At 41.1% G+C, this 72,089-nt stretch overlaps 3 protein-coding genes across 6 annotated transcripts; 2 read left to right on the top strand and 1 right to left on the bottom strand.

Moving 5' to 3' along the window:
* Positions 1–10,185: 10,185 nt before the first annotated feature.
* On the top strand, positions 10,186–13,833 carry LOC122030991. Of its 2 annotated transcripts, none has more exons than XM_042590041.1 (5): positions 10,186–10,690; positions 11,040–11,201; positions 13,086–13,184; positions 13,264–13,434; positions 13,510–13,833. In XM_042590041.1, exons 1-5 carry the CDS (start codon positions 10,235–10,237, stop codon positions 13,639–13,641), a joined length of 1,020 nt encoding a protein of 339 aa, XP_042445975.1. In that variant the 5' UTR covers positions 10,186–10,234; the 3' UTR covers positions 13,642–13,833. The 2 variants fall into 2 exon arrangements, with proteins under 2 accessions (XP_042445975.1, XP_042445980.1); XM_042590046.1 differs by having other exon boundaries at positions 13,264–13,419.
* A 713-nt stretch (positions 13,834–14,546) lies between these two features.
* LOC122031005 lies at positions 14,547–24,392 on the bottom strand. The gene is made up of 6 exons (XM_042590054.1): positions 23,908–24,392; positions 23,598–23,809; positions 16,581–16,791; positions 16,429–16,514; positions 16,256–16,347; positions 14,547–15,323 (listed from the first exon to the last, which is right to left on the bottom strand). Exons 1-6 carry the CDS (start codon positions 24,211–24,213, stop codon positions 15,076–15,078), a joined length of 1,155 nt encoding a protein of 384 aa, XP_042445988.1. The 5' UTR covers positions 24,214–24,392; the 3' UTR covers positions 14,547–15,075.
* Positions 24,393–37,490: 13,098 nt separating this feature from the next.
* Positions 37,491–46,398, top strand: LOC122031016 (RNA polymerase II subunit 5-mediating protein homolog). 3 transcript variants are annotated; one of them, XM_042590079.1, is made up of 12 exons: positions 37,491–38,073; positions 38,149–38,198; positions 38,268–38,354; positions 39,242–39,305; positions 41,151–41,252; positions 42,592–42,730; positions 43,574–43,699; positions 43,845–43,898; positions 44,895–44,941; positions 45,179–45,283; positions 45,829–45,880; positions 46,082–46,398. In XM_042590079.1, exons 5-12 carry the CDS (start codon positions 41,151–41,153, stop codon positions 46,099–46,101), a joined length of 645 nt encoding a protein of 214 aa, XP_042446013.1. In that variant the 5' UTR covers positions 37,491–38,073; positions 38,149–38,198; positions 38,268–38,354; positions 39,242–39,305; the 3' UTR covers positions 46,102–46,398. The 3 variants fall into 3 exon arrangements, with proteins under 3 accessions (XP_042446013.1, XP_042446006.1, XP_042445999.1); XM_042590072.1 differs by having other exon boundaries at positions 38,149–38,193; positions 39,242–39,309; XM_042590065.1 differs by having other exon boundaries at positions 38,149–38,193.
* Positions 46,399–72,089: the final 25,691 nt, after the last annotated feature.

Consider the following 72,089-nt stretch of genomic DNA (forward strand, 5'->3'; position numbering starts at 1 on the left):
GGGACGTTAAGCCGGGACGGAAGGCTGCTCGAGGAGAAGGCCGGGAATTGGGTTCGGGTGAGCCCTATTCCGGTTGGTCGCAATCACCCAAAAGAACGGAGCTTCGGAAGCTAAAGAGGAGAAGAAAAGAAGACAAAAGAGGCTGAAATTACTGTAGCAGAAATTACTGTAGCAGTAACCTTGAAGGCGCCTTAAACACATTGAAGGCGCCTTAAACACATTGAAGGCGCCTTGAACACATTGAAGGCGCCTTGAATGATTGTTTAAGGCGCCTTGAGCAGTCCAGTTTGACCGTTTGCGCTGCGGATAAAGTTTTATCCGCAGATCGAGTTGGAGGCGCCTTAAACCTTGTTGGAGGCGCCTTGGACCCTCGAGATAGACTTTCCAGGAGCTATAAAAAGGCCCCTGGAGCTAGGAATTCAACAACAACTCAAGCAATCAATCTGTAAGCAATTCCTAGCAGTAGTTCTGAGCAATTAGAGTGTAAAAGGCTTCTCCGCCTTCAGAGAAGGAGAATTTTCTTAGTGCGCTTTTCACTGCCCTGGATTAACAACCCTCTTGGTTGTAACCAGGTTAAATTTCTGTTTTGTTTTTACTTTCTGTCTTCATTATTTTACTACTGCATTTATTCTGAGTTGATATCCGAGGAGGGTAGTTTTAGTTTTTGTTTTCAGCAATTCACCCCCCTCTTGCCGGCCTCCGCTGCACCAACAAGTGGTATCAGAGCCTGATCGCCTCAGAAGGACTAACCGCCAACTGAAGCACTACGATCAAGACGATGGCCGGAGCGAACATCCATCCCCCGAAGTTCGACGGAGACTTCGCCACATGAAAGCCCAAAATGGAGGTATTTTTTAAAACGGATTTTGATATTCTTATTACAATGAAATATGGTTTTGCAGCGCCGAAAGACAAAGAAGAAAACACATGGAGTAAGAAGGAGCAAGCCGATTTCGTCGCCAACGGAAAGGCGGAGTTCCACCTGCTTAGCGTGCTGCCACCACAAGAAGTAAATCGGATCGGAAGCTACGACTCAGCGAAAGATCTCTGGGAAAAATTCCTAGAGCTACACGAAGGTACTTCCGAAGCGAAGCTAGCGAAGCGCGACATCCTCCGGAACCAGTTAACGAACCTCCGGATGAACCAAGGCGAGAAGGTAGCGCAACTCCAAGCGAGAATCAGGGAGCTAATAACGCAACTAACGAACCTTGGAGAAGAGGTAACCAACAGGGACTCCATTCGATACGCGCTCAATGCCTTCCCGAGAACTCCAGAGTGGGCCTCCTTAGTAGATGCGTACTACATCTCTAAGGACCTCGACGTAAGTACGTTAGAACAATTATTTTCAACTTTTGAACTTCACGAATCTCGAGTTTCAGAACCCAACGGAGCAGAGAAGACAAGTCAGAACATTGCCCTAAAGGCAAAGATAAACAGTTCTGACTCCGAAGCCTCAATCGACGAATCCGAAGTGGCACTACTGGTAAGACGCTTCAATAACTTTTTTAGTACTAATAAATTTAAATCGCAGAGGCATCATCGAAAGAAGAGGACGGTTCGCTGCTACAATTGCAACGAAGAGGGACACATCAAAGATGACTGTCCAAAGCTAAAGAGAAAGGAGAAAGAAAGGGCAAAGCCAAAATACAAGAAACCAGAACCCTCCAAGCACAAGAATCTGAAGGCCACTGGTCGATTCGTCATCCTCTGAATCGGAGTCAAAGAATTCTCGGACTAGCGCATGGCCAACCATCAGAAAGAAGAAACGTCCAGCTCAGATATGAGCATCGATGAAGGGGGAGGAACATCAGAAGAAGAAAGCAGCAGTGAAGGGGGAGCGTCACCAGACCAGGTAAGTAAGGTACGCAATCTAACCCCAACTCAATCTTTCAAATTTATCAAGTCTCTTTCTAAAGAGTTAGATCAATTAGAAAAAGAGAATGCTGAACTAAAGTTGAACTTAGCAAGAGCATGCCCGTTAGAAATGTATGATCATCTAAAATCATAAAATGAAAATTTAAAATTAGAAATTGAAAAATTGACAAATGATGCATGCTTAAAGAAATTTCCAAAGTCAAAAATTAAAACTTATGGTAAATTAAATTGGTATATAAGGAAGCATCAAGGTCAACTTAGAAAAATACCAAGAAACTATGTACCCCCTAAATTTTTGAATAATCCTGTAGGAAGGAACCTCTATTGGGTTCCAAAATCTGTGCTTAATTAATTTTTCAAAAATTAAAAGCTTACAGTGAGAAAATTAAATATTGAAATTCTTTATGGAAGCTTTGTCTAAGGAAGTGGTTGTTGCTCCAATAACCAAGAAGGCCTAGTGCCTCGCCACGACCTGAAAGCTAAAATATTGAAAAAAAAATTGTTTAATTAATTTTCTGAAAAAGCATTAAACTAGAATTAAATAATGCTTTAAAAAGTTCTTAAATCTTTTTAAAATTCTAAAAAGTCAGATTGTGAAAATTCAAAAATTTAAATTTGACTTAGAAATTTTTTTATTGACTTAGAATTTTTTTAAAATTCAAAAATTTGACTTAGAATTTTTTTTTGGAAAAATTCATATTGACTTAGAAATTTTTTTTGAAAATTCAAAAATTTGACTTAGAATTTTTTTGTTTGGAAAAATTCGTTTTTGAATTAGAATTTTTTTAAATTCTATACACTTAACTTAGGTTATTTTTTTAACCCCATTTTTGCTGTGATCAAAGGGAGAGAGAAAAATACAAGTTTAGGGGGAGTTAGAAAATTTTGAAATTTCTGTTATTATAAAAAGTGTTACAATTTTACTAATTGCAAAAAATTATGCTTAACTTGTTAGTTTAGTAATTTTTTCTTTAAAATTACATTTTATGTCTATTTTAACCCTAACTTGAACTTGGGTTGATGCACATCAAAAAGGGGGAGATTGTTAGACCCCGTGGTAGTTTTGATGTGATCAACCAAGTTGGTTAGGTCCTGCTGTGTTTGATCCCTGTGTCTGAGTGTGCAGGAGCTTAGGAACACAGGAAGTCGAGCGGAAGACGCAGCTAGCGAGAAGGACGGCACGGGAAGGGAGCCGACGGGCTCGGTGCGTCCGAAGGACGAGAGAGCTGCGGAAGAGTACTCCGGTGGGCGTGAAGAGCGTGCGCGGCGTTCGAGGGACGTTAAGCCGGGACGGAAGGCTGCTCGAGGAGAAGGCCGGGAATTGGGTTCGGGTGAGCCCTATTCCGGTTGGTCGCAATCACCCAAAAGAACGGAGCTTCGGAAGCTAAAGAGGAGAAGAAAAGAAGACAAAAGAGGCTGAAATTACTGTAGCAGTAACCTTGAAGGAGCCTTAAACACATTGAAGGCGCCTTGAACACATTGAAGGCGCCTTGAATGATTGTTTAAGGCGCCTTGAGCATGCTTTGACCGTTTGCGCTGCGGATAAAGTTTTATCCGCTGACCGAGCTGGAGGCGCCTTAAACCTTGTTGGAGGCGCCTTGGACCCTCGGGATAGACTTTCCAGGAGCTATAAAAAGGCCCCTGGAGCTAGAAATTCAACAACAACTCAAGCAATCAATCTGTTAGCAATTCCTAAGCAGTAGTTCCGAGCAATTAGAGTGTAAAGGCTTCTCCGCCTTCAGAGAAGGAGAATTTTCTTAGTGCGCTTTTCACGCCCTGGATTAACAACCCTCTTGGTTGTAACTAGGTTAAATTCTGTTTTGCTTTTATTTTCTGTCTTTATTATTTTACTACTGCAAGGGTAGTTTTAGTTTTGTTTTCAGCAATTCACCCCCTCTTGCCGGCCTCCGCTGCACCAACAAGTGGTATCAGAGCCTGATCGCCTCGAAGGACTAACCGCCAACTGAAGCACTACGATCAAGACGATGGCCGGAGCGAACATCCATCCCCGAGTTCGACGGAGACTTCGCCACATGAAAGCCAAAATGGAGGTATTTTTTAAAACGGATTTTGATATTCTTATTACAATGAAATATGGTTTTGCAACGCCGAAAGACAAAGAAGAAAACACATGGAGTGAGTTCCACCACTTAGCGTTCTGCCACCACAAGAAGTAAATCGGATCGGAAGCTACGACTCCGCGAAAGATCTCTGGGAAAAATTCCTAGAGCTACACGAAGGTACTTCCGAAGCGAAGCTAGCGAAGCGCGACATCCTCCGGAACCAGTTAACGAACCTCCGGATGAACCAAGGCGAGAAGGTAGCGCAACTCCAAGCGAGAATCAGGGAGCTAATAACGCAACTAACGAACCTTGGAGAAGAGGTAACCAACAGGGACTCCATTCGATACGCGCTCAATGCCTTCCCGAGAACTCCAGAGTGGGCCTCCTTAGTAGATGCGTACTACATCTCTAAGGACCTCGACGTAAGTACGTTAGAACAATTATTTTCAACTTTTGAACTTCACGAATCTCGAGTTTCAGAACCCAACGGAGCAGAGAAGACAAGTCAGAACATTGCCCTAAAGGCAAAGATAAACAGTTCTGACTCCGAAGCCTCAATCGACGAATCCGAAGTGGCACTACTGGTAAGACGCTTCAATAACTTTTTTAGTACTAATAAATTTAAATCGCAGAGGCATCATCGAAAGAAGAGGACGGTTCGCTGCTACAATTGCAACGAAGAGGGACACATCAAAGATGGCTGTTCAAAGCTAAAGAGAAAGGAGAAAGAAAGGGCAAAGCCAAAATACAAGAAACCAGAACCCTCCAAGCACAAGAATCTGAAGGCCACCTGGTCAGATTCGTCATCCTCTGAATCGGAAGTCAAAGAATTCTCGGGACTAGCACTGATGGCCAACCATCGAGAAAGCTCAGATATGAGCATCGATGAAGGGGGAGGAACATCAGAAGAAGAAAGCAGCAGTGAAGGGGGAGCGTCACCAGACCAGGTAAGTAAGGTACGCAATCTAACCCCAACTCAATCTTTCAAATTTATCAAGTCTCTTTCTAAAGAGTTAGATCAATTAGAAAAAGAGAATGCTGAACTAAAGTTGAACTTAGCAAGAGCATGCCCGTTAGAAATGTATGATCATCTAAAATCATAAAATGAAAATTTAAAATTAGAAATTGAAAAATTGACAAATGATGCATGCTTAAAGAAATTTCCAAAGTCAAAAATTAAAACTTATGGTAAATTAAATTGGTATATAAGGAAGCATCAAGGTCAACTTAGAAAAATACCAAGAAACTATGTACCCCCTAAATTTTTGAATAATCCTGTAGGAAGGAACCTCTATTGGGTTCCAAAATCTGTGCTTAATTAATTTTTCAAAAATTAAAAGCTTAAAGTGAGAAAATTAAACATTGAAATTCCTTATGGAAGCTTTGTCTAAGGAAGTGGTTGTTGCTTCAATAACCAAGAAGGCCTAGTGCCTCGCCACGACCTGGAAGCTAAAATATTGAAAAAAAAAATGTTTAATTAACTTTCTGAAAAAGCATTAAACTAGAATTAAATAATGCTTTAAAAGTTCTTAAATCTTTTTAAAATTCTAAAAAGTCAGATTGTGAAAATTCAAAAATTTAAATTTGACTTAGAAATTTTTTTATTGACTTAGAATTTTTTTTAAAATTCAAAAATTTGACTTAGAAATTTTTTTTGGAAAAATTCATATTGACTTAGAAATTTTTTTTTAAAATTCAAAAATTTGACTTAGAATTTTTTTTTTGTTTGGAAAAATTCGTTTTTGAATTAGAATTTTTTTAAATTCTATACATTTCACTTAACTTAGGTTATTTTTCTTAACCCCATTTTTGCTGTGATCAAAGGGGGAGAGAAAAATACAAGTTTAGGGGGAGTTAGAAAATTTTGAAATTTCTGTTATTATAAAAAGTGTTGCAATTTTACTAATTGCAAAAAATTATGCTTAACTTGTTAGTTTAGTAATTTTTTCTTTAAAATTACTTTTTATGTCTATTTTAACCCTAACTTGAACTTGGGTTGATGCACATCAAAAAGGGGAGATTGTTAGACCGTGGTAGTTTTGATGTGATCAACCAAGTTGGTTAGGTCTGTTGTGATCCTAAGTGTGCAGGAGCTTAGGAACACAGAAGTCGAGCGGAAGACGCTAGCGAGAAGGACGGCACGGGAAGGGCCGACGGGCTCGGTGCGTCCGGGGGACGAAGAGTACTCGGTGGGCGTGAAGAGCGTCGAGGGACGTTAAGCCGGGACGGAAGGCCGCTCGAGGAGAAGGCCGAAGTTGGGTTCGCCTATTTCGGTTGGTCGCAATCACCCAAAAGAACGGAGCTTCGAAGCTAAAGAGGAGAAGAAAAGAAGACAAAAGAGGCTGAAATTACTGTATTCTCAAGGCGCCTTAACACATCAAGGCGCCTTGAATGATTGTTTAAGGCGCCTTGAGCATTTGATAAAGTTTTATCCGCAGATCGAGTTGGAGGCGCCTTAAACCTTGTTGGAGGCGCCTTGGACCCTCGAGATAGACTTTCCAGGAGCTATAAAAAGGCCCCTGGAGCTAGGAATTCAACAACAACTCAAGCAATCAATCTGTAAGCAATTCCTAGCAGTAGTTCTGAGCAATTAGAGTGTAAAAGGCTTCTCCGCCTTCAGAGAAGGAGAATTTTCTTAGTGCGCTTTTCACTGCCCTGGATTAACAACCCTCTTGGTTGTAACCAGGTTAAATTTCTGTTTTGTTTTTACTTTCTGTCTTCATTATTTTACTACTGTATTTATTCTAAGTTGATATCCGAGGAGGGTAGTTTTAGTTTTTGTTTTCAGCAATTCACCCCCCTCTTGCCGGCCTCCGCTGCACCAACAGAGAGCTTACGTGAAAAAGGGGCACCGGGAAAGCGGAGGTTGTCGGAGGAGAGGCGCAGAGGATCGCCGGAGATAGGATCGCACAGGAGCACGAAGAGACAGTCACCGGAGAACTCGCACGCGAAGTGTGCGAAGGAAGCAGCGCAGCAGGCTTATAAGGCCCGGGCTCGGCCGACCAGAGTCGTCCAATCTAGGTCACAGAAACTCAGGCCAAGATCTCACTGTTGAATTCAAATCGCCAAATGTCACATCACGCCTGTCACGTCAGGCGTGGATAACTGTGGGCGTGACACGTGGCGCACCATCACAGGTCGGCAATTAAGGAAGACGTGGGAACATGTTCAACCTTAATGAGTGGGAATTTGCATGATTCCCAAGAAATTTGGGTGACGTCAGCCTAGCCCGCGCTCGTCCAAGACAACCCGAGTAAAAAGTTCTACAAGTGCAAACCTTTGTCCATCTGATCGGATCGAGGGAGAGTGCATATGATCGAGCGACAAGCTTCAAAAAGTCGATCGGCGAGGATCAGGCCTATCCTGATCGAAGTCCATACAGTGACGAAGGCCGATCGGGAGGGAATCTGCTCACACAATGTTCCAGTCAGTCGGACTACATCCTCTTTCGACTAGACTTGAAGGGGATGGTTGTGATGCGGTGATGATGAGGGGCCCCACCCCGCTGCCACAGTGGAGGTCAAAGGAGGTCAAAGTCAAGACGGTCAATGGATGGACGGTCTTGGCCAGTCGGGCGAGGCATATTCCGACCGTGGGTTAAGCACCGACCCACCGTCTCCGACACGGAGTAATCAAACCGACACTCAAGGGAAGCGCAGAAGCCGAGCCGAGCAGCTCCTCCGCTCAGCCTAGCAGCAGACTCGACATCAGCCGAGCACACGGACAGTGAACTACCCACCGAGCGGCTATCCCGCTCGGCCAAGCAATAGAGCATGTGGACAGTGGGCTTCCGGCCGAGCGGCCATCCTGCTCGGCCCAGCAATAGACGACACTTGGACAGGAGACTTTCAGCCGAGTGGCTATTCCGCTCGGTGTGACAGCAGACAGCGCGGGGATAGCATAATTTCGGCCGGGCGACCATTCCACTCGGGCAAGCAATAGACACAGCAGGATATCTTTGGACATCCTTTTGGGAGCTAGTACCGCTGACATGCGGCATGGTCAGATAAAATATTGTACGACAGAAACTTCCACTATCACTTCAGAGATATGCTCGACCCATTAAAGTACTGTGTCAGAGATACTTTACTGACACATCTTTTCAGGAAAAGTTTTGAGATACGTGCTCGCCTTGGGAAGCGTGCACACTCGCTTTCGGAACTCTATATAAAGGGGGTCCAAGCATCGACGGAGGTATGCTTTTCTTGTGATTTTACTGTTGCGCTACAGTTCTTGCTTTTTCTTACTTCGTCGGAGACTGACTTGAGCGTCGGAGGGTCATCGCGGGGACCCCTTCCCTGGCTCGGCACTAACACTGCTTGTGTTGCAGGTGGGAGCGAAGTCCATCAAAGATCAGCAGGAGCACCACGTCTCTAATATTCATCTTTTCGACTTTCGAACGGATCACTAATATTTAAATAGGGTTAAAAATCACCTAACAAGATAAATTATGCAAGTTAGATGAACCAAAGGAGGTAGCAAATTGGATGATCTTATTGAATAGTTGATGGAGGAAAAGTAGGCAAGTCGAGTTGACTAGACGAGCATAGCAAGCTAATCTAGCTAGTAGTCCAAACACACATTCGAATTCGAAGAACAAGACAAACACTGCATGAAGAAAAAGTTCGATAGATTACAAAGACATATAAACTAACCATTTAACTAGTAATTAAAACAAACCAAATAGTCATGGTGGGTCTAACAAATCAAACGAGGCGAATTTATTAAATTAACATGTGAGACGGAGGCTAATTAATTTATCAACTAATCAGTGGAGGTTAATTTTAAATAATTTTAATGTATTTTTGTATGCAAATTATTAATATTTATTAGATTCTATAATTACTAGAATTTTAAATATACTGAATTGATATATAATTGGCTTGATAAAATATTGTTTAGGTCAATTTGTGGTTATGAGATTGATGCTTAAGAATAGTTTATTAAATGTGAGGGTGGATGTCAATTTGTAGTTATGAGATGGATGTTGAGTCTCTTGGATTATAATTGGACGATGAAGTGAAGTTTAAGATTTAGAATTGAAGATAGTTAACATCGAGTATGAGAACAATCATATTCATTAATAATTATTATTAAGGATATAATTAATTAGGAATTAATTGCTAATTGAGTTTGTGGGGCCATTAGAGGCAACAACTGATAAATCACATGCCTTGGCACAGTACAAGAATTAATGAACCACCAGCCACAGCAACAGCAGCTATATTCATATTAATTATATCATATTTATTATGTACACTTAATTTAACCATTGGCTGGAAAGTAGGGCTGGAGCATTCATTAAGGATTAATCAGTAATAATTTTTTTTTTTAATGAAGACCGCACTGAATGGCTCTTTTTGGCCACGAGCGGAACCGAGTCAGATTGATCATGGTTGAGCGAAATCATTTGTGGTTGTCAGTTACTTCTCTCGTGGCTATGACAGTAAATGAGACGAAATAGAGAGAGTCTAAAAGAAATGTGAAATATACTATATGTGAATCGCGCTCCGAAAGAAGGATCTAATCTTTTTATATGAATTTTTTTTTTTTTTGTTTTGGACAATAACTAATCACTTCTAATAGAAAGTACGTATTATCATAATCTAATCAGATTAGGAAAACTATTTTATGTTCTTTTAAATAGTAAAAGTAAAAAAACAAAAGGGAAATAAATAAAGAAAAAAAATAAACAACTCATTTCTGATGTTTGTTCATTGTAATATTCATAATTCTAGTAAAAATTGATTTATTAAAAGTCCAATTAAATTTTACGATATCTAAACTTATTTGATAAGATATTTAAATGAAATTAAATCGAATTTGAAATAAATTAAAGTGAAATTATTGGATAAGATAAGTAAGCCATTAAAATTAAAATGATGTTCAATTATAACTGAATTTATTTTTTAATAATAGATAAATATGAGTAAATTTGTCCGGATAAATTCGAAACAAGCTTCAAGTTCAAAAATCAATCTCTAAAATATCCGTTCCATTTGAAATTCAAATTATAATTTTTTTAGAAGAATATTATAAAGTACGAAAGAAAAATGTATTTTATAATTAAATGTTTTTTAATATATAATCACGATTTTGAGGATAAGGAAAGTACGGGGAGATTTATTTATTTTTTTAAAAAAAAATTTCATATATATTATAATTTTAAAATATAGGGGAAAAATAAAGAAGAATTAATTAATTAGTTTAATTAATCTTTTGAGTGTTTTTGTCTCTCCTCAAAAGTGATTCTTTTCATCTCTCAGACGCTTCGTCTCCTCCTTGCAATTTCTCCCATGGCATCCACCGACGGCGTCGCGCCGTCCTCGACCCGCCGCGACCTCCGCCGCCTCCTCTTCAGTCCCTCACCCTCCTCCAGGGACCACGCGGCCGGCGCCGACAGTAACCCCCTGGCCGGCGCCCCTCCGCTCCCGCCCCCGTCGCCGCCGAAAATGAGAAAAGGGCTCGCGGCGGCGGCCTTCCGCGGGTTCGGATGCGCGTCGGCAGCGGCGTCCCAGGCCTTCTCTCCGGCAGCCGCGGCCGTGAGGTCTTCGGCGGATTGGCAGGGGAAGCGGGCGCGGCGGCGGCGGGGGAAGAAGAAGAAGGAGAGGAAGAGCCAGGTCGGAGGCGACGTTTGGTGCGCCCCTGGGATACCGTTCGCCGCAGAGGCGTCGGTCGATTGCGTGGTGGCTCACCAGCCGATGGTCGGAAGAGGAAGGTCCGAGGCCACCACCGAGCGGATTCATAGAGAGGTATTCGATCTTGGATCCTTCTTCCCTCTGATTCTTGGATTAGAAAGGTCTTGTCTTAATGCCTGCGATTCGTGCTCTTCTCTCGCAAATTGCCGGATCGACTGAACTCTATCCCTTCTTGAAGAGTACGAAATTTTGGATCCAGAAGCGCGGATACGGATTTATGGATACTCATAACGATCATTTTCCTCTTTTTCTAACCTCGAGTTATTTTTGGATGCCAAATTTTCTTCCTTCTTCTCGATTTGTCATTCAAAGCTCCGATCTTTCCTTTGTCGGAGCAAAAAAAGTGAGAAGATCTTGCATATGTTTGTTTCAGCTAAACCTCTTACATGATTGTTGATCTCAGAGAGCTTACGTTCCCCGAAGGGTCAGCCACCAAGAACAAATTTCTTCCTTCATGGATTCTCCCCCAAACATGGACACATCATTCTTTGCGCCTGATCTTCTACGTTCGGGGCACCTGCGCCACTTCCGAGGACACCACCGCACTCCAGGTGGACTTGAGGAGGTGATTCTATCTTTTCTAGTTATTTCTTCATGATCGAATTGCTTAGAGTTGGTGATGATAATCTAAAACCAGTTATTCATTCAACAATTATGCTTCCAACCGTATGTTTAGCATGACGATCATTCCTCTTCTTGCTCATGCTTGAATTTAGTACTTCTTTTGTTTTTTGGAATTCATCACTGCTAATTTGGCATTCTTGACTTTACTTGGTTAATGAACATTTTCAAAGATGACCATTGGATAATCTAAATCAATTAGAGTTGAAGCTACGAAGAACTGAAGAAGACTAGAGAAAAAGTTATTTAACTTAGTTGAAATAGACATATCTTTTATATTGAACTCCCTCACATAGTTGATACTCATCATTTGTTTATTGTTTGTAACTCTCATTGATTAGTCTATTTTGTTATCCTCGTAATCTTATTGAGTCAATTACCAATTAATTTGTGGTTATCCATGACTATTGCCTTTTCATTTGTTTTGTAGTTTGCTGTCCTTTGAGGTTTTCTGGATTTGTCATGTTTTTGGCTTCCAGTATAGCGAAGTTTTTTTTTTCACCTAAGACGACATTAGTTTGCGTGTCGACAATTTGCATTTTAAGTTTCACAATGGTCTCTTCTAACTTTGCTCTCTTGTTCAACTTGCTTCTGTGACTTCTCAAGTTTCTGGTGGCCAGTTTATTGAACTGTTAATGATTTTTTTTTGTTTTTTTTTGGACAAGTTGCACCTTTTCAATCACCTATTTAGGCTATTCTATAGATCAGTAGTTTATATTACTGACGATTATCTTCCTACTTGTCCATGTCAGTTGTCCAGTATCCTTGTTCATCGTGGTCACCTTCATCAAACTATATTTATTTCAACAATTTTGAGTCAACTAGGTGAATCTTATTCCTTCATTGAGTTATCAGATTTCCGAGAACATGCAGATTTGGAAGCTTTCTTTTTATGTCTGTTAAAAGGTTTTCTCATAAGAGGCTGTAGCATGTTTCATCAAAGCGAAAATCTCCATAGCCTAGCACAATAAAATCTCTTGCAATTTTCAGATAGCAACTGTTTCTAAAATGTACACATAGTATCATTTTCTTGGTGACCATGATCTACGACATCCATGGCATCTCTTCTGACTGAGGATAAGAAAAGAGAGAATTTTTGGTGTTAAATGTTTGTGACTCATGTCGCAAGCGAACATCAAAGGTGAATCGTTATCGAGGCACTTGATGGTCTTTCCAGGCTATGTTTACTAGAGGGAAATGAAATGTATTAATAAAGAGATTTAAAATCGAATGGAATACCGAGAGGGAGGATTCATTCTATTCCTATTCTATATAGTTGCATTAATGAGTAATGAATGAAATAGTGGGAGAACTGATTCTATTCCTATGTGATTGATCTGCCTGATTCGTGTTGACAACTTGTGTGGCTTCCTCATTTGCTTTGCTTGACTTGCTCTTGTTCAAGTTGCTGCCCGACTCTCGCCTAGGCAGCCTGACCCTACCCGCCTGGCCTATCGTACATGGGTTAAATAGTCCGCTAATCCTAAATCATAGGCGCTCTCTGACCTGTCACTCATCCAGCAAAATTGATCATTCATCTCTCTTGACGACCCTATCAAATAGTTTGATCAGCCTGCTCGATCCTTCAAACTTAGATTTGGGCATCTTCTTGCCAGGACTAAAGTGAGTTCTTAACCATTAAGGAAATGCAGGCTTTACTTTCTGAAGATATTGTACTTTATGAGATATTGCATGAAATAGAAGTTTTGTTTGTAAATTGACATAAATGGTTAGCCAATCAATTTTAACAACGATTATGATGGCTTAGTTGGCTATACATATATTTCGTCAGTGGTCGCATTTAGAGAAATTTTCCTCAAAACTGCAGATCATGATGTTCCAGACCAGGGTTTTACTAGGTGGAGGGATGGAAATACACGACAGATTCCGTGACTGGCGATTGGATGTCGATAACATGTCATACGAGGTGCTTTTAATGCTATCTCAAGACTGATTCCCCTTGGTTTAACACTAGTAATGGTATCATCTTTCCTCTTCTTCAACAGGAACTTCTTGAGCTCGGCGACAAGATTGGTCATGTGAGCACCGGACTGAGAGAGGAAGAGATCCTCCGCAGTCTTAGGAAAGGCAAGGATTCAATTTTTTCATCTTTGGCAAGGCGTTACTCGAACGAAGTGGAATCGAAGTGCAGCATTTGTCAAGTAGGTCTCTCTGAGGTGAAAATTTTTATTCTTTGTCCAGCAGTTGCTGATTTTCCATGCCCTATATTTATTTATTTGTGACACACACAGGAAGAATATGAAGTGAGTGGTGAGACAGGAAGACTGGAGTGCGGCCACAGCTACCACATGTATTGTATAAAGCAATGGCTTCTACTAAAAAATGCTTGCCCTGTTTGTAAAGCTCCAGTTCTTAAAACCTAAAAGGCACAATCCTTTCTGTTCTTCCCTGTATAGTTGTCAGCTAAAGGATAAACCAGTGATTTTTTTCCCCCTTGTTGTTTGATTACATTTGCTAGAAGAATGGTGACATGCATTGACTCTGTTCTCTTCTAGCATTTAGATGCATTAATGACAATGAGTAATGGAGGATGGAAATTACTATTGGAATTCTAATTTTGGATGGGGAAATTATATATGAAAGCTTCTTCAGAAGAATAGTTTAATTTTGTTTTTTTAAAAAAAACTTGTTGACTATTTTTTATTTATCTATAAAAACACTAGGATATGGTAGACAAAATAAAGATAGCTAGAGAATGGAAATTTTAGCAAGAATGCGAAGTAAATGGCATTAGGAAATCTATATGATTTTGCCTATGATATCATTATCATGCTGCTTCCAGTCAATAAGCAGGGCCTTTGCAAACTATTTCAACTGCAAGCATTTGAAAAGTGCAGGTAATGAAGGATGTTAAAGGAGGTCTATGACTTTGCCAATCTGTGGTCAACTGCAAGCATTTAAGGGTGCAGTCAACGAGGCATGTTGAAGGAGGTCTATGACTTTGCCAATTTTTGTGGGGTTTATCATGCTATTCTAACTTTCATAACCATACCAATCTGCACCGAACCATACATGAAGAACAGCAAAGCAAAGCAGTTTAGTAGGGCTTTCCTGATAACATACGAATAATAAGTAACTATGTAACCAGGAGACTAAAGTAGATTTCCTAGTAAACTCTCAAATTGTTATCTGGAATAAGTGTTTGAGCAAATAGTTTGTGACCATGTAAAAAAGATTGCAAGCAAACAACAAAATCAAAACACAACAAACATCAGATACTGTAACTAATAAAAGAAATCACATTGTTCTAGGCAAGCAACAAAAGAGCTTATGGTAAATGTAATTTTCCTTTTTTTCTTTTGCAATAATGAGATAAACAATAAAAGTATCCAAGCAAACATGAAGCTTGATTAGTCGAACATTTAGGGTTTAGGGAAACATACAATGCACCATGAAAGGGAAACATCATTGAAGAAGCAAGAGCAGAAAGCTATATGAGAAAATGATCCACTCAATGGAAGACACAAAATTTCATCCATCAAATTCTTGTGATGGCTTTAACCCTATTTTTTCACTTTACTATTTTTGTTTGTCACTTTCCTGTTCAGGAACTGATTGTTTTTCTCCTTACTACTAGTTTGACATCCTTTTTTTTTCCTTCGATTCTGGTATGTTTCTGACACAACTACGCGGTGTTTTATTTGTTTTTCTTGTCCATCGTGATGGCAAAAAGAATGATGCAAAATGTCCTTTCTGCTAATAGGATGAGCCAAAGCCATAATTTTGGCTAATTACTGGGTCGGAGATCCTCATGGCCAGTCAAGTTACCTCAACTTTGAGATATATAGGTAAACTTGTCACCGGCGGTATGCACCATCTGATACAAAGAACTTGTAATCTGGATGGTCTACATGAAGAAGTCGCAGCCAGTCATCAGCAGCTTGCAATAGGGAGATTGTGAGTTGCTTCTCACGTTCTTCAGTCGAAGTCCATAATGAGCTCTTAAACTTGTAGGATGCAAGAGCAAAAGCAGGAATGGAGATTTTCGCAAATAAATCATTAGCCTCGGGATAGATCATTATGGGTTGACGGGCAGCACCAGCACCTAAGTCATTCAGAAATGTTTATTAAATATGCACTACAATTCAAAAGAGCATAGAGATGAATTCTAAATTTGTATCTTTATAACATTAATCTTATAATATATAATTTTTATTCAACTTTAATTAAATCAAATATCCATGTGCAACAAGTAGTTTGGTAACACCAATCAAGGATAACAACAAGACGTCTCTAAAGCACATTTCAATAAAATAATCAAGAGATTGAAGCTAAATGCTTTGCCAGTAGTCATTTATTCTTACTGTTTTTGTAGTAACCATTTAGGGTAGCCTCCCAAGAGTTTTAGTTCTGATGAGGTCTAATGCAACTATAGGAATTCCCATATTTTCAAGTCTTGTTTCATGCCCATCAGCACAAGTGGAACACATCGTTCTGGCCATGAACCGAAACCAAAACCAGCTCGACATGAATAAAATTACAAAATTTGCATGTATTGGCGATTGATTGATACCAACCATGTCTAGCAACTATCAAGTTATACGTGATGGGAGAGAAGTGGATGCGGCTAGCAAAGGTCAGAAATTGGTGACCAGGCAAAGGATACTAGGGGTGAGGAGCTTGAGAGTTGAGAACATTGTTTTCATATTATAACCTGATTCAGACCATATACTTATGTAACCAAGTTCAACTTGATTTACCCAACCTTATCAATAAAAACTCAAAACCCAACAGCCCAATCAAGTCGAGTCATATTTTTGGACAACATTCAAATCAGATTCATGCTGTGTTACTCTAATTTAAGCATCCAGGTCTAATTCCTAACCAACTAATTAAACCACTCAAAGCCAACCATAAAATACTTAGAAAACTATAGCTTGTCGAGTGGCAAGATCTCAAGAATCAAGTCACATTACATTAATGAACGGAAATTAATCTGTTGTACAATTCAAGCAAACAGTTTAACTTGCTAGTTACCTCGTTGTGGGGTTGAAAGTGAATGATAAGTGAGGAAGCATGCATCCACATCCTTTAGTGTTGGTCCAACCGGAATTCGGTATATAGGATACCTGTAAATTCTCCAAATTTTATTCTCATTCCTCTACAGAATATATAAATTTGTTGTTGACTAAATCATATTGAAGTCGTACCAAGCCACGGAAATCCAACTTGCTGGCAACAAATCATAACTTGTGAGTGTGCTAAGCTCAGGGAATCGACTGGAAAGATTTAGCATCTGAAAAAAACAAGATTGAGTGCTAGCACAACTACATCGTACCAGAAATGATTAGATACAACATACCTTTTCAGCTAAAGGTTCACGGACATAAGGAGAATCTCGCTCAAAGTACTCAAATAGTAGGTGGCCTTGAGACTTCTCTGCATCACCTTCATCACTTGAAGATACTTCTTCAAATGAGAAATGCTCACCAAGGCTACTCCCTGTCCCATCACTGCTGGAATCCTGATAAGAGTCACTATCACTCTCCTCTCGCTGTAGATTGCACAGTAGCCTAGTATGAAAAAACACATTAAACGTACATACAAAGGCATTTCAACCTAACAATTTATTTGATTGCATAAATGTGGGACAAATAGGAAAGCAAGCAATGAAAAGTGAAAACACCAGCCCCTTCAAAGGATAGATATCCAAACAACTTTACAATAAATTCATTCCTGGAATGACGTGGCAATTAATAATATATCGTTTTAAGTTCTAGCAGATAAATATATTGACCAGATGTACGCTGTTTACAGACTATCATGGGATACAACTATTACCATAACAAGGAAAAATTGTTTATCACTTTAAGTTGGCAAGTTCACAAGTCTAGTTGGCCAATTAACCGCCGCTCAAAGTTGATGTGGCTCCAGTTGCTGTGAGTAAAAGAAATACAGCTCAGGACTATAATTATTTGCAGGTAGCAGGTGCCATCAACAAGAGAAAGAACCAGTCACCTGAATAATGTGACGCCAACAAGAGATGTGCATGCTCATGCATTGAAAAAAGATGGATATGAAAGAAAGGGATGTTCCAACTATTTGATCACATTCTACCAACATATTTTTTGAAACCACAGACGGGTCACTCATGTTCTTATTTTAAAGTCATTGTCTTAGGATGTCTCTCATTTGCTAACGAAAAAAAAGAAATCATAAATACATAGGATTAACTACAAAATTTCTTTACCATACTTCTATAAATTACAATTTTATAAACTTGGTAACTTCTATGTGACATTGAGTTCTTGAGAAAAAGGCAAATAGGGCTACGGTGCCAAATGATGATAGTATCAGCAATAATTAAGCATCACGATTCGAGTTACATGTATTCTAATTCTGCGTTGATGAAATAAGAATTTTACCGCTGATTTATTTGTGAAAGTTGGAGATTTTGTATGTTCATTGAATGAAGTAAAACTTTTAACCAATTTAAAATAACAATGGAGACATATAAAGTAGTTGCAATTTTAGAAAAAAATTATGAGTAGCACTATAATAGTCTAATTAAAAAAAATACATATTCTGCAATTACACTAGAGTGATTAAGCGGTATGTATAGTAATCTAATGAACATAAGAAGGCAACATAAGGATTTATCTCCTTTCACTGGTACTAAATGAACTTACTGATCAGCTGATACTTTGCCAATTGGTGAGAGTTTGGGTACAATAAGACAAGCTCTAGAAATTAAATAATTCAAGTAGATGCTAAAAATAAATGATCTGCTGAAATACTGTAGCTTTCATCTATCCCTTCGGCGCTTATCTCTGATGCCGATACTTGGATACTAATCTTTCAAGCATACACCTAATGTTCCTATTGATTACATGTAATCTTTTTTTTTAAATAGTTGTTTCAGACTCTTAGATCTACCATTTTAGATGAAATGTATTTAAGGTAGATTTATTATTCAAAAAGAAAGAAAGAAAAGTTCGCTGAAGATTTAAAGGTGAATTTTGATGAATTTTACTCCTTTAATTCCCTTCCATTTAATTTATTTTCTTCTAAAAATAAGAGAAACAATGTAATGCTTTCATATATGTTAAAGCAAGTCAAGATGATTTCGAATAGGTTTTATTCATTTATTCCTATGACATTTAGATTTTTCAACTTTTAAAAGTAGCGTTATATTAATTAGATAGCTGAATTAATAATAAATTACTTATTTTTATAATAATGTATGTCAAGATGAATTAAAATAAATTTTACTACTTGAATCTTCTTTCACTTAACTTGTTTACTTTTTAAAATAAATCTATTAATTGCATTAGACTTTTAGGGAAAGAAACTACAAAATATAACAAATATTACTTGTGCCTCCCATTATGAACTCTCTCAGCTTGAATATATATTGGAGCATATCAACATGTGTCGTTGATGGCACCACTATACGGATCGTAATGGGAGGCACAAGCGACAGAGAAGAGTTTACTTATCTCGATCAATATGAAGTTTTGACAATTTACCAGAACAGTACACGGCTAGTTTTGATAATATCGATCAACATGATCTGGGATTCCAAAACATGTTATTACCACAAGTAGGAGTGCTCCCAAATAGATAAAGATGATAATAATATGTTCAAAACTGATTTTGTGGGTAAATAAATTGAAACAAATAAGCTCAAATGCTTGAGGAATGGAATGAGACTGAAAGAAGTTTCTAAAAATGATTAAGATAAGGATGACCTGGTTATTACTAAAGATGTGAGTGTGATCTTAGAGCTCAATACTAGAATAAGACATATTTAGTTGACCTAAATAGTTGAGATATACAACTTGTATGCATATTGAGGTAATTAAATGTGGTCAGACAAGAAACATAGTAAGGAATTTTTGTTGGCATTCATTCACTTTTTTTCCCCCATTAATTGATTACCTAGCTAGCGGCTTACCCATTTATTGGATACATCATTCTACCATATTAGATGCTATTTTTGCTAAATTAAGAGAAAAAACCTTATGGGAATCATAAGTTTTTTCTCATGCGTGCATGGACATGAGGATTGTGGTTGAAGTGTGAAATGCTGCAGTTAGTCCCACACTGCATACCATTTTTTCTCTTTCCAGTTTCCTAACTATTTTCTTGGCTTGTATCTTTGAATTCTGTTGATATCAATCTATCACACAGTTTACATACCTTGAAGCATCTCAAGCCTGAAAGTCATAAGCATTGAAGGCTTCAAGATTTTAATCCTTTTTGCAATCTCTCAACTTAAATTCTATATGAAGTCAAACACCAGTTTGGCGATGCTTAAACCAAGCAATACAGATAAATTTCTTACTTGTTCTGATGAATGTACATCTTAGGTGTTGAGTACTAACATTCAGCTATGAAGAATTGATGATCTATTAGTGGGGATTATAATTTTTATTTGGGGTCTGTCTAACCTTGTTGATGCAACTCTTTCTGTTTATGATGTAAGTCAGTAGAATTATGACATATTTGGCATTAATTTACTATCCATGAAATAAATTAATATAGCAAAACCTAAAAATGCTAAAGATGGATGAGTTAGGTTACCAGGAAAGATGAAATAAAAAGTAATAGTACGGAAGAACGATTAATGTAGCTTCACTAAAAGGGCAGTCTGGTGCACGACGCTTCCGCCAATGTGGTGTCCCGAAAAAGGGTCGGATCACATTGGGTCAATTATATGCAGTTTTACCTTGCATTTTGTAAGAGACTATTTCCACGACAGCAACTTTATCGTTGCACCAAGGCTCCCCTTCAATAGATGAAAAAAATCACTAAAAACTTAAGATGATATGGACATGTTCAAAGACCATGAGTAGATTTAGATTCAATGTTATTTAGTTGAACCAATTGGAGTTAATGGTGTAAGGGATAGAGCAATACCAAAGAAAAATAATAAAGGGGTAAGATCGATGTGGTTTGATCTCAAATAGTTTAGACTACCATGACTTGATTATGATGATGACTAACACACTATCCATATTGATGATATTAGCCTTCTAATGATTGCATTGTCTCAGTATATTAAATTGAAGTCACAATGTGCACCAAAACATGACACTGACACTAGACCAAGTAGTACAGAAATTAGTTGATTGTAGTATTACATAGGAAATTGATTGTTAGCTAATCTTAAGATGCCAATGTCACCTTATTAAGTGTGATCTAACTTGCTCTTTGCTAAAAAAAAACTGCAACGCACAGATTTTATGATCATCGTTGCAGCAGAATCAATTGCAAAACAGTATATCAGTTCATTGTTCTGGTAGCATATTACAGACCCATTTCTTATCATGCTTCACGCGAGCATGTTACGTGTACTTTAATAACCTTAAAAAAAAAAGAATTTTGAGGATCACTGTAGCAAAAAGTGTGATTTCCGTGCCTACATGGTTGTCAAGATTGCAAAATTAGTGCCTAATTACTATGATATCTATCAATCTTACTGTTGCAGCTTTCCTCTATTTCTATCATTGCTAATGTTAGGAAGCAACGTTAAAGACTTTAACAGTTTGTTTTCCTGTAGCACAAATAACTGGAAACCTCTTCTCAATCTAATTGGAATCTTCCCAACATTTGGCAAACTTTGATTCAATCTAACAAGCACATCCCTCAACAAAATATTATAATTTGCTCAAAAAGAAATCCTCAAGACCTAGTATTATCTATTATTGGTCAGGGATCAATAATCAACTTCCATTGTACGTCATGGCAATCAACAAATATGATCTATTATGATGTTACAGGAATGTAATTATGGTGCAAGGTGTTTTCTTGAGAAATTTTATTTACAGTAAAAATGATTTCAACACCCATAACCATGTGGCAAAATGTTAATTTCACAAAAATGCTGAATTAGGGAAAAAAAAGAAGAAATGAAGCAATACATTGTTTAATTTAATCTAATAAAATCATTCAACATAGATTGTTCAAGACATGGTTTTCCTAATAACCAGTTTATGCCATTTAATCAGCAAGGCTGTGTTTTTTTTTTTCACACCAGCAGTTTAATCAGCCCAATTGAGCAAGGGCCATAGAAGTAGTCCTTATGAGGCCCAATCAGGTCATGAATGCAACAGCTATAACAGTTGATGGATATCACGAATCACTCTTGCCTAAAGAGCAAGAACATTGTTTGTTTCACACATGCCCAAGATCCTCTGAAAAATTGGAAAAGATGAGTGTTCAACCAGTAGTAGCACTGGAAGATCTAAACATTAGTAGAGGGATCCACTAAGACACTAACACTCATAGAGTTACAAAATACATGAAACTGAATATATAAGTGAACCAAATATACTGTTAATGAAGCAATTGTAATGTGTAGAATACTTGATCAGTAATCAAGACATTGAAATAGATATTGTGAATGTAACATCATAATAGAAAATGCAATAGTAGTTATTGAGACCCCTCTCCACCAAATGGAAAAGGGTGATCCTAGAGTGTGAGACATGCCAAGATGAGTACAATTTCCTCTGATTGAGTGAGAAAATATTTTGTTACAAACACATCATAGCTCAGTGAGGCAGAGAACAGAGAAAGGATCAACATCTAGAGACCAGTTAACACTTAGAGTGTGAAAAATTAAAAATAATGAGCTTAGAGACACACCATGGTTTGAATAAATAAAGAAACAAAAGGCCAATCCATTTACCATTTGAATTATTTGTATTGATACTCCCATTATTGGATTGGGTCCCTTTAGAGGTTAAACTATATTGTTAGAGTAACATCTTCTAGCAATTATATCTGAGAATTTAAAATCCTCTTTTATATTAACCTGCAGTGTTGTTGTTTCACCCACAAGATACTTAAGTTTATACATAGAGAAAGTCGAGAATATTACAGAGTGACAAAAAAAAAAGGGCAGCCCGGTGCACGAAGCTCCGTCATGCGGGGTCCCGGGGAAGGATCCATTGTACGCAGTCTTACCCTGCTTTTTGCAAGAGGTTGTTTCCAGGATTCGAACCCAAATATTACAGAGTGATAGTGCCTAATTATTAGAATGATTAACACAAATGGAAACAAACACAGTTGTAAACATTACATCGAGAACTAGGGTCTTGTTTTTTGGAGGATGAACAGAAATCTAGAGGGAAGGGAAGGAAAAGAGATAAGGGACATAAAGTTGAAGCCACGCAGAAGAGAATAATATTCCTTCCTATAGTGTGCTTAAAGGGAAGAAATGTTGGGTGGAAGCAATTTTTTTACATTTAAGGTTGTGTTTCTTACAAGAGAAGTAATAAGAGAGAAAAAAAAATAATGGAAGAAAAGATGAATTCTCCAACCAAGCTGTCCAAATTACACTAAAACTGCCTTCAGTGCACTAATGACCCTAATGCCCATGCTCAACAGAGAATCTCCATCTCTGGTTATCCTTTGTGTGCCTTGTCACCATCTTTGTAGCTTTCTCCTCATGATCTCTTATCTTCGAGCATTTCTTTTATGTTTTTGCTTCTCTTCAGGGGTGCGAACGTGAAGGGAACTCAATTTCTTTTTCTCTTCTCTTCATATACGCTATATCTCTAATACTTTTTATCCCTACAATGAAACACAGCTTAAATCTTATATATAAAGACATTCTGACTACTGTGATTTTTCTTTTCTGATAAACGCTGCCACTAATGGGCAGACTAACAGCCATTTGGCAATTGACAGACATGTCTTAAATCTTATATATAAAGAAATTCGGACTACTGTGATTTCTTTTTCTGATCAACGCTGCCGTTAATGGGCAGACTAACAGCCATTTGGCAATTGACAGACATGTCAACAAATCTTGGCAATATCATTTATACTTTCTGCAATTTTTTCCAGTTTCCCACCCAAAATAATTTTCAAGGAAAGTGGATAAACTTATCCTCCTATCATAAATTTTTACTTGATGTGATACTGTATCTATGTTTCAGTCCATGTTTGAACATCAAATTTTTTCACCAAAAGAAGTGGTTTACCAAAAACTTGAAGAATTAATATATTTGTAATCTTTTCATAAGATTAATTTCCTTTCTCATACTCTTCTCCTTCCAAATAAATAAACAAAAACTAATTTCTCAATTTTCTTCTTTGCTTTTCTTTTATCCTCTTGTATCAGCCAGAAGAAAGAAGCCCTAGAAATGTTCTACAGACAAAATAAATAAATAGGTTTAATTTTGTTAACTATAGCAGCTAAGACACAAGAATAATCCCACTTCTGAATTTTCCACACAAAAATATAAGAGATTAGTACATAGAGGACAGATAATGTTAATGCATGAACGAGAAGCATAGAGGATAGGAAATAGAATCTCGCAAGAAATCGACAGGTCGAAGTAATATGGAGCAAGAATGACAGTACTTTGAGCTGATTCCTTGCTTCTTTGCTTGTCCATACAATTGAATGCCAGACAAGTAGGGGACATAATACTGAACAGCGCTGTCTCCGCTCTCCAAAACCAAAGGGACGCCAGCACCATAAGCACTCCATTCCTGGAACGATTCCCACAGGTGTCTGAGTGTAAAGTAAGGCCTGTAGTCAAAATCGTAGGTTCTCCAATCCCTCGCCTTCATCTACCAATTGCATAAAAAAGAGAATGTCTAGAGAAAAGTGTGATCGATAGAATACCACCACCAAAGAAACTGAAAGACGGGAGAGAAAAAACAAATACTTTTGGGAGATACTGAGCCTGTACGGATGGACTGGTCCACTTCAAGAAGCTATTCAAATTACTAGGGCCACTCGGCAACGATGCCGGAGCAGGCGGCGGGCCCTCCAAATTCTTGCAGGTCTCCGGCTTCCTCCGCTCCTGCACCGTCGACGGAAGAGGAAGCGCGGGGCTCACGAACGCAAAGGTCAAAGCGGAGTCGCTCCGCCACCTAGCCAGATTCTGGTGGTGACCGCGGAATGCCCTGACGGAGCAGAAGAACCGGTCATCCCCGTGGCGGCGCCCGAGCTGGAAGCTCAATGCCAACATCGCAGCAAAGGGCTAATAGCTCGACGGAAACCTCACTCGATCGGCAGCCGATCGAGAGCTCCACGGAGTGCAGCGCTTGCGATCAAAACCCTAACGATTCCGATCGAGAAGAAACAGACGAGAGCGAGAGAGTTGTGGGCAGCTAAATAGTAGCAGCCAGCCACAGCACCAGCGCCAGCCAGCCCTTTCATAAATCGACCATTTTACATATTTGCCATTCTTTAATGCTCCAAAAATATCAAGCACTAAACAAAATGACAGAGCTAATTCGTTATATACGGAAATATTTAAAACAAATTTCAAATATTTTCTGTTTTCGCAAAAATCATTTAATAAAATAAAAATAATTATTAAATCAGTTGAAGCTTTATATTTTTGACTGGATTTGCTCGATTATATTTATTCTCTATTAATATAAAATTAGTAGCACTTATCTTAGAGATTATTCTTCATTAAAAAATATATTAAATATATTGATAAGAATAGAATTCATAGGTAGATAAGGAAGGTATACTTTCTTAAAAAACTTCTCTATTAACGACATCTATATTAGTTTTTTTTATTTAAAATATATAATTTAGGATAAAAAAATATTTTATTAAATTTAAATATCTATTTTTTAATATATGATATATCAATTTATTTATTTCTTCTCTTTTCTTTATAATATTTAGGAAATGAGAATGTAACTCATTCTTTAAATTTAGAGAATTATTATATATAAATACATAATTTAGAAAATCAATATACTATTCAAAATTTAAGATAAAATTTTTAAATAGAATATCTGATATAAATATTCTTATGATGTCACTCATTAGATGTAACTCATTCTTTATAATTTATTTATTTCAAGGATTCATCAAAATTAGTTATCAAAGTTCATATTTTTATTTTTTTAATTAAATAGTAAGTGGATAAGATTTATATAAAATAATATAAAAATAAATTATTTAGCTCTATGTTGTTTGGCACGTGTACTATTGTAATTTTGTAGGCCGAGACATGTGCCCAACTATAATTTTCTATAGTTAAAAGGGTTTATATAAAATAAAATAAAGGGTTTTTTTATTAAAATAAAAATATATATATTAGGGTTTGGACGAGGGCACGTCCTTCTCCGACACCGGACGACAGAAGGTATCTCCAATCTCCCAGCCTCTCGTCGGACGAGGCTGGCCAACTGCAAGTCTCTCATCTCAATAGATTTATCTTCCGATCCTTCGTCCCATGCACTCGTCGGTCTCTCCAGTCTTCTCTTGAGAACAGCATCAGACGACTAACTTCCCCACTCTTGGACTGGCTTTTCGGCTTTCGGCCTTTCGCTTCCCTTTCGCTAAACTGGAGACGAGCGACTGCATTGGGAAGAGACAATTACGTTTTTAGTCCTGTAACTTATATTTTTTCAATTTTAACCCTGTTATGAGTCAATTTACATTTTTAGTCCTTTAACTTGTAATATTTTTCAATTTCAGTCATTTTCTTCTAAAATTGAAATTTTTCAACAGAAAATGATGAGTTGTAAATTGAATTTGGATATTTTGATTTTTTTTTTTTTTTTATGATCCATGTACTTTTTATATTCCAACAACAAATTAGACATTTTCTGTTGAAAAATTTCAATTTTGGAAGAAAAAGATTGAAATTGAAAAATATTACAAGTTACAGGACTAAGAACGTAAATTAACTTATAACAGGACTAAAATTAAAAAATATGTAAATTACATGATTGAAAATGTAATTTTCTTCATTGGGAATTAGGTGTGAAGCACTTTTCTCAACTAAGAGGGTGTTTGGCTAAACTTATTAAAAATAGCTTATAAGATCGTACAACTTATAAATTATTTTAGGAGCTTATAAGTTGTTAGATCTTATTTTAAAAATAAGTTGTTAAAGTGTTTGGATTAACTTATTACAATCAACTTAAAGATATTGATGTGTTTGGTATTATAAGATCTTTTTATTAATAAAATTACCAAAAAGGGTATAATACTATTTGATCCGGTGGTAAGGACGGGAGACCCTCGTTGGCGGAAGGTCAATGACACGTGCAGGTCAAAGGTCAAGAGATTCAACCCTGAGACCCGACCGACCGGGCTGAGAAGGCCGACCGACCGGGAATCCCCCGAGCCGAATGAAAGACAACCCGACTAGGGGTCGGGTTTTCAATGCTCAAGGTAAAAAGGTTTCATGGCCGAGCGGGCTGTCCATTCGGCCAGGGCACAAGGCAATAAAGACAGACAGGAGAAATCTCATCCGAGCATACGACCGGGAATCCTCCCAGTCGGACTGATACCTACAACCGGGGCAGAAGTGATATGCCTGTCAAGCGGCCTAACCGCTCGGCCCTGGAACAGACAGGAGGCGCAAGAGGACAAAGGAGACAGGGGATAACATCATCCTCGAGACATCTGCCACCGACAGGCAACAGGGTTGGCGGCCGAGCCGTACACAGGATCATACGGTGGAAGCTTCCACCGTCACATCCGGGATATGCTCGGACGATTGCGGAATGACGTCAGGGATACTTTTCTGACATGGGCTCGTTAAGGTATGTTTGGGGAAGCGTGCCCGCGCCTCCCCGGGGTCCTATATAAGGACCCCCAGACGTCGACGAAGGTATGCGCAATCCTCACTGTAGCCACAGTTACGCTGTCTCTCTCATTTCTCGTTGCCTGACTTGAGCGTCGGAGGGTCGTCGGAGGGAAACCCCTCTGACTCGACTTCTTTGCAAGTCCATCGGAGATATTCATCGCCGGCTAGAGACAGCAGAGCGTGCCACGTCCCCAGCGTCTATCGACTCAGCGCTCGGACAGGATCAAATTGGTGCCGTCTGTGGGAATGCACCTGAATCCGAGCGGAGACGATGGAAGAAGTTGGACACCAACTCATGGTGACGCTCCCTCCAGAAGAACTTGACGCACTCATCTAAGCGCGAGCAGCAAAAATCGTGGAGCAGCAGCAGAAAGCTCAAGCTGAGCGGGCAGCGCAACAGGCGACATCAGCATCGGGGGGCCGAGCGGCACCTGAAGAGCGGCCGAAGCAACTCTCAATATGGGGGCAAAATAAGGGACCAATCGACACCCAGATGGGGGCGCCGCCCGCCCCGATACCTTTTCATCAGGCTCTGTTCCAGACGCCCTCGGAGGTCGCGCAAGCTAATCAGGACAAAGAATCTTCATCAGACGAAACACCCGTCCGGGACGTCAGAAAAGGAAAAGCGCCCCGAACGGACTCGTCACCCGAGCGGATCAACCGACAGTTCTCAGATGCCATCCTGCGTGATCCACTGCCGAAGCATTATGTGCCCCCTGCGATCGGGGAATACAACGGGACAACCGACCCAGCCCCTGCGATCGGGGAATACAACGGGACAACCGACCCAGACGACCATCTGGGTAAGTTCGACAGCACTGTCACTCTGCATCAATACACAGATGGTGTGAAGTGCCGAGTATTCCTCACTACCCTTTCGGGATCGGCGCATCGGTGGTTCCGGAGGCTGCCGGACGGATTTATCACGAGTTTCAAAATTTCGAACGGCGTTCCTCCATCATTTTGCGAGCAGCAGGCGCCACCAGAATACCAGCGTCAATCTGTTCACCATCAAGCAAGGCTCGAGGGAGTCGCTCCGAGCTTACATCCAACGCTTCAACCAGGTGGCCATGCGGTCACCTCAGAAATAATGATGAACGCATTCACACAAGGGCTCGTGGACGGTGATTTCTTCCGCTCGCTCATCCGGAAGCCGCCCCGGGACTATGACCATATGTTACATAAGGCTAACGAGTACATCAATGTGGAGGAAGCCCAGACGGCGAGAAGAAAGGAAGCCCCGACGGACCAACTAGCCTCCGCCGAGCGGAAGCAGCCCGTCAGTCACCAGCCCCCCAGAGGACCGCAAGCCGAAGCAGCCCGTACTCATCAGCACACTCGGCCGCACGCCATCCAGCAAGTCTCGGCCGATCGTCCCAAGCCCAAGGGGAAGGTATGAACCCCGATGTTTTGTTCACTCCATCAGTCAGCTACTCACAACACCCGCGACTGTCGAGCCTCCCTCCCATCACTCATCCTGCGCCAAAGAGCTACCGTCGCCGATCACCTTCACTAGATCGGCGACATCGACAACGGAGCCCCGTTCTAAGAATAGAAAGGAGATCCCCCGAGCGGCAGCATCGTCAGCAGCCCGGAGCCCACCATCGGGCGTCGCATGAACGACCTCGACCATCCGCTCGGGAGGAGGAGAATAGAGGCAACGCATCTCGAGGCGAGATCAACATCATTGCCGGAGGCCCGACCGGAGGAGACTCCAATAAAGCCAAAAAGGCACATGCAAGGCAGCTGAGGATACATGCGGTCGACTGTAACCAGGAGAGGGCGAGCGGACCCGAGATCAGCTTCGGGCCTAGGGACCTCGAGGGGGTCGAAATCTCACACGATGGCGCCCTGATCATTCGATCGGTAATAGCTAACTATACTATTAATCGCATTTTCATTTACACAGGCAGCTCGGTCAATATAATATTCAAGAAGGCCTTCGACCAACTGTAAATCGACCGAGCTGAACTACTGCCAATGACAACCCCCCTCTACGGGTTCACTGGGAACAAAGTCTTGCCGGTCGGCCAGGTTCGGCTGACTATCTCGTTGGGAGAGGAGCCGCTCAGAAGGACAAGGACCACCAGTTTCATCGTGGTTGATGCTCCTTCTGCATACAACGTTATCTTGGGGTGACCGGCTCTCAACGAGTTCCGGGCAGTCGTCTCTACCTTCTGCCAGAAGATCAAGTTCCTGGTGGAAGATCAAGTAGGGGAGGTGCGGGGAGACCAACTGGCAGCTCGAAGATGCTATGTGGAGATGGTCCGAGCCGAAGCCAAGTCCGCTCGGAAAGTGCCACGAGTCGAGGAGGGAATAGGAGCGGCATGACTCGGAGTCCTATGGGCCATCCGCACGACCCCTAAGGAGGGAACGGGAGTAACACCGTTCCACTTGGTGTATAGAGGCGAGGCGGTCGTCATAGTCGAAGTCGGCGTAGAGTCAGTCCGGATCCAGAACTACGACGAGGATAATTCCGAGCAGAGGTAGCTAGAATTGGACTTGATCGACGAGGAGCGAGCCAAAGTGTCCGTCCGGCTGATGACCTATAGGCAGAAAATGAAGCAGAACTACAACCGTCACGTGATTCCCTGAGCATTCCAGGTGGGTGACTTGGTCTGGAAGAAACTGAAGCCAGTCGGGGACGTAGACAAGCTGGAGGTGCCCTAGGCAAGACCCTTCAAAGTCGTCGAGAAGCTCCAATCGGGAGCCTACTACTTGGAGGATGAGGATGGACGGCGACTGGAGAGACCATGGAGCGCAAACCACCTCCAGCCCTATCGGGCCAGATGAAAGGTGCACCGATGTAATATATTTCATGAATATTCCGTTCGGCTGTATCCTTTGGCTGCAAGAATGAAAGTTATAAGAACAAAGCAAAGGCATGAGTATTGTGCGCCAAGCGGGTAGCTACATGAAGGCGTGGTGAAGACCTTGTGCTGTTAAGCCGGGCGTATATTATCCGAGTTATGCCGGAAGACCATCAAGCAGCGACGTTAAATCTTAGAGTCGAACCGGCGACTATAAACCCTCCGGCCTGAAGACCGTCGAGCAGCGACGTTAAATCTTAGAGTCGAACCGTCGACTTTAAACCCTCCGGCCTGAAGATCGTCGAGCAGCGACGTTAAATCTTAGAGTCGAACCGGCGACTATAAACCGTCCGGCCGGAAGACCGTCGAGCAGCGACGTTAAATCTTAAAATTATAAGAACAAAGCAAAGGCATGAGCATTGTGCGCCAAGCGGGTAGCTACATGAAGGCGTGGTGAAGACCTTGTGCTATTAAGCCGGGCGTATATTATCCGAGTTATGCCGGAAGACCATCGAGCAACGACGTTAAATCTTAGAGTCGAACCGGTGACTATAAACCCTCCGGCCTGAAGACCGTCGAGCAGCGACGTTAAATCTTAGAGTTGAACCGACGACTATAAACCCTCCGGCCTGAAGACCGTCGATCAACGACGTTAAATCTTAGAGTCGAACCGGCGACTATAAACCCTCCGACCTGAAGACCGTCGAGCAGCGACGTTAAATCTTAGAGTCGAACCGGCGACTATAAACCCTCCGGGCGGAAGACCGTCGAGCAGCGACGTTAAATGTTAGTGTTGAACCGGCGACTATAAACCCTCTGGCCTGAAGACCGTCTAGCAGCGACGTTAAATCTTAGAGTCGAACCGGCGACTTTAAACCCTCCGGCCTGAAGACCGTCGAGCAGCGACGTTAAATCTTAGAGTCGAACCGGCGACTATAAACCGTCCGGCCGGAAGACCGTCATGCAGCGACGTTAAATCTTAAAGTTGAACCGGCGACTATAAACCCTCCGGCCGGAAGACCATCGAGCAGCGACGTTAAATCTTAGAGTCGAACCGGCGACTATAAACCCTCCGGCCGGAAGACCGTCGAGCGGCGACGTTAAATCTTAGAGTCAAACCGGCGACTATAAACCCTCCGGCCTGAAGACCGTCGAGCAGCGACGTTAAATCTTAGAGTCAAACCGGCGACTATAAATCTTCCAGCCTGAAGACCGTCAAGCATCGACGTTAAATCTTAGAGTCGAACCGGCGACTATAAACCCTCCGGCCTGAACACCATCGAGCAGCGACGTTAAATCTTAGAGTCGAACCGACGACTATAAACCCTCCAGCCTGAAGACTGTCGAGCAGTGACGTTACAATGACGTTAAATCTTAGAGTTGAACCGGCGACTATAAAACCTCCGGCCGGAAGACCGTCGAGCAGCGACGTTAAATCTTAGAGTCGAACCGGTGACTATAAACCCTCCGGCCTGAAGATCGTCGAGCAGCGACGTTAAATCTTAGAGTCGAACCGGCGACTATAAACCTTCCGGCCGGAAGACCGTCGAGCAACGACGTTAAATCTTAGAGTCGAACCAGGGACTATAAACCCTCCGACTTGAAGACCGTCGAGCAACGACGTTAAATCTTAGAATCGAACCGACGACTATAAAACCTCCGCCCGGAAGAATGTCGAGTAGCGATGTTAAATCTTAGAGTTGAACCGGCGACTATAAACTCTCCGACCGGAAGACCGTCGGGCAATGACGTTAAATCTTAGAGTCAGACCGGCGAGTATAAACGGTCTGGACGGGACAAGTCATGCAGGCTTCGGCTCGGTGGTAAACACCAGCAATCGACAAGCCTTGTTCTTAGGGGCAAGGAGAAAATAATAACGTACTTCCGTCCGGGTCTATCGGCAAGAAGATAATAAAAAGGTCGGCCTGTGAGCCGAGCGGCCGATTGGCCAAGTTAGAAAAGGTCAAGTTACAAAAGGTACTTCGCGAACATCTAACGAGAATTCCATTTAAAGAGGTGGGTGTGTGCAGACGAGCGGCCCAGTTACAGAAAATACTTCGTGAAAAATTCCTGTTGAGAGCGAGGGAGGCAGGACGAGAGACGATTAACAAGAAGGAAAGGTGGGGGATGCGAACGGCGGTAGTTCGCGCTCCGATCGGAAGACACAGGTATTGACGCGCGATTTAACGAAAAAAGAGTAAGTTTACAAAAGGACGACATATCTTCATTAAAATTCAGGTCATTAGAGCCGGTCGGAGTGATTACAAGAAACACTTCATTCAAGGAAATTATAAACCTGCTTCGGGATAGAAGAAAGGAGCATCGCGTAGTCTTTAGTCGGGATGGCAGCGGAGTTGGGAAGCTGACCCTTGGACTTCAGATAGTCCGTCGTGGTGGCAATGGCCAACTCAAAGGCAGTATACAGCCGCTCGCAGACTTTCTCAGAAAATTCATTCGAGCGGATGTGCTGCAGTCTCAGGGCTGCGACCCGGTCTGGCTCAGCCTCTTAATACTCCTTGAAGGCAGCTCGGGAAGCTTCAAGAGCCTCCTGCAGGGTCTGTAGTTCGTTCTTGTGTTTGGTCGCCTCCCCCGAGCGACCCGTCTTCTCGCCGTCCAACTGCTCCATCAACTCCTTAACTCGTTGCTCCAGGGCCCGCGCCTCGACGTTTTTCTTATCCAGATCGGCGATAGCCTGCTTCTTCCGATCGGTGGCCAGGCTTATTTTCCGGTCAAAAGTTTTGACCTATTTTTCGAATTCGGCCAGCGTTAGGCCTGGTCGGCCGTCTTCTTTCGCTCGGCCTCCAACAAATCTTTGGTCCTCTTGAGCTCTTTCTGCAGCTCGGCATATGAGGGGCCCTGGGAGGACGGGCCGCCTGAACTCTTCAGCCTCTTCAGCTCTTCATCCGCCATGGCCAGTCGGTTGGCGATAGCAATGTCCTCCACCCATCTCTGACATAAATAGGAGTATTAATAGCCTATTGGAAAGACGGCGTAAAGGACTTCGGAAGAAAACACACTTACCCCAGTGGTCTGCTGCATTTGACTATTGGCTAGGTTGCCGAGCGGAATCATCGCAACACGGGCCCGAGCGTCGGCCCACATCTCGGCGAGGGGCCCTTTCATGGTGATCGTATGCTCGGGCGCTGTCGGCCGATCAGACTCGGTCAAAAGCTCCTCGGTGGGAAGGTGCAGGGTGACCCTGATGGTGCGGCTCCTGCCGGGAGTCGTGTGAGCAGACACAGAGGGATCAGAGGCCGGGGTGGAGAACTTGGACAAAATAGTTGAGCGCTGGACCCGGCGGGAGGCAGGTGGAAGAGTGCTGACCGGCACAGCCTCGATAGGGTTGGCAGGCGGGTTCAGTTGAGACGGAGTCCGATCAGAGGATAATGCCTCCACCATTGGGGTTTTCCCACGAGAATCGGATCCCGTCCGCTCGGACACATGAACAGCGGAAGTAGCCGATCGCAGCGGCGTCTCCGTCCGGCGCCTTTTTTGTCTGAGCGGGAGCTCGCATTCCCGATCGGAGCCTTCCTCCTGGACGGTCGGTTCCTTGTTTGACGTGGCTCCCCCCGTCACCTCCACGGGGGAGGCCTGAGCGGCCAACTCCTCCGCGTTTGTCCCGCTCTCACCCTCATGAGAGCCGACCGGGGTGATGCCCAGTTGCTCCATCTCCTTGGCGGCTGCCACCTCAAGCGCCTCCGCTTTTCTCTTCAAAATCCCGAGCATCACGGACTCCATGACGATATTCGCTGCAAAGGAAAAAAAAGAAAATCAGTTAGCAATCAAAGTACATACCCAAATGAAATTCTTACCGAAGCTGCTCGGGAGTGGAGTTCAGCTCGGACTCAGGCCGAATATATACAGCACACCTTTAGGCAGAAGCTTGCTGATATCGAACTTCAGACCGGCAAGCATGTTTGCGGCCTGGAGATAGTCCGGTCGGGTCTTAAATCTTTTTAGCTCGGGAGAAGTAGGTGGTCTGACCTGCCATTTGGTTTGGAAGGGAGTCCGCTCGGGGAGACGAAGATAAAAGTAATACTCCTTCCAGTGTTTATTGGAGGAGGGAAGTTTATCAAAGAAGACTAGGCTGGGGCCGAGCCTGGAATAGATAGGTACTCAGCTCAGACTGCTTGGGATAATAAAAATAATAAAAAATTTCCGAGCGGAGAGGAATGCGGTGTATCTTGAACAATACCACCACTCCATACAAAAGGCGAAAAGTGTTGGGAACTAATTGGGCGAGCGGGAGACCAAAGAAATTGCAAACGTCGACGAAGAAGGGGTGGAGAGGAAACCGCAGACCGACTGTGAATTGGTCGCGGAAAAAATAGATAGCTCCGCGCGGCGGTGTGTGCGGCCGAGCGGACGGTGAGGGTAGAACGAGTTCAAAGTCGGACGGAATATCATAACCATCCAGCAAGGTCTTGGTGTCGCGCCGATCGAAGCGAGACTCCATGGTAGTATACCAGGGGCCTAAAGTGAGGTCTGCGGGTCGGGAAGAACTGGTCATTGTCCGACCGGGCAAGAAAGCAAAAAAAACAAGAAAAAGGCACACGACAGAAGGAATAAGATGATGAAGGGGGCAGCGACCAGAAGACAAGAACTTGACAAAGAACACAAGGGAAATAGAGAAGAAAGGCGGGAGAACCTTACAAAAAAGCTGAGGATCGAAGGAAGGAGGTGGGGAATCGTCGGAAAATGGAAAATCGGAGTCGCCAGAACACTGAAGCACCAAAGAAGGCCATGGGACACACGAACGCAAAGGTGCGGCGGAGGAAGAAGGCGAAGGCTTTATAAGGTCGGGCTCGATCGACCTCGGCCGTCAGATGCAGGTCACAGGAACCGAGGCCCACATCGGGCCGTTCATTTCAAATCGCCGATGTCCCATCGGACACATCGCCGAGTTATACAATGACGCCAGCGGAGGCGACACGTGGCGCCATGCCACAAGGGCGTATTTAATGAGCGTCATTTCGGCGTGCAGCGCGTGCGCTCGGTCTTAATGGAGAGGATTTGCACGAATTCCGAGGAGATCCGAAGGGCGTCAGCATTGACCGTCGACACGGTAGCAAAGCCAGCGGCAGTAAGAGGCCGAGCGACCGTGAGAAGGAACATTTCATAAAGCAACAGAGCGGTGTCACTCCGGCCGACCGGCAGTCCAGTCAGTCGGATTTAGCGCCTCCTTCGACTAGACTTGAGGGGGAGGCATGTGATCCGGTGGTAAGGACGGGGGACCCTCGTTGGCGGAAGGTCAACGACACGTGGAGGTCAAAGGTCAAGAGATTCAACCCTGAGACCCGACCGACCGGGCTGAGAAGGGCGACCGACCGGGAATCCCCCGAGCCGAATGAAAGACAACCCGACTAGGGGTCAGGTTTCCGATGCTCAAGGTAAAAAGGTTTCATGGCCGAGCGGGCTGTCCGTTCGGCCGGGGCACAAGGCAACAAAGATAGGCAGGAGCAGTCTCATCCGAGCATACGACCGGGAATCCTTCCAGTCGGACCGATACCTACAACCGGGGCAGAAGTGATATGCCTGCCGAGCGGCCTAACCGCTCAGCCTTGGAACAGACAGGAGGCGCAAGAGGACAAAGGAGACAGGGGATAACATCATTCTCGAGACATCTGCCACCGACAGACAGCAGGGTTGGCGGCCGAGCCGTACATAGAATCATACGGTGGAAGCTTCCACTGTCACATCCGGGATATGCTCGGACGATTGCCGAATGACGTCAGGGGTACTTGTCTGACATGAGCTCGTTAAGGTATGTTTGGGGAAGCATGCACGCATCGAGAAGCATGCCCGCACCTCCCCGGGGTCCTATATAAGGACCCCCAGACGTCGACGAAGGTATGCGCAATCCTCACTGTAGCCACAGTTACGCTGCCTCTCTCATTTCTCGTTGCCTGACTTGAGCGTTGGAGGGCCGTCGTCGGGAAATCCCTCCCGACTCGGCTTCTTTGCAGGTCCATCGGAGATATTCATCGTCGACTAGAGATAGCGGAGCGTGCCACGTCCCCAGCGTCCGTCGACTCAGCGCTCGGACAGGATCACTATTAATAGAGGATTTTGAGATTTTTATTAATAGAGGGTTTTGGGCGAATTTTTACACTGGGGGAGAGAAAATTGGAAAAAGGCATTGGCCGAGAAGATGACACAGCGTTTGAAGAAAAGTCGACAGAGATAAAAAGATATTAGGCTTATAAAAATTTATGGAGGATAAGATGAGGATTTATGAAATTATATAAGGATATTTTAGAGAAAAAAAATATTAAAATAAGATTTTTTTTTTTAAATAAGGTCTTCCATACTTTTTTTTAAAAACAGCTTATAAACTCCAAAACAATTTATTTTGACATCTGTTTGAAAAAAATTTTACCAAACAAATTTAAAGAATTTATAAACTCCAAAACAACTTATAAATTATTTTAGAAAATTTATAAGTTCAGCTAAACATCCTCTAAGATGGTTAGGTTTGCTCTTCCAACTAGTGTTTCATCATCGTGTAGACTCTATCAACGAAACCTAAATAAAAATTAAAGAAAAAACAAGTTTCAAGAATTAATTTGACATGACAGTAGTGCTTGCACCAAAATTAAATTCGGGCAATAGTTTAGAGATTATCACTGTGATTAATTATTCTCAAACTACAATATCATTTCTCACGTTTTTATCAGTCCGCAGTGGCTATCTATAATGATTTTATTATTGGAGACTATGCAGTGGTTAAACTTTACGGAGAAGAATAGCTTATTAGGTTAGAAAAGTCTGAGACTAACTTAGTGACTGAATTTTATGGCGATGATCATGTGTTAGCTTAAGTTTGCATCCATTGTGCTAAATTAGAGAAAAATAAAAGGGTATGTTACAGTTTTGAAAATCTCTAAAGGTTGTGCTAAATTGATATGTATTAACCCTATATTTATTCATGATGGGAATTATAGTCCATGTATCTATTATATTTCTACTCAGTTTTACTTTCCAACGCCCTTTTTTCCCACTCCAAGACCATGACCGAGGGTGTTTGGATCATTTGTTGGATTGAGGTTCGATGTTGCTAGGAGATTCTTGAATTCTTTGCACACACTCCTATATTTTGCGATTTACTTGGTTCTTTTATCGTATTTTGTTTATATATCTGTCAATTTTTGTGTATTTTGATATTAAAACTTCTCCTTATACTTTCAATTTTGTTTATATGTACTTTGGGTTTGTTCTAGTATATGCCAAAGTCAAATACGCCCTGTTATTACACTTTTATTATAGGGTAGTTTTCAGCATAGCAGGTGCTCAAGAGATTGTCACATGACCATCGTGGGAACCATCCATTCTAATGGTCATGGCAAGTTGGCAACCCACTCAGGGAGTAACATAATATGAATTTTTTTTACTTAATAAAACCAGGGGATTATGTTAAATAATCATCAATCATCATATAATATATTATTTTTTTGACATGTTATTCCACTAATTACATCTATTGAAAATTTAAATATCTATAACAAGAGGTGAAATTTTTGAATTTTTAGAAGGTAAGTTTGTACTGGCCTTAAAAACGATAAATATATGCTTGGAGGGCAATTAATTACTTTAAAATACTTATTTCAAAACTCTTTAACGGCTTCTTTTCCCAATTTAGGGTATTTTCAATTTTTTTTTATCAATGACTACCTACTTAAGGTGACTAGGGCAGTGACATTAGCCTACTATATAATAGTATGACAACAAATATTAATTAAATAGTAAAGTTAAAGTATTAATTTCAACGAAATTTGTCAAAATTTTTAAAATTTTTTGAGAAGTTTTTGAAAATCTATGATATAGATTATAAAGATAAATATTGAGTCATGAAAAATCTATTTACGCTACTCCATTTAAGCGAGAGAAAGTGAATTTTTCTTTTTTTTTTGTGTTTTTGTTTTTTTTTGTTCCGTCGCCGTGCCGTGCTTCTACACGCACGATCTCCCTAAACCCTACTTCTCCACGCCGCGCCATCTCCCCTCTTCTTCTTCCTCTCCTCCCCAACTCGACGGCCACCCGATCATCTTCCCTAACCCGTCGCCGCCTCGCGACGCCTCGCCTTCTCCCCGCATACAAGACCCCTCGGCCAAGGAAGCCTCGAGCCGATCCCTCCCATTCTTCTCCTCCTCTGCCCCATCGTTCCTTGCCGCGGAAATCCCCAAATCGCACCGAGCAGCATCGCCGCCACTCCGATCCGGAGCCGTGCCCTAACTTGATCCACCGCCAGTCGACCCGTGCTCTACTCCCTGAGTGCCGGCGCCACTCGACCGTCGGCCATCAGCCTTGAACCGGCCAAGAGAAGGAGATCCGAGCCCTAGCTGACGGTCCATCATCGGCGATCTTCTTCCTCCCTTGTCATAGCCGGAGCAGAGCCACCTTCCCTCTGCCTTAGCGTAGTGCCGGCAGCCTGATCCCTTTCCACCTCCGGCAAAGGGTAAGTTGCTAGCACAGATTTGGGATCTGGCCACTGGAGTAATCTCTCCTAGGGCTAACTACTTCGTTTTGGCAGCAAGTTGTCTCTGCTGTGGAACACCGGCTGAGGCTTCGGATTTGGGTAAGGTTGTAGTGTTTTGGGGTTTAATTTAATTCTAGTAAGGAGCGGTTGTGCTAACCGGGGGTTGTTTGCAGTAACTTCACAGCAACACCAGTTTGATCCGGCCACTGTTTTTCCGACAGCAAGCACATCCGCCAGTGACTCAACAATTGGGCATTCAGGTTTGAGTGATATTGCATGTGTTGAGTTTCAGCTAGGGGTGGTAATTTTTGACCCGACACAAAAATACTATCTGAACCGAATACGAAAAAATCAGGTTAGGGTTGGGTAGTTTCGGGTTCGGGTTGAAATCGGGTCGACCCAATTAATAAACAGGCCGGGCTCGGGTCAACCTGAAATCACTCAATTACAACCCGCGTACCCGTTTATAAATAATTATAAATTTAAACTAAAATTACAAATTTAAAAAATTTAAAACTATAAACATAGAGATATGCTATTGATTGCAATATTGCCATGACTTATCATTTATGATATGGATTTTCAATTTGTGTAGATAAATGTTATTTTTAATTTAATATACAAAATTTCTTTAATGAATTCAGGTCATGTTCAGGTCAAACGGGTCGGGTTCGGGTCAAGTGCAAATAAACAGATGAGGTTCAGGTTGAATAGTTTGACCCGAATTAAGAATCAGGTCGGGTTTAGGTTGTCATTGCCAACCCGCCAACCTGCCAACCCGAACCCGTCAACCCAAACCGAATTGCCACCCATAGTTTCAGCAAATTGCTGCTTACTAGTAAGACTTGGACTGATTTCGAGTAGAATTTATGGATGTATAGGTGTTCTGGGTAGCTGTCGACAGAGGCTTATAAGGCTATAAGCTTTATATTTCGTCTATATCTTAAGGTAAGAATGTTGTACAGTGAAGTAAAGAACGAATTGTTACTAGAATTGTTTTAGGTTTAAATTTGAATCTAATTAGGAGGTGGAACAATTAGGGTTAAAGAAACTAACCCTAGTTGATCAATGAATTAGATTTAGTTGGGAATTTGATTTAGCTAATTAATTTATGCAATTAGTTAAATCTGTATATCATGCATTGCAGGACTTTGATTCGAGACGACATCTCGACGTGGGGTCTATTTCGGATTCGATCACCATTTTTTGAGGCAGGTACTTTGACTTATCTTCTAAGATATTGCCGTTTGATATGCATAGTCATATTTAACGAGTAGTAATATTTATGTTTATTTCTGCATTGGTATGTCATTATCTATTACCCGAGCATGTTGTATTTATTACCTGCTTTTGCATTCATGTTCCTTTGATTATTTATGTCCTTAAGGTAATGACATACCATGCCTTATTATGTTCAGGATTTAGATTTATTCTACTATACTTGACCTGTGTACATAGGATATTCTATTTGATCCATATACCTTTTGGTACACATTAGATAGATATGGATAGGATTAGGATATTTCCATGCTTAGTGTTATGCACCATTTCGTATGACCTGTGCACCATTTCCATGCTCAGGATATTAGTGTTGTGCCTCTTAATATATTCTTTTTGTGCGATAGTGAGCTCCATTATTGTCGAACGTATCGCCAGTTACATGGATCTGCACACACAGCCACTCATGGATTAGTGGTTTTTATTAGGTAGGGTGTGTTGCAGCAGGTTACTCTGTCAAGGGCTCCGTTGGTCCACTTATGGGTAGTGTGACGCAGCGTGATAGCAGGACAGGGATTCTTCCTCTGGATTGTCTCAGGGATATGAGAGCATTGAGCTCCCCCACTTATGATTTGGGGTAGGAGGATAGATGTATTCCGATAGAATCCCGTCCATTCAATCACTCATCAGGAGCAGTGATGGCAGAGTGCACGGTTGTCATAGCTCTACCCACTCGGCCTCATCATCGTGTGTGAGATGGCTGACTGCGTCAAGGGTGACCATGTCATTTATTGCTTGTGTTTGCTGCACTTTATATGTTGCATATTTGGTGGATGCATATGATTGACATGCATACAGGATCATGATACTTCTCGGTCTGACGACCTTGTTTACCTTATACCCAGGTCCTGATTAGTACAGTTTCTCCCATGTATTTAAGTTTTGCATTGTTCCTTTATATATATATGTCCAGGAGGCTGTACTTATATTTATTACTAGTTGTTATGTCTTACTATGCATGTCGGCCGGTACCCGCTGAGGATTTGACAAGTTGATGCTGTTAGGAGGTTCCGGTCGCTAGTCCCCCATCACTTTGTTTCGTGACGATTTTCTACTCTTTAGACTTTTGGTTCCTTGTTATGTATTTAAATATACTTGTGATGTAGGATTGTACTCGAGGATCTTTTATCGAGTTTTGGTCTACTACTTATGTTTTCCGCTATGTTGTTTTCTCTGTTGTGATTTTAAGTTTTCCGTCGTAGTAGTGGAGTAGGTGGTTTTCAAATATAAACTGCGTGATTGTGTCAGCAAGAGGCTGAAATATATAAACTGCGTGGTTGTTTAGTTGTATTTTATTATTATTATTCCGGCCATGTTGGCCGAGGTATATGTGGCCCAGAGTGCTTTATAGTAAAGTCTCATATTGTCATCCGTACAAGGGAGATGATGTCGAAATTTTTTTTGGTAGAGACTACTTGGGACGTGACATACTAAGCCCTCATCTTACTCTTCCTTTTTTTAATTTTTTTTTGTTGTTGTTGTGTGTTTGTGCTCCTTTCTTCATTGGAATAAACTGGGATTTCTCGCTCCATTTTTCTCTAGACATTAATTTGAATATTTGGCAGTCAGATTGTTTCCTAAATTGCTTGTTGCCTAATCTTTGAGCACTGCTTGATTTTTGGGTGAAACAGGTTGCTTAAGCTGTACTAATTTCTAAGACATCATTTTTTGCTCTTTTTATAAAGAAAGAGAGAGATCTGGCTTCTAGTTATTGTACTCAGTATTCATACGTATGTTTTCTATTTCTTTATATGCATTACATGCTATATTTTTTGCAGATGGCATTTAGAGGCCGTGGTCGGGGTCGTGGTGGTGGTCGTGGTTTTGGATCATCTTTTGACATTCGAATAGGGAAACATGTACCTTATGAAGACTTTCCAGTAAGTTGGCTTATTATGATTTCATCGCGAGAAAAAACAATTTAAGAAGATAGTTTGGCATCTTTATGTTTGCTCCTTTAGAGTTAAATGCTATAGTACCCATAACCTTTCTTTTGGATTGATTCTTCTTAGAACAACAATCATCATAATGCTTATTTTTGGATTTATATGTGAACGTGAGAAAAAAAATACATTTCTGTTTCTCATTTTTGGAATGATATGATTATGTATGTAGTTTTTGTTTTAATATAGATTTTTTTTGATATCTTGATTTCCAAGGATTTCTCAATGACCCAACCACTTATGATAGAAATTTCAAATTTGAAGTTTTGTGATGTTGGAATTCTGTTTTCCACCTCTTATTTTCCAAATGTAGTAACATGTTAAAATCATGGAGCTAAAATTCTTGATTTTGTTAGAAATCTTATTTGCATATATGCTTGGAACTTTTAAGGCGACGAGACCATTGTTTTTATATGAGGATTATCTATTTGCCATGCACAAGTGATAATTATTCAAATTTGTATTGTGGTCTAATACAAGGTTGGAAATTGAGGGTTTGTATCATGCATTGTGTTAGAGAATTTCCAAACTGTGAAGGTTTCAATATTACTTTCATTTTTTGTTTAATAGCATAATATGATTAATGGAGCACACTGATCACAATTCATAATAAAAAATATAGGTTCATAGTTTATGTTGATAAAAAAAATTACATAATAATTAATTTCATGTTCCTTTGAACCTGATGCGATCTGCCAGTGATGTGTGAATTCTATCACGCAATTTGCACAGAAGTATTAAAAATAGCAAATTTGGAAAACACAAGGTAACACTACACATGGATTCAAATTGAGGGGATTTTCCAAAACAATATGAAAATTGTTACCTACAGTTAATATTAGTTGTTTTTTTTGTGTTTTCAGCCTTGAATTGAAGCTTCAATGAGATGCATGGTTCACTAGTCCCAACTTTTATGTTGTAGTGGGAGTTGCTCACCTTTGGATTCTTTGTACTCTTGTCTACTATCAAGACTGCATTGTTAACATTTCACCAGGTTTTCTAGCTTGCTAATTTTGCTAAAGGTCTCATACTTTTCAACCTCATTATTTGAGATATCATCCTAAGCTTTTAGAATAGTATAGTATGCAAATTTTGAGATACTTCAATGTCTTAAAGGAAAGATTAGCATTGCCATTTTTTATGCATAACATTTTTCAATATAATACTTCCATGTAATTAATATGCATAGTATGACTAGTTTGTTGTATGTTCTTAATCTTTTGCGGAAATATCATCTGACTGCTGCTGTTAACATTGTTGATTAAATGTTCTACAGGAAAATGTCACTTTGCCTAGTTTGCCCACTATTGATTCTTTACCAGATGAAGTTAAAGCTTTGATTACATCAAAACTTAGGTTGGAACATTTCTGGAAGACCTCTTGCTATAATTTGCAAGCGGTAGCCTTGAAATCAAGTAAGATCAATTTCTGAACTTGTTTATTGTGGCTATTGGCAAGCAATTGCCCAAGGATATTTTTTAATTAACTATTTCGTGGATATCAGAAGTGTTGTTAGTGATGACTAAGTCACAGAAGACTAAATTGTTGTCTTCTGAGACCCATCAGCAGACTTTCTTTTGACATGCTCCCTTATCTTTAATGATTATCAGTCAATATTACTTTCGTATTGCTGTCAATCCTTTTAACTATGTTGATGCTTTCTAGCCGTATCATAACTCCATATATATGATTCATGGATTTACACATGACTTCTTGGTGTTAAGCTAGACTTAATAAGTAGCTCAATAATTCCATGGAACTGGCAAAGATAACACTCCAGTGATCTAATCATTGTAAGCTGCTGCTACTCTTGATTTTGGTATAATATCTGTTTGTGTTGGAAGCGTACAAGACTGCAAAGTTGTTTGTAATTGCAAACTGTATATTGACTGTGGTTTGATGACGAGGACAGCAGCCATGTTGGTGGTTGGTTGGTTATATTAAGAGGTTGAGGATTGTCAGATTTGTTACTGAGATTGACATACTTGTTCTGATCTGTTGCTCAGTGTAACTGTTACACACATCTTCATTGTCAGATTTTCTCACATCTAGAAATAAGCAAAGCAAAATATACTTTGTTCATTTCGCAGAAACTTTCCTTTGTATCTCCATGGAATATCATATAATCATTGTATTGCCTAGAAAGTTCAAACTGTTATTGGTCACACATCTGTGCTGTCAAGTTATTCCTTTTCTCTGAACTGTTTCTTGAGTTGTGGAATTCTTTATATCCACTTTATTTTCTTTCTGTTTGCCAGAGAACCAATATGCAGATATCGAGCGGTATTCTGACAGGTTCAAGATAAAACCACAAGGGAAACGTGAAGCTCTTGCCTCCTACCTCGTATTAACACCTTCAAATTTCCCATCTGAGCTAATTCAAGGTACCAGTTGTCTCTAAAAAATTTTTATATTTCAACTAGCTAAGTATGGTAAAGCAACTAAAGCACCATGCATGGAAAAACTAGAAAATCATCATTTTTTGTTGGTATTGTTGGAGATAAATTTGGTAACATTGCTAGTTTCCAGGATCAAAACTGCAGCAGCGTGATAAAAAGAAATTACGATGGGATCGGGACCCAGGTTTGGCAATCTCTTTGCACTTCTATTTATGTATTTCACTTTGTTATTGTAACTTTGAAGTACTAAGAAATGCTTCTTGTTGTTTCTTGATTTAATTTGCTTATTAAAAGGCTTTTCGTGGATTCTTGTGATCCTAAATTGCAGTTTGGTTTGTGGGAACTTTTTTCAGTATTTTCTTTTCGGAAAAAAAATGAAAATGAAAAACAAGAAAAAAAATATTTGGCATAAACTATTTGACTTCGTTGTATAATAGTTGTTTCAACAAGATGCTTGATCTTTCCTGAAAATAATAACGAGATTATTTTAGAGAATGTTAAGAAACAAAAAAAAACACATAAAATAAGGATAAAAACTGCTGGACTGTTTCTGAAGCAAGGCATTGTTATAGAGCTTTTTTCAATTTCTATAAATATTCTTAGAGAAACTTGCTCAAACCTGGCACCAGGTACGTGTTTGCACTATCATTGAGTTTAGTAGAAGTTTATAGCATTCTTGAACTTCTATTTATTGGATGCTGATGCCAAGATTTTTAGAAGTCTTCCTGGTTTTAAAATAACTCCTCGATTAAAATTCAAGACAATTTATTTTGAGTTCTGCAAAGGCAAGATTATGTTTGAAGTTTTTTTCTCTTTCCCAACATCATTATTTTTTAGCAAGCTGCAGAAGACATTTAAAAGAACTTCCTGGTGCCAAGATTTTAAGATAAATTCCTGATTAAGATATTAAGATTCAAGACAATCGACTTTGAGTTCTGCAAAGGCCAGACATGTAAAGAATTTTATTTGAGATTTTTTTTTTTTACATCCAATCTTTAGTCATGTTCCTGTTGTTCTACTGTAATTGAGAAAAAAAAAATACTCTTCCTTACTCTAATTTTATTCATAATTAAGATATATGGCAGCTCTTTTTGTTTGGTAATGTACAAATCTGCAATGTCATAGGATAGATTTTTCTCACTTTATGTTTTTTTATGATATATGTTTTTTCACCATGCAGATGAAAAGATGTTTGATATGTTTGAAAAGCTTGAACAAAACTACAAGGTAAGGCGCAGAGCTTAACATACATATGCATTAGGTTTCGATGTCTTGTGATGAATTCTTCTTGTAATATCTTCATACTTACTCTTTTGTTTGCCATTTGTAGATAAGTTGGGTTTATTTTAGTTCAATGGTTCAACATATCTTGTATTTGCAACACTTAGTTTTAGGAAACAACACTCATCCTTAACGTGCATAACTTTTGATATATATATATTTTGATACTTCTGTAAATTTCAGGGACAAGATGGAAAGGTCGATGAGAAGAAAGGTGAAAATGACGAAGAAGACGAAGAAGAAGAGGTAGAAGAGGAGGAATCAAGTGATGATGATGATTATAATCAGGTGAGCGCATTTTGAATTTTTCACATCAGAAGTTCTTCATTTGATGGCATTATAGCTTTACCGTAAGATTAATTTCAAGGACGCAACATTTCTATTTTTGTAAGTTGATTACCATTAGCAGAAGATAGGATTGGTCTGACTTGGTTTAGTTAAAATGTTACGAGGAATCTTGTACTGAAACCCCTATAATTGGTCGATCAGGTGCTCTGTTGATTACAGTTTTAAGTTTTCTTCTACATAACATAATACTAACAAAATGTATAGTCTCCGAGTAACTAGACTCAGAGGAAAAGAGTGTGCCACTTGGAAATGGTCCCTGATCCTCACATATCATCTTAAATAGATTCTGTCGATTTGATACAGTTGACACCCACTTCTAACATTATAGAAGCATATGCCCGAGTAACATTACGGGCACAATGTTGTAATCTATTTTATATCGATGTTTACATCAACACTCATCCTAGGGCACACTGCTATTTTTTTTTCACTATTATGAAACTGTCAATGATTTCCCTTGCTTGACGAGCTTAACTATCTTACAGAATGTGGATTTTGACGACGACGAGGATGATTTGAACATGGAGGAAGAAGGGCGTAAGTTTCTTAACGTTCTGAAGTTCCAAACATCCACTTCACCTTTTATAATTGCGATCTCTTAGTAAAACAAATTGATACATTGATATTTTTCTAACAGTCCATTTTTCGAGTAAAAATAATTGCCACAGCCTTCATCTTCATGAATCAACACAGTGATAATTGCAATGTTTTTCCTCGTCTTTTTTTTTTTTTTTCCAGACGAAGATGTATACGACTAAAATGCCTGTACCACTAGGGAAGGCCAACCAGAGCGACACGGTTCTTGTTCTCCAGTTCATCTGTGTGACTGAGAACGCTGAACAAGGAAGAGTCATCCGCAGCCTCCAACGCTTCATGGATTTCTTGATCAACGCAACAACGAAGCCACGAATAGAATTAGTTAGTGCAATATGCAAGTAATTAATGATATTTAGAGTTCTTCCTCCCCTTTCCCTTTTTTTTATTTGATTTAAACATTGTTTAGGGGTGTATGTTTGACTTTTAATTACTTTCAATGATTTTTGTTGATTTTAAAAGTATAGATGTATTTAATCTAAATTTTTATAAATTTTATAAAAATCTAATGATATCAAAATTGAATTTTTATAAAGTTTTAAAAAATCATGTGGTATTTAAACTCAGACTTTTTTAAATTTTATGAAAATTTTTTGGTATTCAAAATTTTAATAGGTTTCATGGATTCTTTTAGAATTCCTTGGATATAAATTTTAATCAATAAAAGTTCTTCAATATACTTGGTATAAGTTTAAATATAAAATAAAAAATCTTTTCCTTAAATATTTTTATAGATTTTAAATTATTTTAATTTTTTGTGAATAAATTCTTTCTCTATTTGTTCTTCAATTTTGATTATTTTTTTTTGAGTCCCGTCTGGAATTTTCAGTATCTTGATCAAATTTAACATTATATTTGATGTTATTCTTTCACCATTTTGATTACATTGGTGGTCTATCATAAAGATTAAATAAAGATTATTTTAAGGGTGTGTGAATCTCTGTTACCAAATTAATTATACATGTTTTTTTTAAATTTTATTATTATTATTTTTTTAATTTTATGATTTTCTTTATTTTTTTAAAGTTTAAGCTTTTTTTTTTAAATTTATGTTTTTTTCAAGTTTAGGTTTTTTTTTAAAAAATTTTACTTTACGTTTTTAAGTTTATGATTTTTTTAACTTTTATATTTTTTACTTTACGTTTGTTTTCGTTTAAGTTTTTTTTAAAAGTTTTATGTTTTTTTCTTTACATTTTTTTTAGTTTATGATTTTTTTTTTTAATTTACCATTTTTTTAGTTTATGTTTTTTTTTAATTTATCGTTTTTAAGTTTTTCTTTATTTTTTAAAAGTTTATAGTCTGTTTCAAAATAAAATTTTTATTATAAAAAGTTTAGCAGGGTTGAATTGCATAATTTTCTTCACAATGAGTGTCGTTATGATGAATTCCTAATTGAACCAAATAATAAAATTTCATCATCCTTACCAGAACAAGTTTTTGATTGTTTTAATCAATTGAATGTCGAGCTATGTTTATCATATTGGTAATAATAAAATGAATTTTTCTTTCTCATAAATCCATAAGTTTTCATGAATATATTTTTTTAATTTCTATAAAAAATCTTGCAAAAAATCTATAGAACTCCGTGGAATAAATTTTTTTCATTTTTTCACAACTACACGGGATCCTATAAAATCAATAAAAACCAATCAACTCTAAAAAATTTATTGTTAAAAAAAAATCAATAAAAATCATTCAATCTTTTGATTGAATATAGCCCCTTAATTTTTTTTTTATCTACAGTCGGTTAATGATAAATTGAGTGCTTTATTTGTTGGAATTGAAAAAGTGTGGGGATCACTCTGAAAATTAACAATTAAATAATCTAATTTACAAGGTTTTATTTTTGTTTTTATTTTCTTTCTGATTTTGGCTTTCTTTCTCTTTTTACTAAAGATATTAAATTAATATTTTCTATTAAGGAATATATTTTATTGATAGTTATTAATCAAATTTATGGTTGGGATACAAACTTTAAAGCCTGTAGATGTTTTAATTTTTTTATGAAATTTTGAGGAAAGAAAAAGGGAAAATGAAGAAAAAGGTAAAGGTGATGAAGTTGGTGACTAATTACAAAGAGGTTATAAGTTAAAAATGAGTTTATTGTAGGATAGGTTGATCAATGGATCATGCGACATGGAATTGAAAATCGTAACCACTGCGCTGTAGTATCAAGGGCTTGAACTCATTAGGTTTGGTACGACTTAAAATGGCTATGTGGGTTCGATCAACTTGATTTAGAAATGGGATTTTTAAAACTAATTCTATTTTGTAAGAAGGATTTTTTTTAAATGTGTAATTGTATATAGAGAATTTCACGTAGTGGACTCTTCTTCTCCATACAATTCACATTCTTAATATGGCCTAAATCGCAAGAACCATCCATCCTTTCTCGTTGCTTCTATAACTTCACTATAAATAACAAGTGAACTACTTCTTCGTTCCCCCATATCTATCATCTTCGATCTCTCTTGCAATCTAACATTCACTTTTACATACTCAAGCATCATGGCAATCACTAAGGTATCCTTCATTGCCTTTTTCCTCGTCGCGATGCTCGTGGCATCGTCCGTGCCGACGACAAACGCATTCGGTTGTTTCAAGGATTGCTACGACCGCTGTGCCAACGGTAAGATCGGCAACGTGCCTTGCGCCACCATGTGCGCCCAAGCTTGCACCGTGCACAAAATTAATGTTGAAACAGAAGCCAAGTTCAACGGTGGGAATTAGCATGACGATTCATGCCCTATGACAATGAGAAATAATGATATTTGTTATTCTTTTAAAATTATTATTTTACTGTTAAATGTTCCTTAATTATCAAAAATTTTAATTTATAATTGTGTTTTTGTTTTATTATATTGTTGTGAAATATTGCTAGTTATTATATTCCATTGGGATATATATACAAACTAAACAATAAGTTTGAATGCACAAGGATCCTCACAAAAAGTGAGCAACGCTGAAAGAAATGTAGAAACGGTGCACGTCGATAGAGAAATGGTGAATATTGATTCGTATTTTTTTTTATTTCATCATTCTTTCTTTCTTTCTTTCTAATTAGAATGTTCTTTCTTTCTAATTAGAATGTTAATAATAGTAGCAGAATATAAACAAACAAAAGATAAAACACAGGGATTTTTTATTTGATTCCTAATCCTAGAATTAGTACGTTCAAGCTTACGCACTCAAGCGAGAGTTCACTATGCGTATCTCATTTCCGAAACATTTTCGAAGGCGGAGAAACTTCGTACACATTTATAATATACAAACACAAATAATATGAATGAAGCACATAAGTATATAATAAAAGCAAGCCAAAACTCAAGCCGATTTGGAAGTCTTGAGCACAGCGCACTCCTCTTGGAACTTCTCCAGTTGTAAAGCTTCGTATTTTCCTCGAGCACATTGTAGTAAAGTAGTAGGAGAATGAATATCTAATGCTTTCATCGAAGTGCCTTTTATAAGGCATCTCTAGATGCTTGGAGAGGTCCTGGATGATTGAACCTTGGCCTCATTTGATCCGATCTCGTCGTAACTTATCCACTTGCGACTTATCTCTTCCTAGGCGCTTGGAACCTTTTCGAACACCTAGACGTTCGAGGGCCTGAATCACATATAGGCGCCTAGAGGTCTGGGTGCCTAAATCACTTCCAGGCACTTGAATGAGTCCAGACCAGTCTTTCTTCGATAGCGTTTGTTTTGTATCTGTCTACTTCCCAATTTTACTTCCAACTTCAGATTCCTGCAAGACAAGTATACAAGTACAAACAAGCAACCTAACTTAATATTGTAAGTCTACTTGATCTACCGCTCACTCTTTGCCAAGCAATCAGCTCTCAATTGATTCCACACACTTGGACTTATTTGCCAAGAAATTAGCTCCTAACTAATTTCATACACTTGGACTAGTTTGTCAAGCAATCAGCTCCCAGCTGATTCTACATACTTGGACTTAGTAGTTACTCGGTAAACTACTCTCACCTAAGGTTCACTCTCCTAGGATTTCCACTGCCTAGCTTCTTATACTAGGGCTTCCACCGTCTGATTTTACACATCAGGACTTTCACTGCCTACCTTCACTTACTAGGACTTCTACTGTTTGACTTCACTCATCAAGACTTTCACCACCTAGCTTCACTTACTAGGACTTCCACCACTTGACTTCACTCACCAGGGCTTTCACCACCTACCTTCACTACCCAAGACTTTCACCACCTAGCTTCAGTCACCTAGACTTTCACTTGTTATTCATCCGGTTAATCTTTGACTTGATTAGACTTCTCACTTCTAAATATCAAGTCCTATTTAGATACCCTTGACCAAACATAGGTATATTGTCAAACATCGAAACCCTAAAGGTTGATTGTACTAACAATCTTCCTCCTTTGATATTTGACAATATTTTTAAGTTCGATTTGGGTCATAAGGGTCTTATGTCAAAACTAGGAGATTTTAAATATTTTTTACTTAAAACTAGGGATGTAAATGAACCAAACGGTTCGCGAGCTATTCAGAGCTCGATTCAGTAAAAAGCTTGTTCGAGTTCGTTCATTTATCTTATCGAGCCGAGCTCGAGCCCGATTTCGAGCTCGACAATTTTATCGAGCCGAGCTCGAGCTCAAGAATATTCGGCTCATGAGCTTGCGAACATGTTCGTTTATAGGCTCGCGAGCTCGAGCTCGACTCGTTTAAAGGGCTCGAGCTCGGCTCGTTTAAAGGGCTTGAGAACATGTTCATTTATAGGTTCGTGAACTCGGGCTAGAGCTCGGTTCATTTAAAGGGCTCGAGAACATGTTTGTTTATAGTCTTGTGAACTGGGCATGATTAAAGGGCTTGCGAACATATTCAATGATGTGTTGAGTTTAGAAGTTTAATATATTAGTTTGGGATGTTCAATGATGTGTTGAGTTTATATTATTTTAGTTGTTAGGTTTGTTAAATATTTATTCAAATGAGTTTTCGAGCTCGCTTAACAAGCTTGCAAAATGAGCCTTAAAACGAGCCAAAAAATGAGCTCTAAAATGAGTCCAAAAATAAGCCTAAGCTCACTTAATGAGTTAGACCCGTTAACTATGATAATCGAGCTAATAATGAGCCGAGCTTGAACTATTCGCGAGCTTGGTAATTTCAAAACGAGGCGAGCTCGAGCTATATGATAAAAGTGTTGGATATAATTATCTATATTAGGCGGACTTATTTGTAAGTTGCACACGCGAATACTATCCGAACCCTTTAAAGTGATCTAACTTATATCTAGTGGGTTTCGGGTAATTGGATGTGGATTTCATATGTGTAGAACCTTTAGTCCCGCATCTATTATCATCTATATGCTGATAATAGATGTTCAGTATATATGGACTTATAGTCCCACATCTATTATTATCGATGGGTTGATAATAGATGTCCACTATATATAGGGTTGGTCCCCAAGGGCTTAGGATAATCTTGATATAGCTTTTGGTTCCCCATTGACCTAAAGCTTTTTGGCGCCGTCATCCCCTAAGTCCCTCGGAAGACCTACCTTTTTTCTTTCTGCTGCTTCTTCTTCCACAGGATCTTCTGGACGACGCTAAAGGACAAAGATATAGCTCTTATATATTATTAGTTTCTTATGCCATGTTCTCGACGAAACCAAGATCCATGCTTATATATTCTTATTTTTCCTATTTGAATTCTTATTTCGGTTGTTTAGAATTCATGCGGCTTAGGTTTTACGAGAACTTTCAATTGGTATTAGAGCCAACGCTCTGTTTCGTCGTTTTTCATTGACAATAAAGTTTAGGTTTTTCGTTGATTTGTGATTTGTATGCTAGATTAAGTCTTTCCAAGTTAATACAAATCTTTAATCGTCGAAGATTATATAAGAGAAAATTAGGATAGACTTGTTTTTCGAGTTTTTTGTATTTCTATGAAGAATACGAAGAACGACGAAAATCGTCACTGTTTAACTTAATTTTAGGTAAAATTGTGATGGTTTAATCGATTGCTTTGATCGAGCAATTGATTGCCGAGTCTAAAATTTTAAACAGAAATATTTGAAATTTAAATAGTTAATAGTATTAAACTTGCGATTACATCAATCTTAATCGATTAATCGATTAAGTTTGATTTTAATCAATTAATATTGTTTTTTTATTAATTAAGTTTTTTTAATGTTTCTTCGAGAAAAAAAAATTGCTACTGGTTCATTGAAACAGTAAAAGAAAAAAATTAATATTTTTTTAAATAAATAATTAAGGGATTAAATAGTATTAAATAATATTATTTAATTATAGAAGCTTTAGCTTCTTAAGAAAGGGTTCTATGTATAATCATGTAATCGCATATAGTATGCTTTCGAATCGATTGGGATAATCGATTGGATCATGCCAATCGATTACCATAAGATATCAATCGATTAATAAGTCTAATTTTATTGTTAAGGCTGATTAAGTAATTTCTGTTCGAATTAAGTTCCTAGTATCTTCTTGGGTCTATCTACACTACGTGCTACTAAGTTGAACTAATGTGTCGGCCTAAAGGAAGGCACCTTAGGTAGGTTTAGTGCATTTTGTGTTGGTAGACGTATATCTATGCTAAAAGTAATCGACCCAAAGGAAGGTTACTTTTATGCCAGATATATGCATAAGGTAGCTTACAACTATAAAACAAAATTTTATTTTGTTCAGATCATGCACAAATATGTCGGCCCAAAGGAAGACATATTTTATGGCCGATTAAGATTGTTGTAAGCTATGAACCAAAATATAACTCATATAAAGTATCATATTATGCGCACAATGGGTCAACACAAAGGAAGGCACATTGTGTGGCCAATTAAAGTTTGAGTTATATTAAAGAGTATCGCTAACAAATAATGTGTCGACCCAAAGAAAGACACATTATGTTGTACTTGGTATCTCAAAAAGAGTCCATTTATATACATTTAAAATTTTATTTTATTTGCATAATTTTATATTACTTATATGTTCTTGGCTTTAGTTAAATCGTGAACTTAAATAAATTTCTCTTTTTAATTTCAGTGCAATCTGTAACTGCCAGCATTAATAACATCCCAACACTAACTGATTCGAATTTTGCTGAATGGAAAGAATATGTGACCGTAGTCTTAGGCTGCATATAGACTTAGACTATGAATTAAGGAATGATCGTCCCATATCTTTGACCAGTGCTAGCACTATAGAGCAGAGGGCTGAATTTCAGCTGTGGGAGAAATCAAATCGTATGTGTCTAAGTATCATAAGCTTTCCATACCAACACCAATAAAGGGCTCAATAACAGAGGGAGAAGATGCTAAGAGTTTCCTGGACCAATTAACATACCGATTCACATCAAATGAAAAGGTCGAGACTACCACACTTCTTACGAAGTTGGTAACCATGCGGTATAATGGTAAAGGAAACATAAGGGAGTACATTATGGAGATGTCCAATATAGCGACAAGTCTGAAAGCACTAAAACTCGATATGTCTAAGGGTATGTTAGTGCATTTCGTCTTAATGTCTTTACCTGTACGGTTCACTCCTTTTAAGATATCATATAATACTCAAAAGGAAAAGTGGACATTGAATGAGCTTATTGCCCAATGCGTGCAAGAGGAGGATAGACTAAAGATTGAGACATCTAAGAGTGCTCACTTAGCATCTAGTTCTCAAAGTACGAGCAAGAAACGAAAGAGGATCAATAAGAAAGGAAAAGGAAAATAAACTGCAGATTCTGGAGGCAATGGCCATAAGGAGCACAAGAAGCAGGATAAGGAATCCACTTGTTTCTTTTGCAAGAAGAAAGGTTATATGAAGAAAGACTGCCTCAAGTACGCTAACTGACGTGTAAAGAAAGGTAAACTTCTCAACTTTATTAGTTCGGAAGTCAATCTAGCTATTGTACCCACTGACACTTGGTGGATAGATACCGGTGCTATTACTCACATAAGTGTCACTATGCAGGGTTGTCTCAGGAGCCGACTTCCGCTTGATGGTGAAAGATACATCTATACAGGAAATAGAAAGAAGGCTAAAGTCGAGTCGATTGGTGTTTTTAGGCTTTGTTTAGGAACCAATGTCTTTCTAGATTTAGAAAATACATTTATTGTACCGTCTTTTCGACGGAATTTAATTTCAATTTCTTGTTTGGACAAATCAGGTTATTCTTGTTCATTTAGAAATGAAATTTTCAGTATTGTCTTTAATTCAGTGTTGGTTGGCAATGGTTCTTTGGTTGATAAGCTTTATAAATTGAACACCTTTACTCCTACAGTTGACAACTTGATAATGCATAGTATAGGTACAAAACGTGAATTGACTAACGAGAATTTTTCCATGTTATGGCATAGACGTTTAGGACATATATCCAAACAATGCCTAGAAAGGTTAATGTCACATGAAATTCTCGATTCCCTTGATATGTCAGACTTTGACGTTTGCATAGAGTGTATCAAGGGGAAGACCACTAACAAAAGGAATAAGGGGGCTAGCCGTTGTAGTGATGTTTTGGAGATAATATATACAGATATTTGTGGGTCATTCCCTAAGGCATTTTGGAATAGGCACATATATTTTATTAGCTTCATAGATGACTATTCCAAATTTGGCTATCTGTACCTTATTCATGAGAAATCGTAATCTTTGGACATGTTCAAAAATTTCAAAGCCGAAGTTAAACTTCAACTAGGTAAGAAAATTAAAGCTGTCCGATCTGATTGTGGAGGTGAATATTACGGTCGATATGATGGATCAGGTGAACAACGTCTAGGACCTTTTGCAAACTACCTTGCTGAGTGTGGAATTGTACCTCAGTATACCATGCCTGGTACACCCAATCAGAATGGTGTAGCTGAGCGTCGCAATCGAACCCTAAAAGACATGGTAAGAAGTATGATGACTTTCACTTCTCTACTAGAGTTTTTGTGGGGTGAAGCACTTAAGACTGCAGTTTACCTACTCAATAGAGTACCTAGTAAAGCAGTAACTAAAACATCATTCGAGATGTGAACGGGTAAGAAGCCTAGCATTAGGCACTTATATGTCTGGGGTTGTTTAACTGAAGCTAGGCCTTACAAGCCTAATGAAAGGAAACTGGACTCAAGAATGGTTAGCTGTAATTTTGTAGGATACTCTGAAAAGTCAAGAGGATATAAGTTTTATGATCCCTCTAATAGATCCTTCTTCGAAACGAAAAATGCCAAGTTCATTGAGGACAGTGGGAGTGATAAAATCAGGGAAATATCTTTTGAGGAATGCGATGGCAATCCTCCTATGGTTACTACTAGTGCGATCAGTAGCGGTATGGTCACGATATCGCACATTATGGGTATCACACATCCAGTAAGCGTAGTAAACCAAGATATTCCCATGACATCTCCAATGCAATTGGAGGAACCTGCTACTGAAATTGAAGATTACCTCATATTGATAAGCAAGTACCTTAACCACCTCAAATACAAGTGCCTTTAAGGCGATCCACAAGGGAACGGAGAAGCATGAATTCTCGTGATTATGTTTATCTCCAAGAGCATGACTTTGACATAGGGTTGGAAGATGATCTTATATCTCTCCAAGAAGTCAAACAATACTCTGATCCTGAAAGGTGGATTAACGCCATGTAAGAAGAGTTGAAGTCTATGGCGGGCAATGACGTTTGGGAACTTGTCGAATTGCCTGAAGGAAAGAAGCCCATTGGTTGTAAATGAATATTTAAAACCAAGCGGGATTCAAGGGGTAATGTCGAAAAGTATAAGGCTCGTCTTGTTGCCAAGAGATTCACTCAGAAAGAAGACATTGATTACAAGGAGACTTTCTCACCCGTGTCGACGAAAGACTCCCTTAGGGTAATCATGACACTTGTAGCTCATTATGATTTAGAGCTACATCAAATGGATGTAAAGACTGCATTCCTCAATGGAGACATAGAGGAGTCTATATATATGGTGCAACCAGAGAACCTTGAGTCAAACGACTCAAAGCACCTAGTATGTAGATTAAAGAAATCCATTTATGGTTTAAAACAGGCATCCCATCAGTGGTACCGAAAATTTGATCAAGTGGTTAGCTCATTTGGATTTAAAGAGAACCCTGTTGATCAATGCATATATGTCAAGTTTAGTGGGAGCAAGTTTGTTATACTTGTTTTGTATGTGGATAATATATTGCTTGTGAGCAATAATAAGGGCATGCTGCATCAAACCAAGTCATTTCTATCTAGTAATTTTGAAATGAAAGATCTTGGTGAAGCATCCTTTGTTTTAGGCATACAGATCTATCGTGATCGTTCAAGATGTATTCTTGGACTTTCACAACAGACCTATATTGAAAAGGTGCTTATAAGGTATGGTATGCAGAATTGTACACCCGGTGACACACCTGTGTCAAGAGGTGACAAGTTCATCTTACAGCAGTGTCCATGGCTTGAACTTGAAATAAAAGAGATGGAGCAATTCCCATATGCGTTAGCAGTGGGAAGTCTCATGTATGCACAAGTTTGTACTTGACCAGATATAACATTTATAGTGGGGATGTTAGACAGATTTTTTAGTAACCTAGGATCGTCACACTGGAAAGCGGTAAAGAGAGTGATGCGGTATTTGCAAAGAACCAAAGGACATATGCTCACGTATCGGAGATCAGATCATCTGGAGGTGATTGGATATTCAGACTTCGATTTTGCTGGATGCTTGGATAGCAAAAGATCTACTTCGAGCTATATCTTCATGCTTGCTGGAGGGGCTATATCTTGAAGGAGCGTCAAACAGACGTTAGTAGCCACTTCTACTATGGAGGCAGAGTTAGTAGCATGCTACGAAGCATCCAATCACGGGATTTGGCTGCGGAACTTCATCACAGCATTACAAATTGTTGATGGTATTGACAGACCACTGAGGATCTACTGTGATAACAAGGCCGCAGAACTTTATGCCAAGAACAACCGCAGTTCGTCGAAGTCCAAGCACATCGACATCAAGTTTGTAGCAGTTAAAGAAAGAGTTCAAAGTTGTCAGATTATGGTAGAGCACATCAGCACAGATTCTTGTTGGATCGAAAAGAATTTAGATATCTCCACATTTTCATGATATTATCCACTTTAAGCCTAAGCCCTCATGGTTTTTCTCTTAGGCTCTCCCCAAAAGGTCTCATGCCAATGGACATATCTTTCTCTTATAAACCCATGATCTTTTCCATGTGTTTACAATGTGGGACTATGTTTGCAACCTTGCAAACCCAACAATCTCCCCTTCAAACAAAGGACCACATACTTCCCAAGTCCGATCCTTCGACCCACCATGTCTTCCTGTCATTCGGTCTACCCGACCTATTAGGATTTCCTTTATCTGGTATTTGGTCCTCTTAATTCGAACATAGGAGCCCCCACTTTCTTTGTTCGAGGTAATATTGTAACCACATGGCTTAATCATGTAGGATCGAAAAGAATTTAGATATCTCCACAATTATATAATATTGTCCATTTTGAGCCTAAGCCCTCATGGTTTTGCTCTTGGGCTCTACCCAAAAGGCCTCATATCAATGGAGATATCTTTTTCTCTTATAAACCCATGATCTTTCCCATGTGTTTTCAATGCGGGACTATATTTACAACCTTGCAACCCAACAATCTCCCCCTCAAACAAAGGACCACATGCTTTCCACATTTGATCCTCGACCCACTAGGTCTTCCTGCCCCTCGGTCCACCCGACCTACTAGGACTTTCTTGCCTAGTCGCAACTAGGACTTCCTGCCTGGTGTCTGGTCCTCTTGATCTGAACATAGGAGCCCCCACTTTCTTTGTTCGAGGTCAATATTGTACCCACATGGCTCAATCAGACCATAGCTCTTGTGCACAGTTGGCGGTTAAACCTTTTGGCAGTCCAGGATCTGATACCAATTGTAGGATAGGAAAGAATTTAGATATCTTCACAATGGTATGATATTGTCCACTTTGGGCCTAAGCCCTCATGGTTTTGCTCTTGGGCTCTACCCAAAAGGTCTCAGGTCAATGGAGATATCTTTTTCTCTAATAAACCTATGATCTTTCCTATGTGTTTTCAATATGGGACTATATTTGCAACCTTGCAACCCAACAAATCAGACTATGGCTGTTATGCATAGTTGATGGTTAAACCTTCTGGCAATCCGGACTCTGATACCACTTAAACGAGTCGAGCTCGAGCTAAATACTGTTCGACTCGATTTTACTCATTTACATTCCTACTTAAGACTCACTCTCCCTCTTTGACACATTAAAAAATAATTTACCTAAGATTATCTTAGGTATTGCTCCAACAATAAGATGTGAAGTAGTTTTCAAAATGAATTTCTAAACGATAATCATTTAAGTGTATGGAAATAAATTTTGAAAAATGTATATTAAAGCATATTTGCTAATGTTTAATTTTTGAAAACACTTAGAATATCTTGAATGTAAGCACAGCTTTCAAAAACTCATTTGAATAGAGAAAAGATTTTCAAAGATTTTTCAAGTAATTTCAGAAGTGTTTCAAGATTTTCAAAATTAAAAAAAACATATTCAAAAATATCTTTCATGTAATAAAAAGATTTTTAAAACATCATATTGAAATATAGAAAACATATTTTTCAAGATATTTTTAGAGGAATTTTCAAAACCTTGTATTTTGTCATATTTCAAAGCAATTTTCAAAATGTCTTTCAAATCTTTTTACGAAATATTTTTATTTTTTTTTTGAAATATCTCTTTTTTTTTAAAAAAAAACTTTTAAAATGTTGATTTATCAATAATAATCTTCCTTTAACCTGATACTCTCTTAGGATATCCTTATTAACCATAAAATCTATCTGTGTGTCTTAGGGTTCTAGAAGTTCAAGTTGACCTAAGGACGTAGACAATGAGTATTGGTCAACAATCAATATTTTCAAAGTATATAGATTTTCAAAAATTATCTATATAATATACTCAATGATTGCACGAAATTCATTAAAACATTATTATATCCAATGATTATTTTGAAAATAGTTTTTAAAAATTATTCCTATAAAATTTTGAATACTTTTTCAAAATCTTTTCAATTTAAGTATCCTTATCATCTACCCGTTCTATGTGTCTCAATAGATACCATACAGGGTAACTTATTTGTCTTTGTGAGATGATTTGTAAATTTTAATTGATTAAAATTTAAATTTGAATTGAAAGATTGTTTCATCATGTGCTAAATTTAGGTTTAGTCGTCAGCCCGTTAAATATATATGATCCTGTCTGAAATCTATGAAGACGAGCGCTGGCTCCGATGGTGAAGATAATCTTATGTAGATCTGGAAGAAGCCCTCCACGATTCTATGCACAGCGAGATAAACCAACAAAGCGTTAGTGACCTAAGATCGGGTTGAGGATCCCTGACTAGGCCCTCTGACGCTCAAGTCAGTTTCTCTCTCAAACGTGAAAGAAAAGAAGAAGAACAATAACTGAAGTGAAACAGAGTTTGGATACTAGAACTTGCGTATCTTGCCAACGGAGAGGATCCCCTTTTTTATACTACCTCACATGACCTCTATAGTCGTGAAGTAGTCCCCGGTTCGTTAGGGTTTGTTAGGAGATGAAGTCATCTTTTGTATTTCGTGCAATAATTCTTTAAAGAACCTTTTTTGTACCTCAGATGTACCTCTTTTGTCATTTGTGACTTATATTTGTGATGGGGGACACGTCATTGTAACTGAAGAAGCTTCTAGAAGATATTTCCCGCCAAATATTATATTGGGTCTATCTCGGTCGGTCGTTCAAGCCGACCATATACTGAGAATACCTTCTGTTGAACCTATCTCGGTCGGCCGTTCAAGCCGACCGTATATACTTTCTGTTGAACCTATCTTGACCGGTTGTTCAAGCCGACCGTATATATATGTATTAGGAATATCTTCTATTGAGCATGCCTTTATGCTCGGGCGGGATTTTCCCGGCCGAGTATATATGAGTACGTGGGCGCTCGCTTGGTCTGCAGTCGGCCAGTAATATGTTGAGAACCATATATAAGGTGAAATGCCTTTATGCTTGGGCGAACTTTTCCCGGTTGAGCATATATGAGCACGTGGGTGCTTGTTCGGCCTACGGTCGGTCAGTAATATGTTGAGAACCATATATAAGGCTAAATGCCTTTATGCTCGGGCAGACTTTTCCCGACCGAGCATATATGAGCACGTAGACGCTCGCTCGGCCTATGGTCAGCCGGTAATATGTTGAGAACCATATATAAGGCTAAATGCCTTTATGCTTAGGTGAGTTTTTTTTCCGGTCGAGCATATATGAGCATGTGGGCGCTCGATCGGCCCGCGGTCGGCCAGCAATATGTTGAGAACCATATATAAGGCCAAATGTCTTTATTCTCGGGCGGGATTTTACTGGCCGAGCATATATGAGCACGTGGGCGCTCGCTAGGACTATGGTCGACCGGTAATATGCTAAGAATCATATATAAGGCTAAATGCCTTTATGCTCGGGCGAGTTTTTCCCGACCGAGCATATATGAGCATGTGGGCTCTTGCTCGGCCTACGATTGGCCAGTAATATGTTGAGAACTATATCTAAGACTAAATGTCTTTATACTCGGGTGGGCCTTTTCCGACCGAGCATATATGAGCACATGAGTGCTCGCTCGGCCTGCGGTCAGTCGGTAATATATTGAGAACCATACATAAGGCTAAATGTCTTTATGCTCGGGCGGAATTTTCCCGGCCGAGCATATATGAGCACGTGGGTGCTCGCTCAACCTTCGGTCGGTCGGTCGGTAATATGTTGAGAACCATACATAAGGCTAAATACCTTTATGCTCCGGCGAGCTTTTTCTGTTGGGTTTTTCGGGCCGTAAAAATTGCTTTTTCGCGTGGCGAAAACCCCGAAACCCCCCCGCCACCGGATCCGTGCGAAGAAAAATAAAACAAAAAATACGAGTACGAGTTTCTAAAGTCTAGATCTACACTAGATAAGAGCGTTACCCTCGATGCGATGCCCTTCGCTATCCTGCTAGTGCAACGGTTTGCCGGATCTCGAGATTGTCAAAGTAGACAACCCTCTAGAAGTATCCACACGAACACAAGAAGGAGATCACCAAACTAAAGTGTGCTAGCACCTTAGTAGGGTTCGGCAAGATGAGGAGAGGAAGAGCAAGAAGAGAGAGCACTAGGAGGAAGAAGATGTGAATGAATTCACTTGAATGGAAAAATTCATTCTCACCCAACAAAAGTGGCCGGCCACATTCATGGAGTTGTAACCCCCATTTTGCATTAAGTGTGGCCATTAAAGAGATTTGTAACCTCCATGAGGTGGCACACACATGTGCTAAACATGATGATGTGACACCTCATCATTCGCCACTTAATGCCAAGTCACAAATGATGTGGCATAAAGTCAAGTCAAACTTGACTCTTCCTCTTCTCTCAAGTCAAGTCAAACTTGACTTAATCTCTCTCATGGTTGATCTAATCCAACCATTTAATTCAAGCCAATTTAATATAATGAATCTAATTCATTTAATTAAATTGATTCAATGAGTCATAATCTAAATTAGACTCATTGAACACATGAATCAACTTGAGTCCAACTCAATTAGCCCAATTAGGATTACTCTTAATCCAATTTGATTCATCAAATGAATCTAATCCTCTTGGTTCATCATATGAACCTAATCTCCATCTAATTATCCTTAGTGTGTGACCCTATAGGTTCTTGTGACGTTGGCAATGTCCCTAAACCCATTTAGGAGCATAAGTAATGAGCGGTATCTAGCAACACATCATTACTACCCAAGTTACAAGAATGTTGAGATCCAACATCACCTTGTGACTACTAATTGTGACTCCTCATAATATATGACAAGTGTCCTTCTATACTAGACATCTAGATTGATCAATGTGAGGCATAGACCGTGTCATCCTCTAATCAATCTAAATCTTGAACTCCAAGTAGACTCACTAAATCAAATGAGCTCAATATCTCATATTGACTCATTTGGGCATGACCATGCACTTCGTGGTCTCACTCTATCAAGAATATCGATGTCGCTCCCGTCATATAGGAGGGATAGATCTCATCTACATCACTCACATCCCTCTGCATAATTCGTTACATACCCAATAATCGCCTTTATAGTCCACCCAGTTACGGGTGACGTTTGACGAAACTAAAGTACATAACTCCTTATGTAGGGAACCATGGTGACTTCAGGTCTAAGGACTAGTAGTTATACTAATAGTCACATGAGAAAGTATATGACACTCATATAACGATCCATGATACTTTCTCATGGCGGGTCATTCAATATACATTCTCCAATGCATACCCATGTGTCAACTTGATATCTCTATATCCATGACTTGTGAGATCAAGTCATCGAGTTGACCTACATGCTAGTCTTATTGCATTAACATTGTCCCTGAATGTTAATACTCGACTAGGAATGATTAAGAGTAGTGTTCCCTATATCATCTCACTATCGGTTCAACTAACCGATTGATATAGGTAAGAACCTTCTACTCAAGGACGCTATTATACTTAGTTTATTTGGCACCAATAAAAGTAAGTATAATAACCACAAACAAATGCCTTTATTTATATAAGAATATGATACAATAAGTCCATAATACAATCATCAAATGATTGTCTCTAGGGCTCTAACTAACAATCTTCCACTAGCACTAGCGCCAATCAGTGTAGACTCTAAGCCCTAATGACCTAGTGTGACCATCATGTTTTCTCTGTGCCAAAGCCTTGGTCAAGGGATCTGCGATGTTAGCCTCTGTAGGTACTCTGCATATCTTCACATCTCCTCTCTCGATAATCTCTCGAATGAGATGGAAGCGCCGTAGTATGTGTTTGGTCCGCTGGTGTGAGCGAGGTTCTTTCGCCTATGCTATAGCTCCATTGTTGTCACAATAGAGCTCAATAGGGTCAGCGATACTGGGAACCACCCCAAGTTCAGTGATGAATTTGCGGATCCAAACTGCCTCCTTTGCTGCCTCTAATGCAGCAATGTACTCGTCCTCTGTCGTAGAATCAGCTACTGTGTTCTGCTTCGAACTCTTTCAGCTCACAGCACCACCATTTATGCAAAATACGAACCCTGACTGCGATCGATAATCATTCTGGTCGGTCTGGAAGCTGGCATCACTGTAACCCTTTACAGCTATCTCATCATTGCCTCCATATATCAAGAAATATTCTTTAGTCCTTCTTAAGTACTTAAGAATATTCTTGACTGCTACCCAATGACTTTCACCTGGATCTGACTGGTATCTGCCCGTCATGCTTAAAGCATACGAGATATCAGGTCGAGTACATAGCATGACGTACATGATAGATCCTTTGGCTGAGACATAAGGGATCTGATCCATACGGTCTCTCTCCTCTCTAGAAGAGGGACCTTGAGTCTTCGAAAGACTCACACCATGTGATATCGACAGAAATCCCTTCTTAGAGTTCTGCATGGCAAACTGAAGGAGTACCTAGTCAATATATATTGATCCGGTGGTAAGAATCCGGAACCCCATAACGAGGGGTCAACACCACGGGGAGGTCAAAGGGCCCAGTGGCCCGCCGGAGAAGGACGAGCCGACCGGATTTAGAAGAAAGGGACATCTGGTAGTAAAAGGCACCCTGGTAGGGACCAGGGTTCCGGCGCTCAATGAAACAGTACATAATGACCGAGCGGAGGGACGGGCCGCCCGGCCGACGCAGGGAATTAAGGTCGTCCGGACGACGTTCTTCGCCGGCCCGGACGGACGTCCCACGCGTAGGTAAAGGAAGGAACACCCTTTAGCGACAGTCGTATGGCTACGCCATACCCTAGTCCGCAACAGGTGTCCTGTTGTCCCATCAGACATGCTCGGATGGTGGCAGGTAAGCTCTCGACAAGTACATACCGAGGTATGGGTTGCTGACACGTCTGCACCGTGAACGTGTTAGTTCTCTCTCGCCTATATATAGAGCCTCTACCGCCATGTACGCAAAAATCATCTTGAGCCACCTTTGCATTATTTGCTTGCCCGACTTGAGCGTGGAGGGTCGACGCCGAACCCTTCCCCCGAGCAGTGTGCAGGTTCGTGCGGAGCTTTGGAGGCCTACGCCCCGACTAGGAGCGCGCCACGTGCCCAGCGCTTTCGGACCAGATCAATTTGGCGCCGTCTGTGGAACGCTCCCGATCCGATCGGGAACAATGGACGAGGCCGGACGACAACACGTGGTGACGCTTTCAACGAGGAACAAGCTTTGATCGAGACAAGGGCCGCTCGTGGAGCAAACAAAGCCGCATCCGAGGCGCCGAGCAAGCAACATCAAGATCCGTGGCCGAATCGGCACCACCGCCACCGTCGCATTTCATCGGGCTGTTCCCGCACCCGAAGCCTTACCAACTCACAGAGATAAGGGGTCTTCTTCGAGGAAATGCCTCGACGAGACGACAGGAAGGGGAAAGCCCCCCGAGCGGACGCGTCGCCCGAGCGGATCAATCGCCAATTTTCAGAGGCCATTTACGAGACCCTCTGCCCAAGCACTACATGCCACCGACGATCGGCGAGTATAATGGGACAACCGACCCGGATGATCACCTGGGTAAGTTTGATAACACGGCAACCCTCCATCAATACACAGATGGAGTAAAGTGCCGAGTTTTTCTCACCACTCTCTCGGGATCGGCTCAACGGTGGTTCCGGAGGCTGCCGGACGGATCCATCACAAGCTTCAAGGACTTCCGCACGGCCTTCCTCCACCACTTCGCCAGCAGTCGGCGTTATCAAAAAACAAGCGTAAGTCTGTTCGCCATCAAGCAAGAGGCCCGGGAATCGCTTCGAGCTTACATCCAGCGATTCAACCAAGTGGCGATGGACATTCCAACGGCCACTTCGGAAACCATGATGAATGCCTTCACACAAGGCCTAGTGGATGGAGATTTCTTCCGATCGCTCATCCGAAAGCCGCCCCGATGACATGCTACATCGGGCTAACGAGTACATTAACGTGGAAGAAGCACAGGCGGCCAGGAAAAAGAAACTCCCGCCGAGCGGCCTCCTCCAGCCGAGCGAAGCACGCCGCTCATCACCGCCTAGAGGACCAAGGGTCGAAGCAATCCGATTCCCATGTCCGGTCCCATGTGCAGGAGGTAGCCGCGGCCCAAACCGAAGAAGAGGTGGACCGATGTTTTGCTCCTTCCACCGGACGGACACGCACAACACAAGGGATTGTCGAAGTCTTCCCTTCGTGGCTCATCCCGTGCCACGGAGTGTCGGACGATGATCTCCCTCGGTCGATCGGCGACAGAGAATTCAGGAAGCCGATCGGACGCGAGTTGATAGGCCACGACAACAGACTCCCGACGCGCCGCTCTCCCAAAGTAGAGAATCACCGAGGCCCAGAGAACGGTCCCACCATCCGCCGGAAGAGGAAAATAAAAGCAACACTTCCCGAGGCGAGATCAATGCCATCGCTGGCGGGCCGACCGGAGGAGACTCCAATCGAGCTAGAAAGGCGAGCATGCGGCAGCTCCAAATCCATGCCGTCGGTTGCAGCAGAGAGCGAGCAAGCGGACCCGGCCCGAGGACTTGAAGGAGTTGAAGTGCCTCACGACGACGCCCGCTCATCAATGCGGTAATAGCCAACTACACTATTCATCGTGTATTTGTTGACAAGGAGCTCAGTCAACATCATATTCAAGAGGGCGTTCGATCACTGCAAATTGATCGAGCCGAGCCGCTACCCATGACGACTCCGCCTACGGGTTCACGGGTGCAACGGTTCACCCCTGGCCGATCCTGGCTACCTCGGAGAAGAGCCGCCGGAGGACGAGAACAACAAACTTCGTGGTGGTTGACTCTCCCCGACAACGTCATTTTGGGACGACCAAGACCGAGCGAATTCAGGCGGTCGCCTCAACTTTCATCAAGATCAAATTCCCTGGAGGACCATGTGGGAGAAGTACGAGGAGACCAGCAGCAGCTTGGCGATGTTACATCGAGATGGTCCGAGCAGAGGCCAATCGCCGGAAAATGCCCCGGATCGAGGTAAACGCCATCACCGAAAGGCCACCCACTTTAATTTATGAGGAAAGAAGATGCAGATTCATCCAACCCGATCGGAGGCCACAACCTTTATTGCGTCCGATCTGGAGGAGAAGCAGAAGAGGAGCTGATCCAGTGCCTCGGGAGAAATCATGATGTCTTCGTCTGGTCGACACATGAGTTGCCCGAATTTCGCCAAACATAGCGCAAGATGAGTTGCATGTCAACCGGATGCTCTCGGTAAAACAAAGAAAAGAGATTTCAACACGAGCGTAATGCCATCATCCGGACGGAGGTGGAGAAACTCGAAGCCGCCATATCGTGAGGTGCAGTTCCGGTGGCTTGCAAATGTAGTATTAGTCTCCAAGCCGCAACAAATGGAGGGTGTGCATAGATTTTGGGATCTTAACAAAGCTTGCTCAAGGATTTTATCCTCCTCGGATAGATCATGGTGGACCCACGGCCGGCTAGAATTAATCAGATGCTAGACGCCTACCGTGGCTATCACCAAGTGCCGCTTGAAGATCAGCATCGTCACGGCCGACGACACTTATTGCTATAATGTGATGCCGTTCGATTGAAGAATGCCGGAGCCACATATCGGCGCTTGATGAATAAGGTATTCAGAGAGCGGATGACGGAACCTAGAAGTTTATGTGGACGACATTCTAATTAAGTCTGTCGATCGGTCGACCTCTTCAAGGACATGGAAGAAACCTTCCGAAGCCGCGTAAGCATGGAGTCAAGCTAAATCACCTGTTCGGAGCGAAAGGAGGACGCTTCTTGGGATACATAGTGACCGAGCGGGGCATCAACAATCCAAAGAAGGTGAAAGCTCGCAAGAGGAAATAGTGGAAGCTTCTTGAGAGTTGGATGTCTTCCCTTCAGTCTTCAATCCCCCACCAGCTTCCTTATCTTCAATCTGATTAGAAGTAGCCACAAAGTTTCACTGGGATGAAGAATGCGATCGGGCGTTCGAAGACTTAAAGGCATATCTGAACTCTCTTCCGGTGTTGGCCAAACCAATGGCGGGTGAGCCGCTTTAATTGTATTTGTCTTCAACCGAGCATGCGGTCGGCTCAGCATTAGTAAGGCCGAGCGGAGAAGAGCCTGTGTATTTCCTCAGTCACATTCTAAAAGATGCTGAATCTCGCTACACTGGGCTCGAGAAACTAGCATTCGCTCTGGTCCTCGCCGCTCGGCGCCTTCGTCCATACTTCCTAGCGCACACGATCGTTGTCAAAACCAATAGCCCGCTCGGACGAGTGCTACTAAATCTAGAGGCATCCGGACGGCTCATCAAATGGACGACGGAGCTGAGTGAATTTGACATCGATGTCGGATCGGCGATCAAAGCTCAATCCTTGGCCGATTTTGTGGACCGAGGTGCAAAGGCGAGTCGGAAGCTATGTGGAGAATATATGGATGGATCATCTACTCGGCTCGGAAGCGAAATGCTCTCTCCTCAAGAAGAAAAGATGCACTTATCCGTCCTACTGGATTACAAAGCTACCAACAATGAGGCAGAGTATGAGGCCCTGCAGGCAGCTTGGCATGTGGGAGCCGGTCGGGTAACTATTCACTCAGATTCGCAGTTGGCCGCTCAGCTCTCTGGCACCTTTGAAATCAATAGCGCTCGGCTTAAACTCTACGCTGAAGCCTTCGAGAAGCTCAAAGGCGAGTTTAGAGAAGTTATTGTCCGAAGATACCAGAGCGGAAAATCAAGCTACCGATGAGTTAGCCAAACTTGCGAGCTCAATAACGCCGACATACAAGAACCCATCGAAAAGTATCACAGGTAGCGCACGTCGACCGGATGAAAGGTCTCACATTTCCAGCGATTGGCGGACACCCATCATAGAATTCCTCCGTTCGGGCGCCACAACATCCGATGAATATGCAGCCCGGCTCCTCGGAAGGAGAGCGGTCGGTTTACACTCATCGGAGATCACTTACAAGAAAGCTTTCTCACTGTTGAAATGCGTGTAAGCTCGGAGACTCAGCTTACATCCTCCGTGAAGTACATCAAGGATCATGCGGGGGCATCCGGGCGTTGGCCAAGAAGATCCTCTTGGCCGGATACTTTGGCCAACTTTACAAACAGACGCCGCTCGGACAAGATCTGCCTTTCATGCCGATATCACAACTTCTCCCACCGACCGTGAAGAAATGAAGGCGTCAAGCGCTCATGCCCGCTCGACCAATGGGGAATGAATATTGTTGGTCCTATGGCGACCGGACAGAGGAAATTTTACTAGTGGCGCCGACTATTTCTCCAAGTGGGTGGAGGCCGAGCCGCTAGCAAAGATCACTGAACAAATGGTTAAAAAATTCATCTGGCAACACATCATTTGTCGGTTCGGCATCCCTCGCCGACTAGTGTCCGACAACGGGCGGCAGTTCACAGGGAAGATGTTAGAGGATTGGTGCAAAAGCTACGGCATTGAGCAACATTTCACGTCCGTGCTATCCTCGGAGCAACGGTCAAGCTGAAGTGGTCAACCGAGAAATTCTCCGTATTCTGCGCGCTCGGCTCGACCATTTGGGAGGAAGTTGGCCGGATGAAGTGCCGAGCGTCTTGTGGGCCATCCGAACGACGCCAAAAGAAGGGACAGGAGTCACACCGTTCCATTTGGTATATGGCGGCGAGGCAGTCATTCCGGTTGAAGTCGGCGTTGAGTCCGCCCGGATCCAGAGCTACGATGATGACAACGCCGAACGGAGGAACATGGAGCTGGATTTGGTAGAAGAGGAGAGGGCAAAGGCGTCCGTTCGGCTGATGGCATACCGGCAGCGGATGAAGCAGAACTACAACCGACGAGTAATCCCCAGATCATTTCAGGTCGGCGATCTCGTTTGGAAGAAAGTCAAACCAGTCGGCGACGTTGGCAAGCTTGAAGCCCCTTGGGCAGGTCCCTTCAAGGTTATTGAGAAGCTCCGTTCGGGAGCCTATTATTTGGAGGATGAAGACGGACGGCAGCTGGAGCGACCGTGGAGTGCAAATCACCTCCAGCCTTATCGGGCTGGATGAAAGGTGCACGAATGTAATTTATTCTGGTGTATATGCTAGTTGCCTATGTACTTGTGATGCAGGAAGCAAAGAGATGGAAACACATTGGGCATTCTCCGCCGAAAGGATTACTGCGTAAGACCCCTTGCCGTTCGGCAGGGGCATATAAATTATCCGGGCCAAGCGCTCAGAGAGCGAAGGCCCCCGAGCCGATCGGCCGGGAGGGGTATATATTTAAACTCGTAAGCGAATGACCCGTGCTGTTCGGCCGGGCATAAATATTGTTCGAGCGCGGGATATGATACAAGGCCGCTCGGCCTGGTAAGGAGTTAGCCTCGGAAAGCCGACGAGCCCCGTCGTTAAAAATCGAGAGCCGCGCCGACCGGCTATAAATAACCGCGCCGTCGAGCACCGACGTTAAATATCGAGAGACGAGCCGGCGTCTATAAACGTCCGAGCGGAAAGCCGACGAGCCCCATCGTTAAAAATCGAGAGCCGCGCCGACCGGCTATAAATAACCGCGGCGTCGAGCACCGACGTTAAATATCGAGAGACGAGCCGGCGTCTATAAACGTCCGAGCGGAAAGTCGACGAGCCCCGTCGTTAAAAATCGAGAGCCGCGCCGACCGACTATAAATAACCGCGCCGTCGAGCATCGACGATAAATATCAAGAGACGAGCCGACGGCCGAGCGGCTCTCATCCAGCGAAAACCCCTTTGAGGTAAGGCGCGAAGCAAAGGATGGTTAATTGGAATTAAAGAGGCAAACAAGTTTGCGCGCTGAGCGGCTGATCAGGCGCGTAATGAGACATTAAAGATAATTCGCTTGTCTGGCATAGCGAGGTGCCGAGCGGAATGGTTATAAAGAATACTTAGTAAGTTCTTGCCACAATAAAAGGTGAAAGGAACAGAATATCATCTATTACGCAAGCCAAAAAAGTCATTATAGAGATAGTCTGGGCCGAACGGCGGGAATACAAAAAAGTTTATAAAAACGCTCCTCACACATCAAAATCAAAAAGAGCGTCGGGGATGGTGTCCATCACGCTCGCTAGATCCTCGGGGGGGATGGTCAGCTCGGCAGGCAGGTGACCTTTGGTCTTTAGATATCCCACCGCCGCCTTGATCGCCTCCTCGAACGTGAGGGATATCTTGTCGGTAAACTTCTCTCCGAAGCCCTCCGAGCAAAGGAACGCTTTCCTCACTTCGTCAAAGCGGGCCGACTCCCCCTCTTGGTATTCCTTGAGCGCGGCGTGGGCGGCATCGCTGGCGGCTTGGAGCTCTGCCAAATCTCCGTCGAATCTTTGGAGATCCGCCGAGCGACCCTCCTTCTCGGTGGCCAGCAGGGCGTCCAAGTCTTTGATGCGTTGTTCCAACCCCCTGATCTCCACCTTCATACGGTCCATATCATTGATGGCCTGTTGCTTCCGAGTGGTCGCCGTTTTGATCTCCTTCTCTCGTTGCTTGATCATCGCTTCAAGCCGAACGACTTTGCTCGCCAAATCGTTAGCCCTTTTCCGTTCGGCATCCAACGATTTTTTGAAAATAATGAAAGAAGTTAAACATCAAATTTCTTTGAAAGACTTTATCTAGGAAGTGGTGGATGATCTCATACCCAAGAAGTCCTAGTGACTCGCCATGTTTAACCTGGAAGCTAATCTTTGAAATATATGTTTAATCATCTTCTGTAATATGGTTTAACTTTGGAAAATCACATCGGTTAAACTTACAGTAAAAATGTTAAGTATCATTTCCAATCCAAGTTTAACTTCTGAAGGACAATTTGGATTAATAATGTTAAAAATCGTTTGCAATCCAAATTTAACTTCAGTAGAGCACATGGGTAGCTAGGATAGTTCTATATTTGTACAAATTTTTATACAGGGGAACTAGAATGGTATTCCGAGTAGCAACCAACATTATCAACTACAGTCGCTTGACTTGCTTTTGACTCACCAGGTCTTTCTTGTTGGTGCAACCTTAGGTCAAGGTTGACCTGGTTGACCTGACTCGACCTGACTCGAGTTGTATTTTGATGTTTGACTTAGGAAGATTGTCGGTGCAACCTTAGGTCAAGGTTGACCTAGTTGAGTTGCATGTCGATGTTTGACACTCGTGGAAGAGTTGTATTCTTGATATGGGACAAGAATAGATGTTTGGGAGATTGTTGGTGCAACCTTAGGTCAAGGTTGACCTGATTGACCTGATACTGGAAAAGTCCAAGTATGGAGACTTGGCACGGAAAAGTCCTAACTGGGATGTTAGGCAGTGTGGAAAGTCTTGGTGAGTGAAGCCAGGCAGTGGGAAAGTTCTAACTGGGATGTTAGGCAGTTGAAAAGTCCTGGTGAGTGAAGCCAGGCAGTCGGGAAATCCTGGTGAGTGAATCCAGGTGAAAATCCTAGTGAGTGAAGCTAGGTGAAGGTGAAAGTCCTGGTGAGTGAAGCCAGGCATTCGGGAAAATCCTGGTGAGTGAAGCCAGGTGAAAATCCTAGTGAGTGAAGCTAGGTGAATGAGAAAGTCCTGATGGGATGTTAGGCGGTTGGAAAGTCCCGTGAGTGAAGCCAGGCAGTTATAGCGAGGAAGCGGTGAAAACCCTAGTGAGTGAAGCTAGGTGAAAGTCCGGTGAGTGAAGCCGGCAGGGAAAATCCAGATGGATCAAGGTGATCGGACATCCGGTGATGGGAAGTCAAGTAGGTCATAGGAGTGATCGGATACTTGGTACGGAGAGAAAAGTCTAAGTGGGTAAAAGGGATTGACCGGACACTTAGCGGGAGTCCTAGCAGGTCAAGGAGTGACCGGATGCTTAGGCGCAATGTACCAACAGTCAAGATTGACCGATGTTGGTTTGGACTTGGTTTGGGCGAAAACCATGAGTGGATCGATCCGGTGATCGATCCGGATACTAGAATATTCTCGACGGGTGATCGATCGCAACACATCGAGCATATCAGGTTAACCGATCGGTCCGTGACCGATCGAGACGATCGAGCGAACAGAGCGAGGCGCAGAGGGGCTGATCGGTCCGGGACCGATCAAGAGCCTGATCGGCCCACCGATCAGGAGGTTCTGATTGGTCCATGGACCGATCGAGGAACAGCGTGATGGATCGGTCCGTGGACCGATCCACATGGAGCC

The sequence above is a fragment of the Zingiber officinale genome, chromosome 1A (assembly GCF_018446385.1).
Source record: "Zingiber officinale cultivar Zhangliang chromosome 1A, Zo_v1.1, whole genome shotgun sequence".
NCBI classification, from domain to species: domain Eukaryota; kingdom Viridiplantae; phylum Streptophyta; class Magnoliopsida; order Zingiberales; family Zingiberaceae; genus Zingiber; species Zingiber officinale.

Excerpts from the sequence above, each read along its gene's own strand:
- LOC122030991 (XM_042590041.1), top strand. The coding sequence starts at position 10,235 with ATGGCATCCACCGACGGCGTCGCGCCGTCCTCGACCCGCCGCGACCTC. Across the intron at positions 13,185-13,263 it reads TCGATAACATGTCATACGAG|GAACTTCTTGAGCTCGGCGA; the intron begins GTGCTTTTAATG and ends CTTCTTCAACAG. Across the intron at positions 13,435-13,509 it reads GTCAAGTAGGTCTCTCTGAG|GAAGAATATGAAGTGAGTGG; the intron begins GTGAAAATTTTT and ends TGACACACACAG.
- LOC122031005 (XM_042590054.1), bottom strand. The coding sequence starts at position 24,213 with ATGTTGGCATTGAGCTTCCAGCTCGGGCGCCGCCACGGGGATGACCGG. Across the intron at positions 23,810-23,907 it reads AGGCTCAGTATCTCCCAAAA|ATGAAGGCGAGGGATTGGAG; the intron begins GTATTTGTTTTT and ends TGCAATTGGTAG. Across the intron at positions 15,324-16,255 it reads ACTTTCAACCCCACAACGAG|GTGCTGGTGCTGCCCGTCAA; the intron begins GTAACTAGCAAG and ends TGAATGACTTAG.
- LOC122031016 (XM_042590079.1), top strand. The coding sequence starts at position 41,151 with ATGGCATTTAGAGGCCGTGGTCGGGGTCGTGGTGGTGGTCGTGGTTTT. Across the intron at positions 43,899-44,894 it reads ACGATGGGATCGGGACCCAG|ATGAAAAGATGTTTGATATG; the intron begins GTTTGGCAATCT and ends TTCACCATGCAG. Across the intron at positions 45,284-45,828 it reads ATGATGATGATTATAATCAG|AATGTGGATTTTGACGACGA; the intron begins GTGAGCGCATTT and ends ACTATCTTACAG.